At 39.8% G+C, this 60,948-nt stretch overlaps 1 protein-coding gene across 1 annotated transcript; it reads right to left on the bottom strand.

Moving 5' to 3' along the window:
- Nucleotides 1–12,671: 12,671 nt before the first annotated feature.
- On the bottom strand, nt 12,672–39,905 carry CPO (carboxypeptidase O). The gene is given in 10 exon segments (XM_004262800.3): nt 12,672–16,512; nt 16,515–16,591; nt 17,437–17,521; nt 23,176–23,378; nt 24,553–24,642; nt 25,571–25,685; nt 26,727–26,834; nt 29,818–29,919; nt 31,438–31,514; nt 39,725–39,905. Coding segments are annotated over 10 exon segments (1,200 nt in total). The 5' UTR covers nt 39,882–39,905; the 3' UTR covers nt 12,672–16,326.
- Nucleotides 39,906–60,948: the final 21,043 nt, after the last annotated feature.

Raw genomic sequence — 60,948 nt, 5'->3', positions numbered from 1 at the left:
CCCTTCCTTTGGACAGGTTGGGAACACTGTGCTCTTATGAAAAGGGTCCCAGGGCCAGAAACATCAGGATCTAAACTCACAAGGAGTAGCAAGAGAGCCACACCAGCATCAGGGAACAAGGCGAAGACAAACTGAAGGGACAATGCCTTAGAATGACCTTTGAGAACCCACAGGATTGGAATAAAATAAAGGCAATGGATAAAGAGTAGATAACTGAACACATGAGAAACATTTGCCTACCAGGGGCAGATGATCTCGTTTCTCTAAATTTGAACCTCAACTCACAGCTAGATTGCTGGTGGCAACTACAAATAATCTGACAAGGGAGAGCAACCTTGTCAAGACCAGGCATCAAAATCCCACCCTCTAGCATGAAGCCAGTGAAGCCTGGAGAAGAGGTCATTGTGAAGAGAAGTGACCTGCTCCCCAGCCATCCAGCATCTTCCCACTGGGTTTATGACATTCTCCTCTTCCTCCCTTTGTGGGAAGCAATCTATGTGGATAACCTCAGACACTGATCCTATACCATCCATTTCCTTATTCTCCTAACCTGAAATATTTAAAAAATTGATATAGAGCTTCAAGATGGCGGAAGAGTAAGACGCGGAGATCACCTTCATCTCCACAAATACATCAGAAATACATCTACACGTGGAACAGTTCCTACTGAACGCTAGCAGAAGACCTCAGACCTCCCAAAAGGCGAGAAAGAGATTAACAGCGCCACTTAAAGGAGCTCCAGAGATGGGTGCGAGCTGCGGCTAACAGCACAGACCCCAGAGACAGGCATGGGACGCTAAGGCCGCTGCTGCTGCCACCAAGAAGCCTGTGTGCGAGCACAGGTCACTATCCACACCTCCCCTCCCGGGAGCCTGTGCAGCCCGCCACTGCCAGGGTCCCGGGATCCAGGGACAACTTCCCCGGGAGAATGCACGGCGCGCCTAAGTTTGGTGCAACATCATGCCGGCCTCTGCCGCCGTAGGCTCGCCCCGCACTCCGTGCTCCTCCCTACCCCCCCCCCCGCCCCGCCCCGCCCCCGGTCTGAGCGAACAACAGATGCCCTCAGGTGACCTGCACGCAGAGGCGGGGCCAAATCCAAAGCTGAGCCCCTGGGAGCTGTGAGAACAAAGAAGAGGAAGGGAAATCTCTCCCAGCAGCCTCAGGAGCAGCGGATTAAATCTCCACAATCAACTTGATGTACCCTGCATCTGTGGAATACATGAATAGATAACGAATCATCCCAAATTGAGGAGATGGACTTTGGGAGCAACGATATGTATATGTTTTCCCCTTTTTCTCTTTTTGTGAGTGTGTATGTGTATGCTTCTGTGTGTGATTTTGTCTGTACAGCTTTGCTTTTACCATTTGTCCTAGGGTTCTGTCTGTCCTTTTTTTTTTCTTTTTTAATTACTTTAAATAATTTTTTTCTTAATACTTACTTTTATTTTAATAACTTTATTTTATTTTATCTTCTTTCTTTTTCTTTCTTTCTTTTTCTTTCTTCCTTTCTCCCTCCCTCCCTCCCTCCCTCCCTCCCTCTCTCTCTCTTTCTTTTTCCTTTCTTTCTTTCTTTCTAATTTTTCTCCCTTTTATTCTGAGCCGTGTGGATGAAAGGCTCTTGGTGCTCCAGCCAGGTGTCAGGGCTGTGCCTCTGAGGTGGGAGAGCCAAGTTCAGGACACTGGTCCACAAGAGACCTCCCAGCTCCACATAATATCAAATGGCAAAAATCTCCCAGAGATCTCATCTGAATGCCAAGACCTAGCTTCACTCAACGACCAGCAAGCTACAGTGCTGGACACCCTATGCCAAACAACTAGCAAGATAGGAACAAAACCCCATCCATTAGCAGAGAGGCTGCCTAAAATCATAATAAGGCCACAGACACCCCAAAACACACCACCAGACGTGGACATGACCACCAGAAAGACAAGATCCAGCCTCACCCACCAGAGCACAGGCACTACTCCCCTCCACCAGGAAGCCTACACAACCCACTGAACCAACCTTAGGCACTGGGGACAGACACCAAAAACAATGGGAACTATGAACCTGCAGCCTGAGAAAAGGAGACCCCAAACACAGTAAGTTAAGCAAAATGAGAAGACAGAAAAACACACAGCAGATGAAGGAGCAAGGCAAAAACCCACCAGACCTAACAAATGAAGAGGAATTAGGCAGTCTACCTGAAAAAGAATTTAGAATAATGATTGTAAAGATGATCCAAAATCTTGGAAATAGAATAGAGAAAATACAAGAAACGTTCAACAAAGACCTAGAAGAAGTAAAGAACAAACAAACAGTGATGAACAACACAATAAATGAAATTAAAAATTCTCTAGAAGGGATCAATAGCAGAATAACTGAGGCAGAAGAACAGATAAGTGACCTGGAAGATAAAATAGTGGAAATAACTACTGCAGAGCAGAATAAAGGAAAAAGAATGAAAAGAATTGAGGACAGTCTCAGAGACCTCTAGGACAACATTCAATGCACCAATATTTGGGGTCCCAGAAGAAGAAGAGAAAAAGAATGGGACTGAGAAAATATTTAAAGAGCTTATAGTTGAAAACTCCCCTAATATGGGAAAGGAAATAGTTAATCAAGTCCAGGAAGCACAGAGAGTCTCATACAGGATAAATCAAAGGAGACACATGCCAAGACACATGTTAATCAAACTATCAAAAGTTAAATACAAAGAAAAAATATTAAAAGCAGCATGGGAAAAACAACAAATAACACAAAAGGGAATCCCCATAAGGTTAACAGCTGATCTTTCAGCAGAAGCTCTGCAAGACAGAAGGGAGTGGCAGGACATATTTAAAGTGATGAAGGAGAAAAACCTACAACCAAGATTACTCTACCTAGCAAGGATCTCATTCAGATTTGATGGAGAAATTAAAACCTTTACAGACAAGCAAAAGCTAAGAGAATTCAGCACCAGCAAACCAGCTTTACAACAAATACTAAAGGAACTTCTCTAGGCAGGAAACACAAGAGAAGGAAAAGACCTAAAATAACAAACCCAAAACAACTAAGAAAATGGTAATAGGAACATATATATCGATAATTACTTTAAGTGTAAATGGATTAAATGCTCCAACCAAAAGACATAGAATGGATACAAAAACAAGACCCATATATATGCAGTCTACAAGAGACCTATTTCAGACCTAGGGAAACATACAGACTGAAAGTGAAGGGATGGAAAAAGACAATCCATGCAAATGGAAATCAAAAGAAAGCTGGAGTAGCAATTCTCCTATCAGACAAAATAGACTTTAAAATAAAGACTATTACAAGAGACAAAGAAGGACACTACATAATGATCAAGGGATCGATCCAAGAAGAAGATATAACAATTGTAAATATTTATGCACCCAACAAAGGAGCACCTCAATACATAAAGCAAATGCTAACAGCCATAAAAAGGGAAATCAACAGTAACACAATCAGAGTAGGGGACTTTAATACCTCACTTTCACCAATGGACAGATCATCCAAAATGAAAATAAATAAGGAAACACAAGCTTTAAATGATACATTAAACAACATGGATTTAACTGATATTTATAGGACATTCCATCCAAAAACAACAGAATACACATTCTTCTCAAGTGCTCATGGAACATTCTCCAGGATAGATCATATCTTGGGTCACAAATGAAGCCTTGGTAAATTTAAGAAAATTGAAATCGTATCAAGTATCTTTTCTGACCACAACACTATGAGACTAGGTATCAATTAAAGGAAAAAATCTGTGAAAAATATAAGCACATGGAGGCTAAACACTACACTACTTAATAACCAAGAGATCACTGAAGAGATCAAAGGGGAAATCAAAAATTACCTAGAAACAAATGACAAAGAAAACATGATGACCCAAAACCTATGGGATGCAGCAAAAGCAGTTCTAAGAGGGAAGTTTATAGCAATACAATCCTACCTCAAGAAACAAGAAACATCTCAAATAAACAAACTAACCTTACACCTAAAGCAATTAGAGAAAGAAGAACAAAAAAACCCCAAAGTTAGCAGAAGGAAAGAAATCATAAAGATCAGATCAGAAATAAATGAAAAAGAAATGAAGGAAATGATAGCACAGATCAATAAAACTAAAAGCAGGTTCTTTGAGAAGATAAACAAAATTAGGCAGACTCATCAAGAAAAAAAGGGAGAAGACTCAAATCAATAGAATTAGAAATGAAAAAGGAGAAGTAACAACTGACAGTGCAGAAATACAAAGGATCATGAGAGATTACTACAAGCAACTCTATGCCAATAAAGTGGACAACCTGGAAGAAATGGACAAATTCTTAGAAATGCACAAACTTCCAAGACTGAACCAGGAAGAAAGAGAAAATATGAACAGACCAATCACAAGCACTGAAATTGAATCTGTGAGTAAAACTCTTCCAACAAACAAAAGCCCAGGACCAGATGGCTTCACAGTCAAATTCTATCAAACATTTAGAAAAGAACTAACACCTATCCTTCTCAAACTCTTCCAAAATATAGCAGAGGTAGGAACACTCCCAAACGCATTCTACAAGGACACCATCACCCTGATGCCAAAACCAGACAAAGATGTCACAAAGAAAGAAAACTATAGGCCAATATCACTGATGAACATAGATGCAAAAATCCTCAACAAAATATTAGCAAACAGAAACCAACAACACATTAAAAGGATCATACACCATGATCAAGTGGGGTTTATCCCAGGATGCAAGGATTCTTTTTTTTTTTTTTTTCTTTTTTTGCAGTACGTGGGTCTCTCACTGTTGTGGCCTCTCCCATTGTGGAGCACAGGCTCTGGATGCACAGGCTCAGCGGCCATGGCTCATGGGCCCAGCCTCTCCGCGACATGTGGAATCTTCCTGGACCGGGGCATGAACCGTGTCCCCTGCATTGGCAGGCGGACTCTCAACCACTGCGCCACCAGGGAAGCCCCAAGGATTCTTTAGTATATGCAAATCAGTCAATGTGATACACCATATTAACAAATTGAAGGAGAAAAACCATACGATCATCTCAATAGATGCAGAAAAAGCTTTCGACAAAATTCAACACCCATTTATGATAAAAACTCTGCAGAAGGTAGACATAGAGGGAACTTTCCTCAATGTAATAAAGGCCATATATGACAAACCCACAGCCAATATCATCCTCAATGGTGAAAAACTGAAACCATTTTCCTAAGATCAGGAAAAAGACAAGGTTGCCCACTCTCACCACTATTATTCAACATAGTTTTGGAAGTTTTAGCCACAGCAATCAGAGAAGAAAAAGAAGTAAAAGGAATCCAAATCGGAAAAGAAGTAAAGCTGTCACTCTTTGCAGATGACATGATACTATACATAGAGAATCCTAAAGATGCTACCAGAAAACAACTAGAGCTAATCAATGAATTTGGTAAGGTAGCAGGATACAAAATTAATGCACAAAAATCTCTAGCATTCCTATACACTAATGATGAAAAATCTGAAAGTGAAATAAAGAAAACATTCCCATTTACCAACAAAAAGTATAAAATGTCTAGGAATAAACGTACCTAAGGAGACAAAAGACCTGTATGCAGAAAATTATAAGAAACTGATGAAAGAAATTAAAGATGATACAAACAGATGGAGAGATATACCATGTTCTTGGATTGGAAGAATCAACATTGTGAAAATGACTATACTACCCAAAGCAATCTACAGATTCAATGCAATCCCTATCAAACTTCCACTGGCATTTTTCAGAGACCTAGAACAAAAAATTTCACAATTTGTATGGAAACACAAAAGACCCCGAATAGCAAAGCAATCTTGAGAAAGAAAAACGAAGCTGGAGGAATCAGTCTCCCTGACTTCAGACTATACTACAAAGCTACAGTAATCAAGACAGTACGGTACTGGCACAGAAACAGAAATATAGATCAGTGGAACAGGATAGAAAACCCAGAGATAAACCCATGCACATATGGTCACCTTATCTTTGATAAAGGAGGCAAGAATATACAATGGAGAAAAGACAGCCTCTTCAATAAGTGGTGCTGGGAAAACTGGACAGCTACATGTAAAAGAATGAAATTAGAACACTCCTTAACACCATACACAAAAAACCCTCAAATTGGATTAAAGACCTAAATGTAAGGCCAGATGCTAAAAACTCTTAGAGGAAAACACAGGCAGAATTCTCTATGACATACATCACAGCAAGGTCCTTTTTGACCCACCTCCTAGAGAAATGGAAATAAAAACAAAAATAAACAAATTGGGCCTAAAGAAACTTAAAAGCTTTTGCACAGCAAAGGAAACCATAAACAAGACCAAAAGACAACCCTCAGAATGGAAGGAAATATTTGCAAATGAAGCAACTGACAAAGGATTAATCTCCAAAATTTACAAGCAGCTCACGCAGCTCAATATCAAAGAAACAAACAACCCAATCCAAAAATAGGCAGAAGACCTAAATAGACATTTCTCCAAAGAAGATATACAGATTGCCAGCAAACACATGAAAGAATGCTCAACATCATTAATCATTAGAGAAATGCAAATCAAAACTACAAAGAGGTATCACCTCACACCGGTCAGAATGGCCATCACCAAAAAATCTACAAACAATATATGCTGGAGAGGGTGTGGAGAAAAGGGAACCCTGTTGCACTGTTGGTGGGAATGTACATTGATACAGCCACTATGGAGAACAGTATGGAGGTTCCTTAAAAAACTACAAATAGAACTACCATACGACCCAGCTATCCCACTACTGGGCATATACCCTGAGAAAACCATAATTCAAAAAGAGTCGTGTACCAAAATGTTCATTGCAGCTCTATTTACTATAGCCAGGACATGGAAGCAACCTAAGTGTCCATCAACAGATGAATGGATAAAGAAGATGTGGCACATATATACAATGGAATATTACTCAGCCATAAAAAGAAATGAAATTGAGTTATTTGTAGTGAGGTGGCTGGACCTAGTGTCTGTCATACAGAGTGAAGTAAGTCAGAAAGAGAAAAACAAATACCGTATGCTAATACATATATATGGAATCTAAGGGAAAAAAATGGTCATGAAGAACCTAGGGGCAAGACAGGAATAAAGACACAGACCTAGTAGAGAATGGACTTGAAGATATGGGGAGGGGGAAGCGTAAGCTGGGACAAAGTGAGAGAGTGCATGGACATATATACACTACCAAACGTAAAATAGATAGCTAGTGGGAAGTAGCCGCATAGCACAGGGAGATCAGCTCGGTGCTTTGTGACCACCTAGAGAGGTGGGATAGGGAGGGTGGGAGGGAGGGTGACTCAATAGGGAAGATATATGGGAACATATGTATATGTATAACTGATTCACTTTGTTATAAAGCAGAAAGTAACACACCATTATTAAGCAATTATACTCCAATAAAGATGTCAAAAAAAACCAAAACAAAACCACTGATGCAGCCGCTCTTTGTTCCTCACTGGATATATGTGCGCCTCATCTCCATGATACAGAAATCCATCTTATAGAGGGAAGGGGAAGAGAACCCAGAGGGCCCACAGAGGACCAGAAGTGACTCAGATCAGCCCAAGAAAAAGGCAATAGGAGGGAGAGGTACACTAGAAGGTTCTTACAAGAGAAAAGAGACCAACTCTTTCTTCTGGTGATATTAGTGCAGCTTGGATTTCCGAGTCAGTGTGGAGGCCCAGCAGGCATCCAAGAAGTGGGGAAAGCCTAGGGTGCATTTAGAAAGAGTCACTCATCTGTACTCTGCCCCCCTCCCTTTTCCACCTCAACCTTCCAGGCCAAGTGTCTTTCTTAAGGGGCAAACGTCTCTTCAGTAATGCCCCTGGGAGACATCTTACTGATCCCAGAATGGCAGTATGCTAAGAAACCAAGAGCTAAAAGAGAGAGTATTGGGAATCACATCGACATTGACAATCACATCGACATACCCTAAGCATATGTTAGCTGCTTAATATACTCACTAGTGCTTTACCTTTTTTTTTTTTTTTTTAACATCTTTATTGGGGTATAATTGCTTTACAATGGTGTGTTAGTTTCTGCTTTATAACAAAGTGAATCAGTCATACATAAACATATGTTCCCATACGTCTTCCCTGTTGCGTCTCCCTCCCTCCCACCCTCCCTATCCCACCCCTCCAGGCTGTCACAAAGCACCGAGCCAATATCCCTATGCCATGCGGCTGCTTCCCACTAGCTATCTACCTTACTGCGTTTGTTAGTGTGTATATGCCCATGACTCTCTCTCGCCCTGTCACAGCTCACCCTTCCCCCTCCCCATAACCTCAAGTCCGTTCTCTAAGAGGTCTGCGTCTTTATTCCTGCTTTACCCCTAGGTTCTTCATGACATTTTTTTCTTAAATTCCATATATATGTGTTAGCATACGGTATTTGTCTTTTTCTTTCTGACTTACTTCACTCTGTATGACAGACTCTAGGTCTATCCACCTCATTACAAATAGCTCAATTTCGTTTCTTTTTATGGCTGAGTAATATTCCATTGTATATATGTGCCACATCTTCTTTATCCATTCATCCGATGACGGGAACTTAGGTTGTTTCCATCTCCAGGCTATTGTAAATAGAGCTGCAATGAACATTTTGGTACATGACTCTTTTTGAATTTTGGTTTTCTCAAGGTATATGCCCAGTAGTGGGATTGCTGGGTCATATGGTAGTTCTATTTGTAGTTTTTTAAGGAACCTCCATACTGTTCTCCATAGTGGCTGAACCAATTCACATTCCCACCAGCAGTGCAAGAGTGTTCCCTTTTCTCCACACCCTCTCCAGCATTTATTGTTTCTAGATTTTTTGATGATGGCCATTCTGACTGGTGTGAGATGATATCTCATTGTAGTTTTGATTTGCATTTCTCTAATGATTAATGATGTTGAGCATTCTTTCATGTGTTTGTTGGCAGTCTGTATATCTTCTTTGGAGAAATAGTGCTTTACCTTTTATCATTACTCTATGGTAACCAGAGCTCCTTTACTGTGTTTTGGAATTTCCCATGAGAGCTGGGGCTGGGATAGTAAGAATAATTGTCTTAACTCCTAACATTCACTGAGCACTTACTCTGTGGTTGGAGGAGGTTGTCTAGGGTGGACAAATGACTTTGTCCTGGAAAACCAACATTGTCCAAAGTGCTTTACCAGTCGCTAATTTATTTAATGTTCCTAACAACTGTACAAGGTAGGTCCCCTTCTTATTCCCATTTTATCAATAAGGCAGTTGAAACAGAAATACATTCAGTAACTTGCCCCAGATATACAGCCACTAGGTGATTGAGCTGAGCTTTGAACCTGGGCAACAAGGCTTCAGAATTTTGGCCATTAACACCATCCCATAGTGTCTGTCTCATACGTGAAACCTGGGAATGGTTCCAGGAAATTGTTACCTGAAGAATTTGTGTAAGGGCCCAGAGACACTGTTGCTATCATGAAATAGACACTGGGAGTAGAATGACTTTGGCTTTGCTTTGGGAGACCCTGAACCTAATTTTGGATGAATGCCCAGCACACAGTTCAAGAAATAAATTGTTGACTTGCTTCTTGAGACTATGATACTCTGAATCTGCTAGGATGCATTCTGAGACTTAGGTGAGGCCCTGCTCTCTTCCTGGTCGAGTGATAGCTGTTGCTTTTTGACTGACCAGTGTCCATTCATTCTGCTTCCAGTACAAGCAACCTGGTTTTATTTCCCGTCTCAATCTATGTGGTTTGGGGGACCTGGTCTATGAGAGGGCATGTGCCCCAGGCTTTCAGTGTATTACAACTTCTTGACTCAAGGAGGCCCATTCAGTCCCTATTTGGGAATTTTATTGGAACTATTGGAAAAGAGAAGCACTTTTCCTCCAGGGTTGCAGAGAGGCTAGGATGCAGGCCTGGAGCTGCTGGGGTAACTTGCCCCTACGTGGAAAGAACCTGCTTCAGTCAAAGCAATAGATAAAAAGCTGATGCAAAATTAAAATATGGAAAATTACTAGCTCTGGTAACATCTTGGAATTTCCAGAACCTTTTCTTCCTGAACTCCCTCTATACATTTCTATTAGGCAAACCAATAAATTCCCTTTTTTTTTTTTTTTTTTTTGGTTTAAAGCCAGACTGTTTGGGGTTCTAGTCCCTTGTATCTGAAAAAAATCTGCCTAAGACACCTGTGGTTCCTTGGAAGAAGGCACACCCTTCAGCCCTAGGGCTTAAGAACTGCATTCCTTCAAAAGCAGGATCCTGGGGATTCCCTCCTGTGACCGGGGTAGCAGCCAACATCAGAGGCTTGGCTTTTTATTTTAAGAGGCAAAGATCCAGAGACAACCAGGTGTTGCTTGACTCTTCTCCCAGAGGCAGAGAGGGTTTGTGCAGGCTCATCCCTGCTCCCACTGCCCTCCTCCAAAACCCTGACTCCTAACCGTACTCCCCGACCCCATCCCACCCTGCCTTATAAAAGACTGAGGGTATTGTTCATTACAAACGCATAACTGAATGGAAAATTCACGGCTATTCTCAAGATCTCAAATTAAAGAATGTGTCTTGCATAGAGCACAGATAATTTAAGCAATCAGACCCTTTTCACGTTCTGCTCCAGCTTTAAGCCAAGCAGATGAAACCTTCCCAGGCCCCCTCAGATACCGACGCGGAGCCTGAGGTCATGGCTCTTCTACTCTCAGCTCCGTGCACATGACGTGTGCGAGGCGTTTGCTTACTTTTCTGTATTTGGAACTAGACTCTGAGATCCTTGAGGGAAGAGGCTTCCATCTTTTTACCCTTTACCACTTTTTACTTAAGAAACGAAGTCAAGGTACCCCGTGATTACCCAGTGGCATCTTTATCCCAGTGATGAGACAGGTGCTCTAGTTTAGGGGTCCCCAAAGTGTGTTTCCTGGAACAGCAGCATCAACATCACCTGGGAACTTGTTAGAAATGCAAATTTTCAGGCCCCACTTGCTGAATCAGAAACTGAGCTGAAGCCCAGCAAAGCCATGTTTAACAAGACCTCCAGATGACTCTCACACATGCCAACATCGGAGAACCACTGCCCTAGCCTCTTGCTACTCAATGTGTCATAGTCCAAGTACCAATAGTATCAGTCTCACCCGGGAGCTTGTTAAACATGCAAAATGTCATGCTCCACCACAGACCTGTTGCTATGCCTGAGAATCTGTGTTTGAATCCGCTTCCCAGGCGATTTATATACTTGAAAGCAGTGCTTCCTAAATTTTCAAGAGCATCAAATTACCTAGGGATCTTGTTAAATGCAAGCTCTGATGCCTGAGAATTGGAATTTTTACCAAGCTGCTACTGATCCATGGACCACACTTTGAGTAGAAAGGGCCTAGAGAGAAAACGGAAAGTGCTTCAGGGCTGCAGGGAAACTGGGGGCTGGTAGGGCAGAGAAACACCTCCAGATCCACTCACTACCCGTCCTTCTCCCCAGATCAGGCAGAGCAATTCTGTTTTTATCTGATTTTTATATCATGCTTTAAGGGAAATTTTTATTTGAAATAAGAATTCTGCTGCAAAACAAATCTTCTAAGCAACCGCATTACAGAAAATAGTCAACCTTTAAAGTGATATACTTGCAAACCTAATTCTAAATTAAATGTCATAGGGTAAATTAGTGTATGTGCAGGAAGGAGCTGGTGGATATTATGTTTTTAAACATTTTTAAAGCTTTACCATTTTCCGTATCGAATTAAATTTTCAAACATGAAACTGAAATGACGGTTGCTTGTTGCTGGAGACCTGGTTTGAAGTTGGAGAACAAACCTTAAGTTTCAACTGACACTTCAGTGCAGAAATTTTGCATTTCCTACTTCTTGTCTGAAATGCGATGGCTTGTCCTTTTTCCATACTGCTTCCCTTTGGGCTCCCTGGATCTGTAAGTCCATATTAGGCATTGGTCTATGATACCTTTCTTGGTAGGGATGAGATAAAGATGACTTAAGACAAATTCTCATTATCTCCTAATACCAAAATTTTTCTGTTCAGCCACTCACAATAATTCCCACCCTCCTTTTTCCACATCTCCATAATCAAAGAGACCCTACACTGAATCTTTCTGAACAACACTTCTGATGTCTGTCCCTTTGTTTCCATTTTTATGGCCACCAACTCAACTGAAGTCTTATTCAATTATTTGTGCACAATATAATATTTTCTGAACTGTTTGACTCAGAGGTCTCCCCTTTAAATGTCCCATTCTAAGCCATCATTCCAGACTAATATTTACACAACAGGTGTTAATTTACCCTCCCGGTGCAAAAACATGAGTACTCCCTACAGTCTAGAGGAATAATGTCTAAACTCTTGTCCAGTGCTCAGGACCTTCAGCCAACTGATTCCCACTTGACTTTCCGCCTCACCTTCTCAGGATCCTCCACCTAGTCAACCGGATTTTTGGGGGGCAGCTGGGGGGATTCAACCCCATGAATGCACATTCCTCTTTGCCTCCTTTATGTTTCTGTGGTTGCTTTTGCACCATTCATGTAAAGAGAGAGACTTTCATTTTTCTATTTGCACCATTTTTAGAGCTGACTTGCACAAATGTATTTTTTTTAAAGAAAAAACATAATAAGAGCTCCAGGGGAAAGGAACACACAGGTAAGAAAGGAGTTAATACACTCACCATTTAAGCTCTTTAGAGCTTTATTTTTTATTAGTATTATTTTAGATGAATGACTCCTTAGAAAGAAATAAAATTCATTTTTCAGGGTAGCTAAGAAAAGACGGTGCAGTCTTGATTACATCAGAGTGGGAAACTATTATAAGTGCCTATTATTTTCTCATAAAGTCTTATCACAATACCAGATACTTCAAATTTTACAAGTCCGTAAAGGCTAATCTTTTTTTTTACTGTGCCTTCAATAGAGACCAGACTGGAAATGCATATGTTTTCCTGAAGTGAAAGTCTTTTCTAGAACAAGATTCCTCCTGTTCCATAATGGCGACATCTTCAAAATAGAAATATTTCTGTCCATATGATGTTGTAATTCCCAGGCATTTTCTGAATATTAATAGCAATACTTAAAATTTTTAACTATGATTTTTAAAATTATAGTTGATTTACAATATCATGTTAGTTTCAGATGTACAGCACAGTGATTCAGTTATACATATATATTATATACGTATATAATATATATATATATATTTTTATTAAATGTCATTTTAGGAAATTAAGAATGTATTATGTTTTGGTAATAGCACCCAAGGGGGTTTTCTTATGTTGGCTTCCCTAGAGGTAGACCCAGAAACGAGGATTTCATGCACAAGTGGCTTATTCAGGAGGTGCTACCAAGAGAAAGTGACACAGGACAAGGAAAGGCGGAAGCCAAGCATGGCTGTAACCTCAGAGAAAGTTCTTTGCAGGGTAACATCAACCTTATCCCACATGATCTCTGGAACATGAGTGACACTTTGGAGTTTTCCCCAACCCACTGCAAGGGACTAGGTTTCATGCTCTTGGATCCATCAGTCTCCATCCAGGCAGGGGCTGGGAGTTTCTGGTGGTGGGCAGAACTCCCAAACGTGTCTGTGGCTGCAGGTAAATCACGTGCAATAGCCCAAGGGCAGTCATCGGAAAAAGAGTCACACTGGTGTGAGCTGTTGGGAGCCAAAAACACATTAAGGACAGAAAGAGATGCAGGAGAAGGGGCCGGAAGGAGTCTGGATGAAGCACCAGCAGTGGCCACTAGACAATACTTCCAACGTCTTGGAAACAGAAAGTTCCTATCCCAAGAAATTATTTGATCAATCAATAATGATTAAGAACAGTGTGACCATAGATGTGCTCTTACCTTCTCTTCATCTCAGCTTCTTCATCAAATAAATAAAAGTACCTAACTCAGGATTCTTATGAGTATTATGTAAAGTAATATACATAAAGGATTCTAATCACTGCATATAGTATCAAGTTAATAATTATTAATTTAAGTTTTAAAAAACCCTTTGTATTTAATATTGTAATTTTATATTCTTGGGCAGTGACCCTCTCTTAGTGCCATAATAACTTTATACCAGATTCAAATTCTATGCAGAAGATAAGAATATTACCAGGCGATATGAAGAATATATTTTCAGTAACATATCAGGAGATTGCTAAAGTGCATAAGAAAAGGAAGGGAAACAGAGCTTGGTCATACATAATGGAAACAAAAATATAACTCATTTTGACACTGATGTAGAAAAAGGTTAGAGCTAGAAACTTGGATACCATCTGAATTTATCATTTTGCCTCATTTTAAACTCTAAATTCACCTATAGGTCAAGGAGATCTCCATCCTTTGTAGGAATAGTTATGGAAAAAAGGCATCATCCAAATTTGGTGGAAAGAAAGAAATAGTAACCGAAAATGCAATATATTCAAACTTGGGAGCAAGAGAGACAATGTAAGTATGCTGATGTTCATGCTACTTCCTGTCTGCGGGTGATAACTTCCTGTCCCTGACTCAGAGGTTTCATGTCTTCTACCACCCATGAAACAGCAACAAGCTAACTTCCTAGCTTTAAAGTAGGGTAAAATCAAATCCCAGACCCAACAAAGTCTCAGTATAGGATACTTTAAAGATTGCATTAGTTGCATCAGTTGTGCAGTTTTCCCAAACTATTACCATTTAAGACCAGAAAGTTGAAAACATCCTTGAGAAAGATCAGTGTGGTCATTCATCACTATTCTAGCCTTGCTTTTAGTATCCTTTCACAAAGAGTAAAACACTATCAGAAGAAGTAAAAAACATGTCATGGCCCTCAGTCTCCCACACCCTCAGACCCATGTGAAGCCCCGCCCCCAGAAGGCTACAATTGTGTCTTTAACTTTTGGAAGGGTCCCTGTGGGAGGTTTCAGGCAAGCTGATAGCTTGCGTTTCCATCCATTCCCTTCCAGCTTTCTTTGGCCATGGACTCAATCTTTCGACATGAATTAAGCTTTGTAGATCAGAGCTCCTATAGTACTCAGACATCCAAATTGTTAACAGACAGCCTTAGAAACTAAAATACAGGCTGAATGAAAGCTGATAACGTGAGTCTCAAGCCGCAGCTCCTCTGCTTTCTTCTTGAATATGGCATTGGTGGCCATCCTAGTTTTCTTCCCTCCCAGGCTGACCATTGATGAAACCCAACCATTTTCTCCTAACAATGCCACAATTGTGAGCTGGCATTTTTATGTAAATAGCTGTTCTCTGATTCATTAAGCCCCACTGCCCCTGACATTTTCCTTTCTGACCCTTATCAGACACACACTGGCAAAACATGAAGAAATAAAGAGGACAAAGAAAGGCAATAAAAGGGTTACAACCAAGAAGTGTATTGTGACTGTGACCAACAAGGAAATTCAGAAACGGGTGACTGAACACCCAAGGATACCCTGTCAGCTGGTCACAGTGACAACATTTGTTCAAAGCCTGACAAGTGCTTTGCATCATTTCAAGGTGTCACATAGAGATACATAGGAAATGACAGTCATAGATGCTACCTGAAGAGCACGTAAAGTGTAATAGACAATAGCACAATTAAACACCTGTGTACCCAGAAACATACAATCTGGCCCTTGCTTACCTCTCTACTTACTCTTTATTTTTCTTATAGCCCCTGTCACAAGATGCAAGGTTTAGTTTATATATTTGTGTTCTTGATTATTATGGTTCCCCAGAGATGAGATTTGTCTGGTATGCAACAGTGTCCATTCCAATCAATCTCACCCACTGGAACAGAAATTCCAGGGGAACAGGGACCATGTCTACCTTATTCACCACTGTAATCCCAGAGCCTAGCAAAATGTACCTTGTAGATTCTCAAAAAAATTTTTTTAAATAAATAAATAAAACATTAAATAAATAAATAAATAAAACCAGCAACAGCTATATAGAGAGATTATATAACTTCATCTTCTGAATGCCACTACTAACGCGATTACACAAAATTGAGTGTGAACTTGGGTCCCAGGCATGAGCAAAATTTTCAAAGAGTTTAGATGGGAAAAAACTTTCTAGACCCTGGGGCAGCTGCCCTGAAACAAACCACAGATATATAAGTGAGCACAGCCAAGATCAGCAGAACTTCCTAGCTGACCTATAGATTTGTGAGTCACTGAATTGTAGAGTGGTTTGGTTTGTGGCATTATTGTACCAATAACTAACTAATATTAAAGTCTACTAAAGTAATAACAATTAATTACCAGCAGAACAAACATTAAAATGCAAAGATGATTCATCTTTTTTGAAACAGAAAGTATTTCTAGTTAAATTATTTGGTTCCTCCATAGCCTCAAACACCTTTCATGCAGCTATATCCACGTCTCTGGGGCTGAGCAGGCCTAGGTAGGATGCACCTACAGAAGAAACATGAAGGACATCAGCAAGCTCAGCACCACAGCAGTAGATGTCACCTTTCCAGCACTGTTTGAATACCAGTATTTCTCATACACATTATCCAGGACTGAAAGCACAGCCTCCACAGTTTCCTCGCAGGTGGCCTGAATCTGAGTTTCTGGCAGGACAAACCCATATGTACCCATATGTCCCTCAGCTCAAATGCATATGAGAAGGGGATCCCAATGTCCCAAGCCCAGTCTCATGAAAACCCTGAAATGGCATCTACAAATGAAAATATGGAGGAAGAGTTAGAAGTTATTCTGCGAAAGGACAGATTTCTACAGCCATTTCAGGGACTAAAGTTCAACCCAGCAAAATAAATCAACTCTTTCATATTAGGATCTATGAATAGCTGCCTTCTCTCTCTCCTTGACATTTTCTGCTTCTGTCTCCACTCACCATCCCCACTATACCTGGCATTATGCCTGGCACATCTATCCCCACAATGCCTGGCATCATGCCTGGCACATAGCAGAGGTTTGGTTAAAGTTTCTCAGCTGAATCAAAGACAAGACAATCTGATATTGGAAGATAAGATTCAACTGACCTGTAAAGGAACAGAAACAAAATGACCAATATCACTAAAATGATGATATTAAGAAAATATCATCTCGGTTGCCCTTCAGTGGGTGGAGGAGGGGGTGCTTGGGGATGGGGAAAGCAATGCACTCTCCTTTCAACTAAATCCTTTTTTTTTTTTTTTAAACTCCAGGCCCCACCTGTTTTGCCTGATGGTCCTCTGGGAACTGAATCAACCGACCAAGGGTCACTGGAAAATGTCTTTCCTGTTAACTCCTGTGCCTTCTCCCTGCCAGTTCTTTTTAACTGAAGCCAGAGGGAGTACTGGTCTGAGCCAGTGTATTAATTTTTGCTTTTAGCTCACACCTTATCCCTAGAGAGCACAATTCTGGATTTGTACAGACTCCCTTTTATCCCTGGTCATTTTGATTTGTACAACTTCCTGTTGATCCGAGGAACTCTTCTATCCTGTCCACTCCAGTCTCCAAAGTCCACTGAATTCTTTTGTGCTTTAGATACTATTGAAGAGGTGAAAAAAAGATACTTATATAAAATATCTGCACTAGATCCAACTCTATAATTGGTTCCATGCTTTGCTTTCAATGCATTTGCTGCCTTCTGTCCAACTTGGATCTGTAGGTGGGAAATGCAGAGACAGATATCTGGTGTTAAAAATAAATCCAACAATTCAGAGCATTTGCTATTTTGTCCAAATCCATCCTCAGAGTTCCAGACCATCTTTCTAACTTCCCATTGAACATCTATACCTGGGTAGTCTTCTGATACTTTAGACTCAACATACTCATATCCAATTTTATCATCTCCTCCACTAATAAGGCTGTTTTGATTTTCATAGTTCTGACCTATCATGTGCCCCCAACATGTAAATTCCTACAATCATCTTTGACTCTTCTCTCAAACAGTTACCAAGTTGCATTTCTAATGCCATCACCCTATTTCAGTCTTATTAACTCTGAAATGGACTGCTGTCATCTTCTAATAAGTTTTCCTTCCTCTTGCCAATCCTTAATCCCGATTGATCTCCCTGACTTCCAGGTGAACCTTTGTAGAGCAGGACAATCATAATGATCCTGCTGAAAACCTTCAATAACTCTCAGTTACCCACTGCATTTGTATAAACTTCTCAGTCTACTAGTTGAGATCCTCTACGATAGGGATCTAACCCACATTTCCAACACTATATTCTCTAGATCCCACCCTAGATTACAGTCAAACTCAAGTTCTCCCACAGTTGCTCAGACATACCCCATGTTCCTCAGCCTCTCCGCCTTTTCTCAGGATATTTCCTCTACTTGGGATGTCTTACCTCTTCTCTGTTGAAATTCTATGCAAACTCAAAGAACCTTCTCAAATGCTAAGTTCTCCATAGGCATTTCTTGAGCACCCTAAGTGGATTCTCTCTCCCCACTTTTTTCTCCCATAGCCCTTTGCTCATGCTTCCCTTATTACTTCTCTCTTGTTTTTCCTTAAAGGTATTTGATACTTATCTCTCATAGGCTCATAGATTTTCAGAGCAGAAAATGACACACTTCCTTCTATCTACCCCCATGTCACCTTACTGAATTGGAAATCCTTCAGAACTAGATGATTTCTAAGGTCTCAGCCTTGCTCTCTTCAGACCTTTTCCTGAGATCAGAGTCACTAACTGAGGTCCAAGTATATTGGTTATATTTATTGACTGTCTGATAAATCTCCTTGCATACCCTTTTGATAGTCTAAGTATTCCCTACCCTAGATTCCCTAATGCTATATTCTACCCACCCGATGGTGTATCCCACTACTTCCCCTTGGGGTCTATACAAACACCACCAAAATCCCCTTGGCCACTCCCTGCCTGGATCCACAATTGCTTTACACTTGAGGGCAGCCTGACTACACTTACAGGTACGTCAGCTCCCTTGACTTCTTCCCCTGACCAGTGACAGATCTAGTTTTAGATTCTGTCTCTCTTTTCCTGGTCCTGTATTGTCTGACTGAATCCCAAGGTGTGACAAGGTGGTGTCTGGTTAGAGTGGGGATAGGCATAGTGAAATTCAAAAGGAAGACTAGGAGAGGTAATAAGTGGTTATGGGGTCCTGTGCAGCAGTAGGACTTTGCACTTTCTGTGTGTGTGCTAAGATTCAACATTAAACATATTTGCAAGCTTTTTGACTCCTCTCCACTCACTACTAAGAGTTTTACCTTCTCCTTCTCTTCCTGTAAAGAGATTCTGTGTCTGCCCTAGTTGCTGGGCTTGCGTTGTCCAGAACTGAGATGATGGGCAGGAAGGGCTAAAGAAGTACAAGGAATAAAGCTGGTTTTAATCATTTACACTGGGAAGAGGTACAAGAGCTGTTTGTAGAAAGAAGGGGAAATTATAAGAAGGAAAGGAGAGTCAGAAAGGGGATTTCTAGAGAGAGAAATTCCAGTAAGGAAATAAGAATGAAGAGTGGAGAGAAAGGATTCAGGGTAGCTGCTGTGTGTGAGTGAAATTAAGAGCATGAAGCCTAGAGAAAGAGTTGCTAAGAAATAGCAACTACATCCTTTTTGAAGTTCTTTGAGAGTCTCTGGTAGAGATATGAATTGCTTTTAATTATTTTTAATTCCCATGTGTTTCTGTGTTTCTTTGAGTGAAACTCCATGTTAACTGGTCTTAACTGTAATTTGGGTTACATGGAGCAGCTCCAGGCTACATTTTCTATTCAAATGGTTTCTTGCATTCTTTTTTCTTTCCTGCAGCTCACCCCAGATCATGATTCTTCTTCCCACTGCTAACCTTCACTTATTTTATCCTATATTGCTCCCTTTCCTCAAATCTTGGCTGTGGGGAGGGAAAGAGTCTCCCAGTTTCCTCTTCTTTATTGACAAAAGAACTTTTGATTTTTTTTTTTAATGATTCCACAAGCAATTACCATGGGCAAGTAGATAGGAGTAAGAAATATAACATATATGATAAGCACACAGTTGTGACCCTTAGCTTATGGGTTTGGTCCTTCTGAGAAGATGAAATGAACATTCCCCTAGACTCTGCCTTCTATCTCAAAGGGTCAAACTCCTGATTATTCTTCTCTTTCTTTTTGACACTATATTGCAAGGCCATAGAGAGCCAATTGCTCTGCTGTCCTTCTTAGTCAAAATAATAAAAACCCTTTGCTAGTAGTGCATAATTTACATTGTTAAAGACCTCATGCCTGCTTAATAACTTCTTCACTGGGCCCAGAGAATTTCCTGTAGACATATATTCACAGGCAAGCACTCAAAAAGATTGGTTAAGGCCCTGGCATGGGTGTGGGAGGATGGAGCTTGGAATGGGATACAGGGGCTGATATGGAAAGGGTTCCAATGCAAAGAATATCAGCATTTGAAACATTAGATTTCTTATAGCTATTCTAATCTCCAGAGCAGTTTAGAATGAGAGTATATATAGTTCTGTTTCCCCTACTTAGTGATTGCCAAGTTGTCTATCATACAGTATAATATTTATGAAGATTTCTACAAATTTTTGGTTTTGTAAATACATAAAGATTAATTACTAGTCTCTGGTGGTTGTAAATATACCAGAAATGGAAAACTCCTTGAACAGTTGGTGTGATTCTATCTTTGTGTACTCTATCAAAGCTTATCACTAAGAACCTAAAAACACTGCTAACTAGCTTTTATGAGTTTGATACATGGTGGCAACATTTTCAGTCTTTTTATGGAAAAGTCTTAGTGATGAATGTTATGCTAACTCTTCAACACCTAAGGCGGTAAGAGATACAGAATTGAAGCAATCTTTCTCAATTCAATTTTCCAGTCTCTACACAGAGTATTGAGGATGGCCAGTAATTCCCATCTTCGAATTCCACCTTCTGGTAACGGCAATGCCAGTGCCCCCTCTGTGGCCAGAGGGCTCTAATGAGACAGCCAATCAGCAGCCCAAGACCCTGTGACATTTGAATACAAACCTTGCAAAAACGGAGATGTAGTAACTGCTTTCCTGAACCTAAAAAGGAAATGAAATTCTCTAGAAAAATCCCGGAGTATATAGACCTCTTTTTTTCTGCTGGTAGAAGGCCTGTCCCATCAAATATCTATAATGGCCTGACTTAGGTGGTTCATTTGTATTTGTCACAGAATCCTTTAAGCAGAAAGTAAACATTTATGGCAAATATCACAGGAATTGGGAAATAAGGAGGGTTCTGGGCTTCTTGACTAAAATTTCTGTTTCTGTACATTTCTTTACTGAAGAAATAGAACTTCTGGCACAGAAATGAGGAGGATATAGGACACAGTGGACTGGGCATCTAAGTCAATGGCAGCTTCCAGAAGTTGCAAACCCTTCCTGAGCAGAGAGAGGCAGTGTTCTGTGGTCAGATGAATGTGGCCTCTGGAGTCCAAAGACACGAGTTCCAAGCCCAGACTCCAACATTTACTGTCTACAGGGACTTTAGAAATATAATTAACTCAAGGTCTTAATTTCTACATCTCCAAAATAAGCTTATTATATTGTCATGAGGATCAGCTGAAGTAATGGCCATAAAATCTCTTTGTAATTTTTAAAGTTATAGGTAAATGTTATCTCCACCTCTTGCAAAATAATCACGTAGTACAAATGTCCGAAAATAATTGCAGGAAAGATATTGGGGTACTGACAGATATTTTTGACTTCTGGGGGGAAGGGCTGCCTTCGGCAAAGATCTATAGTGGTTTTTCTTTTAGTGCCCAGACCTGTGTTTTATGGGTGATGTTCCAGTGGGAGAGGGACAAGAGGAATGACAGAGCCAATGGGCCACCAGACTTCTGTGATCTTAAGAACAGAGCAAGATTAGCCCCTATCCAGCCCAGCATTTATTGATAATGAGGAGCTTGTTTTAAAAAACAATTTTTTAAAGATATGCAGAAAATAACAAGTGTTCGTGAGAATGTGGAGAAACTGGAACTCTAATTCACTATTGGAAAGAACAGAAAATGGTGTACTTGCTGTAGAATATAGTACGATGGTTCCTCAAAAAGTTGAAAATAGAATTACCATACGATTCAGCAATTCTACTGCTGAGTATATACCCCAAAGAGTTGAAAATGGGATCTCAAGGTGATATTTGTACACCTATGTTCATAGCTGTATTATTTACAGTAGGCAAAAGGTGGAAACAATTCAAATGACCATTGATGGGTGAATGGATAAAGAAAATGTGGTATATACATAACAATGGAATATTATTCAGCCTTAAAAAAAAAAAGGAAATTCTGACACATGGTACAACAGGTGTGAAGCTTGAAGACTTTATGCTAAGTGAAATAAGCCCGTCACAAAAAGATAGATACTGTATGATTCCATTTACATGAGGTAACTAGAATAGTCAGACTCATAGAGACAGAAAGTAGAATGGTGGTTACCAGGGACAAGGGGGATGTGGATTTTTTGTTTAATGGGTAGAGACATTTCAATGATGCAAGATGAAAGTTTTGGATTTTGGTTGCACAATAATGTGAATATACTTAACACTACTGTACTGTCCACTTAAAAATGGTTAAGACAGTACATTTTATATTATGTATATTTTACCACAATTAAAAACTGAAAAAATAACTTTTAAGAAAAGATAACAAATAACTACAACAATTCTAAATTGACCCTTTCTTTGACTTAGTTCTATTGTTCTCAGGTTCACAAAAAGGCAAAGAGCCCAGTCCTTTTCAACAATTCTGCCCACCAGGACTTGGGTAAACACAGCTTCAGAGAAGGACCCTGGATAAGACAAAGCAGACTTTCCCTGCCCCAGCTTGAATTTCACTAGCACTTCCCCTTACAAATATTCCTAGGCAAACACTAGAGGCATAGTTTAGAAGAAAATAAAGCATTGTGTTTAGCAGAGAAGAGAGCAGATATTATTTAGCCATGTTATTTTAGATATGCCATATTCCACTAACAGCTGGGAAGTTCTTTAAAGCACGGTTCAAAAGCTATAATTGCTGAACGGAGCTTCAAGAGAATTTACAGAAATGAAAGCGCATTCCTGCAGATTATTAACATAATCATCTCATTTATATTATACACGAATACCTAAGATGTCTCCCAACTTGACACTTTTTGAAATAGGTAGTTAATTAATGCAGGTAAGGCAGCATTTAACCTGAAGCCTTCCCAGCAGGCGTCTGGCAAGGTGTGAAAAGCAGGAGAAAGGAAATAAGGAAAAGCAAAGGGAACAAAAGCGAGGCTGGAGCCAAAACCCTAGAAATGGGAATCAGGAAAGGAAGGCAGGGTCGTGCTGAGGCTTCTCAAGGCTCTGGCTCAATGGTCTTACCAGTTCTTCATGGTTACTTGATTTATTTTTGGTGTAGCCATAAGGCATGAGGATGAGCTGCCCGTAAGAGTGCATGGTCAGGAAGCAGGCAATGTTCTCCTTCCTGCTCTCGATAAAGCTGGAAACAACTTTAGTCTCTGGTTCAGACATGGGTCCTGTCCCACAGAATGTTAAATCTTGGCAGTTGTGAGATGCACCGATACCTGAAACATACAGGAAACCCCAAGGAAGGCATCACGATCTCTGTTTAGCCCTGACCAAGGTCAAGGAGTCAGCCTTGCTCAGGACATCTGTGGGTGGAATTAAGGCTTGCCTTTGCTTGTCTAATTTTGTCCTGCTAAAATAAGTCATTCAAGGAGGAACTCAGGAAGGCAGGAGGACTGACGTGCAGATTTAGAAACAGACCCCTGCTTATGTGGCCCGGGAAGGAAGATGCAAAATGGAATGGCATTTTCAGTAATCTTTCACTTAAACCTTTGGTGGTCCCTGAAACAAATGCTTGGGAACCTGTTCTTGGGTTCCAGGGTCAGACTCTGTTATAGTCTTGTTGCCCTAAATATATCTCTTGCTGTCTTACTGGCTTGAGTCTCATTAGAGCTATTTCGCAAGGACAAAAAAAACACAAAAAGCTATTTTGTAGTCTGTCCTTCTCACCAGTAATAATAAGGACCAACAACAGAGCACCTTTTACATGCAGGGCACTGTGCTAAGCCCCTCCTGTGTGGCATCTCATTGAATCTCCACAACAACCTACTGATAAGATGGTATTACTCTGAGCCACGTTTTAAAAATAAGAGAAAACTAAAGCCTAGAGATGAAGCAATTTTTTCAATACCACAGGGCCGCCAAGTCTGAATGTTAACCTTTCCCATCTGGTTTTTAACCAGACTGCTCTTAACCATCCGTACCTCTATTTGCTTCCAATCCATTGGACTTGTTGAGATTCAGAAACATGAAACTGCCTTAAGGAGAAGAAAATGTTTGCCTTGTTTACTTCTGCCCTCCTGCTGTAAAATAATTTGCAAGGATACTTCTCTGATTTTCCTTTATAACAATTCGTATATTTTAAAACAAAGTGATGGATTTCAAAAATATTCACACTGGTCTAGGTCTTCTTTGCCCTTTTTTAGCCAGTCTCACTTGAAAAGAGTCCTGCATTTCAGTGTTGCTGTTCTTACTGTATAGATAATATCACCTCTCTAGAGGGAGTAACACTGACCAGGAAGTCCAGAAAGCTGTACAGGATTAGATGTTTATTTCAAAAGGTATATATATAAATAGTACTAATTCTAGTAATTCACCTCTTTTCTGGCTTCTCTGCTCCATTTGTTTCGTGTGTCATTATTCATCAGTTCATCTACGAAGCAGGTACTTAACTACACCAGGATGCATGGAAATTTCTATTGAGATCTGTCCCAAAACACATGCCATTATTATGGGATGAACGGGATTTCCTCCAAAGCCGATCTTGTAACAGAGGAACATAGGGAAGTTGCCATTCTAAGGTCTCATGAATCACAGTGTTAGTGATGATGGGTGGTCCTCGAATATGAAAAATGGTTCCTTAGGATTGTCTGGAAAAATTGCCTCAACATTATGAAGCTTGTGCGTATAATTTTTAGTCCCCCAGATGGGCTAGAAACCCCCAATAACAGGAACATCTGTACAACCCAAAGTGTATATACGTGTTGGAGGGGTAGTTTGGCCTTTCCCTCACGAGCAGATTAACAGTGCCTGGTGGACGCAAACTGCTTAATCAGGAAAAGCTTCAGAGAGTCATTATTTTAGGTCCAAGTGATAAAGGGCGAAAGGGAAATAGCTTGGCAGATGGGAAAAGGCTGTTCCAGGTGCATCAGAAATGGTCTCTGCACATTTCTGGAAGCAGAAGACTGATGAGTAGAGATAGGGATAAAGACCTGTTTCGCCAGACAAGGTGGGAGGGAAGGGCTTGATTCACATACCCGGCCAGAAAGGCTGTTACAGAGAAAGGGGTCCCACGAAGGGCTGGGGGAGCCGGAGTGGGGGAGGGGGAGGAATTCATAGTCTCTGGAAACAGAGGCTCTTAATTATGGAGTGGTATGATTTAGAAACTTTTTTTTTTTTTTTTGCGGTACGCGGGCCTCTCACTGTTGTGGCCTCTCCCGTTGTGGAGTACAGGCTCCGGACGCGCAGGCTCAGCGGCCATGGCTCACGGACCCAGCTGCTCTGCGGCATGTGGGATCCTCCCGGACCGGGGCACGAACCCGTGTCCCCTGCATTGGCAGGCGGACTCTCAACCACTGCGCCACCAGGGAAGCCCCAAGACATTTTTATAGCTGCAGTGACTGAGGTCAGGAAAATGAACCCGAGACAAGATCTAGTTCATGAACCCATCCCAGGACCAAACTCGATGTACTCACCGTTGTCCAAGTATAGATGTAGCCATCTATGTTAAGAACCGGAAGCACATAGAAGTCCAGGTTTTTAAGGAGACTTCTTATCCTTCAGTTGTCTTTATAGTTCTGTAGAATCTGGATATTTAATAGAGAAACATTTGGAATGATCCTGGGAAGAGGTCTTTTCTCTCTTAATTTTCTAACAATTTCAACTTAATCATAAGTGATGACTGAACATCCAACCTTTGCCATCCAATCCTGCCTCAACTGTCCTGTTCGTTATGGCAGTCTTTCTGAAACTTCACCATGCATCAGAATCACCTGGAGGACTTTTTTTTTTTTTTTTAATTTTTGGCTGCGTTGGGTCTTCGTTGCTGCGCTGAGGTTTTCTCTAGTTGCGGCGAGCGGGGGCTACTCTTCCTTGTGGGGCGTGGGCTTCTTATTGCATTGGCTTTTCTTGCTGGAGGACTTTTTAAATTACAGCCTGCCCACCCTCCATCTCCATCCCCAGCCCCAATTCAGTAGGTATGAGGTGGTGATGTGGAAACCCAGAATTTGCATTTCTTCCAAGTTCCCAGTTATGATGATGCTATGGGTCTAGGAACCACAGTTTGAGAACTATAATTTGTGGGTTGAATTATGTTTGGGTTTCTGAAAAGACTGACACAAAAAGTATCTTATATTAATTTTAAAGTTTTCTTATTCCCTCAAAGGAGGGATATAGGTAATACGCAAGAATTCACGGTGCCAGGTAGTTTCCATGTGTTAATCTCTTAATCCACACAATTGTGTGCTCTTCATGATTACGTTGAAGTAGTCATTTCATACACCTTTTGCAGGTAAAAAACTAGGGGTCCTAGTGATAGAAATTTTGCACAAGACTGTAAGAAAGAGCTCCAGGATTCAAACTCATCTCTGACTTCCAAGATGTATTTTCTTCTCCATTTAGATTTGTTTACCTTCCAATAAAGATAATTTTGGGTGCATTAGAAAGAGAACAGAACAACTAACTCAGTTTTCAGTGAAGCTACTTATGAATTCCATTTCCCTTGGGGTGAAGGAGCAGCTCAGTGGAGAGCTGCCTTGCCAAGATGTGAAAGAAACCTGCTTTCCAAAGCCGAGACATGACAGGTATTTTGTGGGGTGGTTAAACCATTATGAGAAAGTGAAAGACACTTATTCTTTCACAGACCACTGGCAAAAAGCAGGGGCAATCCATTCCCTGGAATGAATTCCACAGTCCATCCAGATAATCTTCTTGGGGTTATTGGATGGTTGACTGATCTGGGGGAGACATTCATATTTCATTATCAAACAATGGCTTATGATTGAGGCCACCGAGCAAAGTTATCAGGTTGTTTTATTCCCCTGGAGGTACCTGTCTCCTTCCACTCTGTGGTTTCAAGGATGAGGCAAGGATGCTGGCAGAGACACCCACCAATATGACCCTTCTGTTGGCCATGCTGCCAACCGCCTCCTGCGGTTACCTTGGCTATTGTTCTTAGGACCACAAGCTGACACCTCCATGTACCCCATGCAAAGCCTGGTCTTCCCATATCCTAAATTATTCCCTAACTTTAAATAAACGCATAAACCACAAACTGAGAGGCTAGATCTCCATAAGCCTTATAAAACCTTACCACACAGGGCTGACTCAGAGCGGTAAAGTGCACAAGTGGTAACGTGCATGACTCAAAGGTAGTAACACTGAACCCCAGTCTGCATTTAAGCTTCCTGAAACTGTGAAAGCATCCAAATGCATAATCTCCGGCGATACTTATTACATTCATTACATTCCTCTTTCCTTAGAGACTCCTGCAGTCCCAGCTGACCCAATCTTCTTTCTCCTCTCCCCATTTGTTGTTCTTGTACTCACTCAAGAAAGAAAGATTCCCTCCTCTTTCAGAGGTGGGATAGGTAGGAATCAACCTGGCAATTACGGATTCTCTTTGGTGGAGAAGAAGCTGTGAACATGCCCATGTTTGTCACAGTCACATCTTGTTTTGGTTTGTAAATGGCCTGGACTCATGCTACTCATTGGAAGCTCTTGGGAGCTGGGCTGATGAAGGCTCTCCCTCTATATCTGTGAGAAACTTACGAATTGAAATAAATATGGGCTGGATTCATCATATTCAAGGACGTTTTCCCTTTTAGCCTCACCCATTTTCAAAGCTCCTGGCATAATTCCTAATCTACCCTTTACATTAATTCTCTCTTGTAATCACCCCTTTTATTTATGAGTCTATGTATATGACCATATGTTTATCTTTATTGCCTCCTCGTTATGTGTCAATTCTATTCTTTCAAATACGTCCTAGGCAAAGGATGTTTAGAGGTCTTTTTGGCTGACTCAGCTCAGAGTTTGGCGGCCTATGGAAAAATCAGGCTGGTAGGTGGCCCACACGTAACATATCAACCAATTACTCACTCGGCTCCTGGGTAAATTCTACTTCAGAGCCACCGAGATTTCTTTGTAGTTGTTAGTAATTCTTGAATTTGGGGATGTGCTTTGTAAATTAATGTGTCTACAGTGAATAAAGTAATGCTAGTTCTTAATGCCAAACTACTTTGGCAGCGGTTCTTAAAGGGTAGTCCTGGACCAGCGCTATCAGCACCACCTGGGAACTTGTTAGAAATGCACTGTTTTTCTGTAACATGAGTGTGCATCAGAATGACCTGGAGGAGGGCTTGTTAAAACACAGGTTGCTGGGCCCACCCACAGAGTTGCTGATTCAGTAGATCTGTAGTTAGACCCCCCCAAGAATGTGCATTTCTAACAAGTTCCCAGGAGATGTTGATGCTGCCGGTCGAGGGACCACCCTTTGAAAACCACTGGTTAGGTGCAGTTGTTGTCAACCCTGCCTACACAGTAGGATCACCTAGGGAGCTTTCAAAAGGTGTCTGGGCCCCATCCTGGAGCAATTAGCTCAGAATCTCTGTGGATGGGGCCCAGGCGTCAGTATTAAGCAGCCAGGATTGAAAAATCACTGTTCTAAAACTGAGAGCCAAGAAGGCCTGGCCCTGTGGAAAAGTGGTTGTTCAGTCTCAAACACTTTTCATCGTATCACATGTTAAAAGGGCAGAGAGCCTGGAGATTGGGTTATCCCTCTGGCTATGCTATGGTCTGGCTGTGTGACCTCGTACAAGTCACTTCACTTCTCTGGGTCTTTGTTTCCTTATTAAATGAAGGAACCAAAAATAAAGGTTGTCCATGATGTTCAAACATTTTTATGCGGAAAAAAATGTGTTAAAAAAGAAAATTTTGGGCTTCCCTGGTGGCGCAGTGGTTGAGAGTCCGCCTGCCAATGCAGGGGACACGGGTTCGTGCCCTGGTTCGGGAAGATCCCACGTGCCGCGGAGCGGCTGGGCCCGTGAGCCATGGCCGCTGAGCCTGCGCGTCCGGAGCCTGTGCTCCGCAACGGGAGAGGCCACAGCAGTGAGAGGCCCGCGTATCGCAATAAATAAATAAATAAACTAGTAAAAAAAAAGAAAATTTTGTAAAAACTCAAAATACATATGAGAAGTGAACTGGGGATTTCTCCCTTACGCAGCCCCCTACCCCGTCCCCCTTCCGCTGTGGGAGCACCGGAGGCACCCAGGCCTTCACAGAGCACAAGCTGGAAACCTCTCAGCCAGAAAGTCTAAGGTCCTTTCCAGCCACCCTCCACGATTCTAAGTTCCTCAGTCTTAGCGGGGACGAGGGAGGCCAAGCGTGAAGAAAACTAAGGGATAAGTTCTTACTTCTGGGACTTTATTTTTAAGTCCTACCCCTGTGGTCTCACCCAACCATTCCAAATTCTCTTTACTCCAGAACATGATTCCACCCTCATGATTAAGATGTAAGCATTTACAAGTATTTAATTTTTAAAAAATGTTTATTGGAGCATAATTGATTTACAATGTTGTGTTAGTTTCAGGTGCACAGCAAAGTGAATCTGTTATATAAATACATATGGATATATGTATTTGGACTCTTTTTTAGATTCTTTTCCCATATAGGTCATTACAGAGTACTGAGTAGAGTTCCCTGTGCTATACAGTAGGTCCTTATTAGTTACCAATTTTATACATAGTAGTGTGTATGTATCAATCTCAATCTTCCAATTTATTCCTCCCCACCAAGTTTTGAATTTTAAAATCAAGACTTTGGAAAAGCCAAGTCTCTCTGTCTTGCCTCTTTTAACCTTGTCTATACTTCTGACTAGAGCCTCTGGATAGTAAATAAATATCCTTGAGTGGGACTCTAATTCTCAGCCTTCTCACTCACCTTCAAATAATACATGGGCCGGCTCTCATAGGTCATTCCTAGGAAATGCTACGTCACCACTTCCATGTACTTCTCCCTTATCTCACTCATCCACTGATAGATCTGAAACAGCCAGGGAGGACTGAGGTTATCAATAAGAAGATCCTTTGCTTGCCTCTAAATTAAGATAATTGCTTCTTTCATCAAGATACTGAACTCTGAACTCTTCGCTCTTTATTAGCACACAAACTAGAAGACTAAACTAATGAATTATGACCTCCCCTCCTCCCATATTCTTTAAAGATCTACTCTGCCACCCAAGCTTAGGACACCCTGTTGAACTTTACACATAAATGATTGAGAATTATCAATTTCAACAATCCAGTATAACACTTCTGAAACATTGTACAATCACACAGCCTTCAAATGGCCATGAGACTTCCTGACTATCATTTATTGCTTAATCAGTAGAAGTGTAGTTTATTTCATTTACTCTCAAAGCTGCAGGATAGGTACTGCTATTCCTTTTTCATGTATGAGGAAACTGAGGAACAAAGAGGTTAACTGTCTTGGTCAAGGTCACAGAGCAAGTGGCCAAGCCAGGTGTGACTCATCTCTGATACCAGCACATATACTTCTCATGGGTCTTACTGGATCTTGTTTAAAAAAAAAAAAATCTAAGAAACTTCAGTACTTTGGGGTGATTGTTACAGAAGAAAATGTAAATTCTTTTTTTTTCTTAAGTATTGAATTTTGTTACAATATTGCTTCTGTTTTATGTTTTTTTCATTTTTTGGCCCAGAGGCATGTGGGATCTTAGCTCCCTGCCCAGGGATCAAACCCAGACACCCTGCATTGGAAGGAGAAGTCTTAACCAGGGAAGCCCTGAAAATGTAAATTCTTGTACTTTTTGAAAAAAATTCTGGAAAATATTAATATATTCCCCAATACTGAGGAAATAAATTGTAAAGCCTGGTTGGAGGGCAACTTGTGCATTTATGTCAAAAATTTTAATGTGCATATCATTTAACCCAGTAATTCTATTTTTAGAAATTTATACTTCAAAAGAAGTTTTACATAACATCACAACACACACTACATATATACTTATATACTTTTTACTGTATCCAGTTTTAGAAACCACTAAACTTATCTTAGTAGCAATACAAATATTTCTTTGAAAAAAAAGTTTTCCCCATTTGAGAGCTGTTGCCTGTGCTCCCTGCATCCTACTGAAAATACCACACTTTTGGCTAAGTAGGATTCAATCAGAAGGCTTCACCACCCATGTCCCACATCCATATACACATTGGCCCTGCCCAGCTTAAACCAGCTAAAGACTTGATTAACAAGAGTAACGTTTAATTTTGATCCATGTTTACACTAACAAAACTGGTTGGGGTGTTCTTTTCTTCTTTTTGTTGTTTTGCCTTTTTATTTCATATCACTAGGATTTGTATCTTTAATGGTGATGGCCAGGGGGTGATGTTTGGGAATCCCTTGACCTCAGTGCACAGGCAAACCTCAACCTCCCATTCTGAGGCTCTCTAGTCTATGGATATTAACAGTGAACTATCCCTCGCCCATCCTAAAGTAGGTTGTGACCACCACCAACGCTCCCACCAACGCGTCCATACTCACCTCCCCCATGGGGTGGTATCTGTTATAGGAATATGTCTCCAGAATCCTCCATGGGCTCACTACATTATCCACAGCTTCTTTGTTGTGCTACAGATCTGCAAAGGGAAGAAATACAGACAAAAATCGATAAAGAAACCAGGATAACATGAGGGTTGGAAGGTTGATGAAAAAGGTAGTAGGAAGCAATGTGCACAGCATTTTGAGGACAAAAGTCAATGTTGGAGTCTTGCCTCTGCAACTTACTAATTGTGAGACCTTGGGTAGCATGGAGTCCCTCTGAACTGCAGTTTCATCATCTGCAGGTTGAGGACAGCCATTCCCACTTTGCAGGGAGCCTTGGATAATTCAGCAAGATGTTGTAGATAAACACACTTTTAAATTTATATAAGAAAGAATAGCAAGATTTATTGAACTGAAACTTACTGTGAGATACTCACTGGGTTAAGCAATTTAAATCTCATTTACTTCTCTCAAAAACTTTAAGAGAAGATATTCTTATTATCCCCATTTCAGAGATGAGGAAATTGAGTCACAGGGAAAGTATTATTAGAATTTAAGCCCTGACAGCCTGACTGAAAAGCCTGAAATATTAACCACAATACTGTAAATAATTGTAAGAATCTTTATGCAACAGTTTATTTTTTTTAAATAAACTTTACTTTTTTAGAGAAGTTTTAGGTTCACAGCAAAATTGGATGAAAAATACTGAAAGTTCCCATATACCTGCTGTCCACCCCCCACCCACCCCCATGCACACAACCTCCCCCAATATCAACATCCCACACCAGAGTGGTACATTTTTTATAATAAACGAACCTACATTGACACATCATTATTTCCCAAAGTCCATAGTTTACATGAGGCTTCACTGTTGGTGTTATACTTTCTATGGATTTGAACAAATATATAGTAACATGTATCCACCATTATAGTATCATACAGAAGAGTTTCACTGCCCTAAAAATCTTCTGTGGTCTGGCAATCACTGATCTTTTCATTAGTTTTGCCTTTTACAGAATGTTATATAGTTGGAATCATACAGTATACAGCCTTTTCAGATTGGCTTCCTTCTCTTAGTAATATGCATTTAACTTTCCTCCATGTCTTTTTAATGACTTGATAGTTCATTTCTTTTCAGTGCTGTATAATATTCCATTGCCTGGATTACCACAGTTTATTTATCCATTCACCTACTGAAGGATATTTTGGTTGCTTCCAAGTTTTGGCAATTATGAATAAAGCTGCTATAAACACCTGTGTGCAGCGTTTTGTGGACATAAGTTTTCAATTCATTTGGGTCATACCAAGGAGCATGACTGCTAGATCATATGGCAAGAGTATGTTAATTTTGTAAGAAACTACTAAACTGTCTTCCAAAGTGACTGTGCCATTTTGCATTTCCTCCAGCAATGTTTCCTATGCTTACTTTCCGTTTGCATATCTTCTTTGGTGAGGTGTCTGTTCATGTCCTTTGTCCATTTTTTAAATCAGGTTGCCTCTTTTCTTATTGCTGAGTTTTAAGAGTTCTTTGTATGTTTTGGATAACTGTCCTTTATCAGATGTATCTTTAGCAAATATTTTCTTTCACTTTGTAGCTCACCTTCTCCTTCTCTCGACATTGGCTTTTGAAGGAAGAAAGTTTTTAATTTTAATAAAGTATAGGTTATCTGTTATTTACTTCATCGATCATGCCTTTGGTGATGTATTTAAAAAGTCATCACTATTCCCAAGGTTATCTAGGTTTTCTCCTAAGTTATCCTCATTTTACATTTAATTCTAAAATCCATTTTGACTTAATTTTTTGTGAAGAATGTAGGTCTGTGTCTAGATTCACTTTGTGTGTGTGTGGATGTCCAGTTGTTCCAGGATCATTGATTGGGTTTTGTCAAATGTTTTTGTCTGCATTTATTGATATGATCATGTGATTTTTTAATTTTTAGCCTATTGATGTAATGGATTACATTAATTGATTACCAAATGTTAAAATAGTCTTGCATATATATCTGGGATAAATCTCCGTCAGTGGACATGGTGTATAATTTTTTTATACTTTTTTTGATTCAATTTGCTAATATTTTGTTGTGGATTTTTACATCTATGTTCATGAGAGATATTCGTCTATAATCTTTTATTCCTCATAATGTCTTTGCCTGGTTTTGGTATTTGGGTAATGTTGGCCTCAACGAATGAATTAAAAAGTATTCCTTCTGCTTCTATCTTTTGGAAGAAATTGTAGAGAATCAGTATAACTTTTTCCTTAAATGTTTCATAGAATTCACCAGTGAAACCCTTTGGGCTTGGTGCTTTCTGTTTTGTAGGGTTATTAATTATTGATGCAATTTCTATAATACATATAGGCCTATTTAGATTACTATTTATGGTCTATATTTTGACAAACCGTTTAATAAAGCTATTCAATGCCTCACCTTTATGCCAGATATTGTGCCAGCACAATCATGCCCATTATATGATTTATTCACATTACAGCCCTGTGAAATGTTATCGTCCATGTTTTACAAATAAGGAAACTGAAGCCAAGGGAAATTAAGTAACTTGCAAACAATCACAGAGCTAGTAAGTCATACAACTAGTCCTCTCTCTAAGCCATACAAATGTTGGATAAATGTTCTAATTCCCTTGCTAAAAGACTTTACCTAAGCAAAAAGTAGGGTTATATTTTCATTATGAGAGCATACCAACTGATCATTCATTTACCCAATAAATATATTTGAAGTGATTTCTGTGTTAATAGCACTAGGATGTGAGATTTTGGAGAAGCTGAGGTGTAAACGTTTGGATAGTGACAAGGAAACATGTTAGAGATCTAATTAGCTAATGTTTCAATGACTTTCATCTATTTTCCCACATTTTTCTCTCTGAACATTCTGGTATTATATTTACTCTTTCCCTAAGCCTTCATTTTTTAATCTGTAAAATGGGAATAATAACACCCTACCAAAGGATTCTTATGAAGACTAAATAAGGTAATCTACATTTAAAAATAAGCAAATTTCTGGAACCTAGTTAACCCTTAATAAATGTTAAAACACAGTAGTAATTCAAAACAAAGCTAAGTAAAAGCCCTATTTTGCTGCAATAACATTGAAAATAAAAATTACATTGAGAATAATTTAGCCATCTAACTAGTGTTATCTTCAAACAATACCAAACTACAAAATATTTTGATAGAATTAATTAAAACTCAAGTTCTATTCACATCTACATAACTCCAGTAACTGGATTGACTACATTTAAATTTTTTAATCTGTTCAATTAACACCATGTACCATAATCACCCACTCTAATGGAAATCAATTTCTCTACAAAATTCCATGACTTTAATTGTTACTACTACTACTACTACTAATCTGACTTTAGCAGAAGTTTTTATCTTCAAAACTGTAAATGTTTTATTGTTAAATGAATTTTACTTTGTTTAGCTTGTCCACGAAAAGCTCATGATATAGGATTGTCTAGATAGTTAGTTAAAACAATGAAATGAATTTTAGAAGGAGATTACAAGAAACAAATGTCATTAAAATTGTAATAGTTGAGGAGCAAGATGCTTTTCCATGTTTTTCAGGGATTCGTTTCTAATATTTATCATTTATTTGATTTTTTAAAGGTAAGCTAGAGTGCTTCAGAATGAGGAATTTCAATATAAAAATATATACAGGTGTAATATGTTGAGGCTGATTATTTACAAAACATCATTTTATAAGGAAAATACATACATCCCTTGGTGTGTTTAAAATTCAAAAAAATTCAATTTACACATAAATTTTCAGGAGTACATTTCGTGTGCTTATCAAATAATCAGCAAACATATACCTATTATAATAACACTAGTTAACCATTATTGGGCACTATATTCTAAGCACCAGTCAAAGCATTTGCATTGTTATCGTAATTCATTCAACAACACAACGGCACTTGGTACTCTTTGCAAAAGTGATAATAGATAATAGTAGTAGTAATAGAACATAGATTTCTTTCTTACAGAGCTTAAAATCCACTTAAGGAAGTGAAACATAAACACATGAAAAGCAAAATAACTTCACCATCAAATAATAAAATGTGAGGTATGATAAGCTAGAGCCTGATTACCAATTACACGGTGCACTAAATGTACTGAGGACAGGAGAGGGAGAATTCCAAACTGAAGTATAGCCAGTAATAATAACAACCAACATTTTATAAGCAATTATGCATGCCAGAACTGTTCTAAGGTATATATATCATATCATACCATATATATATATATATATATATATATATATATATATATATATTCCTACATATAATTCTAACAACAATCCTTAAGGTAGAAGCTATTATCCCAGTGTGTTGGGGTGAAGATTTTGTTACAGAGGCTAAATTATACTTTTACTATACTCTAGAAAATAAGCATAAAATATTTATTAGCCTATTTTTATAAATTGTCTATCTCTGATTTGGACTGCATAGAAAGCAAAATAAGTATCAGCATTATAAATTCATCGGGAAATAGTTTCAGTGCTTTTTCAAAATGGAGAGAGGAGAGGAAATGAAGCAAATGAGAAGAGTCTTCTCAGCCCTTCCTTCTTTCTCATTCCTCACACTGGCTGTCCTGCCAGGAAATGAGATCACTGGGGATGCTTTCACGCGACATTGGGACCAGGGATGGTGGCTGCTCAGAGCGACGCGGTTCCTTTCTTCACATAGTTCAGCAAATGTTCAAGTCTTTCTTTATCACCGTCATCTACTCAGTGCCGTAGGAAAGTGACTACACTAAAAAGCAGTCCTGGCAGCTGGTGGATTCTTGTTTCAATTGGGCTGGTATTCCCAGGCAATTTCACAATATGGAGGGGAATAAATTAAAGGTAACTGGGCACCATCAAGCACCAACATTTGGCTTTCCCCCAGCTAATGTCTGCAAAATGTATGAGTATGATGCCTCCTAAGTCCAGCACTGAATGACTGGGTCCATATAATATGCAAAAAAAAAGTGATGCGTACGGGATTTGAGTGAAAACCCTGATATCATTTTAACATGAAATTAAACACAATACTTAAACCTCAAAACCCCAGATACTTAGTTCAAACAATGTTTAAACCGTAAACCTAGAAAAGGCTGTTCCCTGTTTCTAGGCAATTACTTGGGTGATGCATAATACATGTAGAGAAAGAAGGAAAAAACTGGCTAATCCCCCAAATTACCACCAGTCTCATCTCACCGACCAAATGAAGAGATTATTGTACTTTGTGTATTCTTTTTTAACAGGAATTCATAAAATGTTTAACAGAGAAAAAGATGCTTTGGTGGTACATTATTAATAAATACTGTACATCAAAGATTGCCTGATGAAATTTTGACTGGAATGTAAAAAGAGGCAAAAAGACCTAATGAATATTGAGGAAAATTTTGTATTTTAAATACTTAGGAAACAGTTACATGAATATTTCATGATAGTAATGTATTTTCAAAGTTTTTTTTTCCTTCTTACAAAATTAACATATGCTTATAAGTGGAAATTTTAGGAAGTATGGAGAGGAGAAAAATAAAAAAGAGAAGGAAGGAATAATCCTCTACAATCCCACCTCCCTGAGTTAACCATTGTTGATATTTTGGCATATTTCCTTTCAGTCTGTTATCTGTGCATATTTTTTTCATAAATACAGTGCAGATTATACCTATATATAATTTTGTATTCCCTCCTTTTTTATTATATATTCTACCAGAGACATTTTCTCAAACCAATAAAAACTCTTTATAAACATTATTTTTAATGACTGCATAATGTTTGACAGTAAGTATATATTTCATAGCATCATGCACATAAATATTGTCATCTATGCTGGATATTAAAGCCATTTCCCTTTCTGGTTTTATCTTATAGTAAATAATTCTGGAGTTAATGATTTTTTGCTCATTTCTGATTATTTCCTTGAGTTACATTCCAGGAATGGGACTAGTAGGTCAGAGAGGATGAACAGTTTCAAAGCATTTGATTCATAGTGCTAGTTCCTAAATAATTCTACAGATTTACACTTTTATTGGGAGTATGCAATATATATAACAGGCCACCTCCCTAAATGATCAAAGGAGAGATTACAAAGCTTGTCATCCTTGTTAGATTTTCTAGACTAGTATTACATCACACATAGTAAATAAAGAGTATCAAAACTTGCAGCTAATCTATGTTTTGAGTTGGTAAGAGCCATATAAAAGTGGACATTATTTTATATCAGTAAATAATAATGAAAATGAAAATAGTCAATAAGGAGCAGAATTAGCAGATTTGAAATGTTTCCCTCAAGTGCAGTCATGAGCAGCTGTCCACTGGAAGCCATCTTGTCTGAGTCCCACTGAGCCAAATCACTTCCATAATTTAACCTGGGCTTGGCAATCATTTTTTTAAACAAAAGTTTTATGCATCTTCTTTGTAGAATATTTGTAAAATGAAGAATAGTTGAGGGAAAGGAAAAAAAATTATCAATCAAAGAGAACAATGTCCATTTTGGTACATATTTTTTCTTTTATTTTTTAAAGTATTTTCATACATTTTGTGTTCTGCATCTTTCAGCATAAAACATGTCTTTCCCCATGCTATTAAAATTTTCATAATTATTATTCTAATGGATAAATAATATCCCATTGTCATATGTCACATATTGACATTTGCATAACTTAGTATGGGGCATTTAGGTTGTTTCCAAATATTACAATATTTAATATCTTGTTTATCTTGTACATAAAGCTATATCCCAGTGCATACAATTCCTTCCATAGTTTGCTTTCTCAGTGTAAATTTCCAGAAGCAGGGATACTAGGCCAAAGGATGTGTACGTTTTAAGGCTTGTGATATTTTTAAATAAGTTAATTTTTTTTTCAATCAAAGCCCTATGACCTACATAAGTCTTTGCCATTGATCTATGAAGAATCTCAGAAGAGAAAATAAATGCAGTATCTATATGAAACCATGTAAACTAATAGAAAACGCGAGATGGCGATGTCCAAACAGCTTTAGGCATCACATAGATCCTGGACTCCCTTTATATATCTGAAATCAGACCGTCTATGAAGCTAAGGGACAGGCTGAGGTCGCACAGTTAGTCTGGGGCAAAAATTGGAGTGGATTTCTCTGTTCCGTGAGACCAAGCTTGTTGCAAGATTCGTTTAACCATGAAACAAAAGAGGAAATACTGTTTATAAACACACATGCCAGATGAGATACACCAAATGTGCAGAATAACAAACTATGTATGAATAAAGGAAAATACACTTTATATGGAAACCACACACACACACACACACACACACACACACACACACACACACAATGTTTAATATATATTCAAAGAAGTTATTCATTATGAATAGGGAAAGAACACAAAAAGGAGCAAATGACAGGAGCAACTTATAAACCGGTAAAATGAGTAACAAATAAGACAAAACACTTAGCCTTATAAGAAATCAACAAAATGAAAAATAAGTCAACTGTAGGTATTTTTCACCTGTCAAATGGGCAAATGCTTAAAAAGTGCTTTCATACACTATTGTTGGAAGTGTAAACGTATGCAACATTTTTAGAGGGCAATTTGGCAACGTGTAGCAAGATTCTTGAATTTTTCTAAGCTTCTAACCCAGTGCTTCCACTTCTTATAACTTATATTAGGGAAATAATCAAAGATTTTCAATAACAGCAAAAATATTGTCATGTAGCTGGATCCTCATCATGGTATCATGTGTAAAAATGACAGTAGAAATCAACTCTGCCTTATAGGGTAGCAATGATGGAATATTATTAGTGACTGCATTATGTTTTCAATAAATTGTGAATGTCATAGGAAAATTTTTATAATACAACTTAACTGAAAAATTCTTGTAATAGTACTATATACATAATTAGCTAAGTAGTTATCTATTCAGAAACATTAACAGTAATTAGTGAAATTGTTTGGTAGTTTTAAACATTTTAAACATTTTCTCAATAATTAGAATAGTGTGATTTACCAATTGAGAAACTATGTAAATGAGGGATATGGAATTTTCATTACAATTTTTTTTTTCAATTACAAAACATGACATATTTATTGGTATTTATCATACATTGTGCTAGGAAATCTTTTTTAGATATCTACTCATTTATTTAAAGATTATTAGAGTAATGTTCAATGATAAAACTTCAGTGATTATTATTCTTATCTCGTCGTGGTGTGTATGGGTAGGAAGAGGGGAGAAACGAGCTGCATTGATCTTGAAAAGAAGCTTTCCACCTAGACAATCTAAATCATACCAGTCAGCCCCTCCTCCAGCTTCACACTCACCTGTCATATTCCAGCTCCCCAGGAACCAGCAACCTCGGGAGGTACAAGTTTCCAAGCAGAGGCTTCATTCTTCTGCAAAGAGAGCTAGAAAATCCTGTGCTTCTCCTGCAGGTCATGTGTCTCTGAGAATGCATAAGGGCATAGGCTTCCACAATCAAGATGAGATAAATCAGTTAGTGGATGTCTCAGCAGAAATAATGTGAGCAGTTGCTTCATTAACTCCATCACGTCTTCAAACAACTTTTTTTAATAGTGGAAAACTATTTGATTTTTTTTCTCCGCTAAAACCAAATTAACTGAAGCTCTTGGTTCCCCCAAATCCAGAAAAATGTTTCTTCCCTATGTAAAATCTTCAGTTCTAGGAATCCCCATCACCTATATTCAAGAGCGGACCACTCCTGCTCTTTCCTCCACACAAGTCGCTGGGTATAATAGGGGGTGTGTCTTCTGCTCTGGTCATGGTGGGCATGGTTATTATTCAGGATCTTTACTCCCTTCTGCAATCTAAGGCTTTATTTAGGGTCAAATGCCTTCTCTTGTTCTGATGGACAACATCACCAGATTCTTAAACAAACCCAGGTCTCTCCATATCTGAGCAGTGAAAATATTTTAAATCCTTTCCCAAGTGGATTTTCTCACACATTCCTCTCACATAAAGGACTCTGTCAGACACTGCTCCACAAACCCCTGTTTTTAGACAAACCCAGGATATGCCTTGAATCTCAAACAGTGACCAGTAAAATAAAGGCTCAAGTGAAGATCACTGTTAAAAGTCTAATTGAGCAAGGCAAACTTTAGTGCAGAGAAGTAAAGGATTTAAACAGAGTTCGTAGCATTTGGGGATCTATCTAAATCCTTTGCCCTCTATGATCATTCATCTATTCATTCATTCTACAAAAATGTAATGAGTACTCACTATATACCAGGCAGGCACTATGACAAAGATCAATACAAGATGAATGAGTTCCTTTATGGAGTTCACAGGAGAGTTGAGAGAAGAATAAACAAGTTCACAAACAAATAATACAATTTTAAGTAAAGGGAATCAAATTAAGGAGAGATATCGGCCAAGAATATATTGAGATAGAGAGGCCATTCCTGACTGATGTAAGAAAATTGTTTTTTCATAAATTTATTTATTTATTTATTTAGGCTGCATTGGGTTTTCATTGCTGGGCCTGGGCTTTCTCTAGTTGTGGCAAGTAGGGACTACTCTTCATTGCAGTGCACAGGCTTCTCATTGCGGTGGCTTCTCTTTGTTGAGGAGCACGGGGGCTCTAGGCATGCCAGCTTCAGTAGTGGTGGCACGCGGGCTCAGTAGTTGTTGCTCGCAGGCTCTAGAACACAGACTCGGTAGTTGTGGCACACGGGCTTAGTTGTTCCCCAGCATGTGGGATCTTCCCGGACCAGGGCTTGAACCCGTGTTCCCTGCGTTGGCAGGCGGATTCTTAACCACTGCGCCACCAGGGAAGTCCCAACGTAAGACAGTTTTTGAGTTAAGTTCTAAATGATGTGGTTCATGCAAAGGTCTGTAGAAAATGTGTTTTAGGTAAAGAGGGCCACGTGTGTAGGGAAGAAATGAGCTTGGTGTGACTGAGGAACTGGAAGAAAACCAGTGTTTAAGTGAAGTGGGAGCAAGGGAAAGTGATGGAAGTTGAGGTCAGAGAGATAGGCAAGGGCCAGATCTTGTAGAAACCATGGGCCAGAGTATGGACTTTGCATTTTATTCTAAGAAATCATTGAACAGGTTTTGTTTTGATATTTTAAAAGATTCCTCTGGCTGCTGCTTAGAGTGTAGGCAAGAGAGGGACAAGAATGAAGACAGAAAGACCAACAGGGAGGGTACCAGAGCATTCCGGGGGAGAGATGATGGGGCCTCGGGCTAGATGTCACAGGTTACATGGAAAGCCATGGTCACACTGGGAATTTATTTTAGAAGCAGACATGACAAATATGCTTATGGAATGAATATGAAATGTGAGGGAATTAGGGAACTCAAGAACAACTCCTAGATTGGGGAGCCAAGAAATGGACTGAATAGTGATGACTTTTTATGAGATGGGGGAAATCAAAGGAGGAGTGGTGGAAGGAGGAGGGAATGGAAAGTCAAGACTTCGATTCAGAGCTGATAATTTTGAGATGCTTCTTAGACATCCAAGGGATTGCTAAGTGGGCAGCAGCTACTGCAGGCTGGACTTCAAAGGGAAGATGGAGCGACGTGCATACATTTGTGACTCTTCAGGTTGTAAGAGGTGGTGTTTGAAGCCACACGGAGGAGCCCTCTACAGTCCAAGTATAGACTGAGAAGAGAAGAACAAAGACTGAGGTGTCAGTCAGTCTAACATTTAGAGATCTTGGTAGAAGAGAAGAATCCAGCAACGGAAGTTAAGAAAGAACAGCCAGTGAGGTAGGTCGAAAACTGAGAGACTGTTGTGTCCCAGAAGCCAAGTGAGAAAAGCATTTTAAGAAAATGAGAGTTACCCACTGGGCCAAATGCTGCTAAGGGGTCGAGTCAGATGAGGACCGAGAACTAGCAATCTTATCCAGCAGGATAGAGGCCCATGGAGACCTTCAAAAGAGCAATTTCAGTCAGCACGTGGCATGTGATAGGGACAAAAGTCAACTGGAGTTGGTTAAAGAAGGAAAGGGCAGAGAGTGAAGGTAGGGAATATAGAAAATTCCAACAGCATGCCTCCATTGCCTAATGGAAACTTCATTGTTAATGATCTTCCTTCATCCCCTGGGGATATCATCAATTTGGAAATCTTGGATAATTTTGATGGTGTTCAGAATGAGGGGTAAAGTGCAACACCCATGGTATTTTTTCCCTCACCCAAATGCAGGGACAGGGCAGCCACCTGGGTAGTCCTAACTCTGAAGCAAGGGTTTTCATGGAGCCGTGAGTTCCACAGAGGGAGAGAGAAACATAGTAAACAAGAGTGTTTTCTTTCCATGCTTCTGCTAATTAGAATGGGACCCAGATGGACTCGGGGATGCATGGGTAGTTTAAATAAAGAGTAAGATTAAATAGGCTTTTCTCCTCAACAGATATGTAATCCCATGCAGTTATTCTGAAGAAACAAAACATAAATAAAAATAAGAAGTGCAGGAAATGCACAGTCAAATAATACATACAAATTGTTAGTGGAAACCTGCAAATAATTTTTAAGGATATGTTGTGAGGACATTTGGCAGTACTATACAGGATTTTCCTAACAGTCACTGATAATTGGATTTTCCTCAATTCCCCATGTCCAGTTTCACTGTAATATGTGGTCTCCTGCCAAAGATTATCTTTCTGCAACCTTATGGAATGCAGGCAGTAACCTAGAGTGCTCAGGGCCAATGAACTGCAGCCATGGTCTCCTCCCTAACAAGGGTGAATTGTTATCACATCTTTTCTGGTGATTAGATTATCTCTTACTGTTGTGTTTTATAGCTTTCTAGTTAGTCATCCCAACACAATTTATTCACAATAATAGTGTTTTTTATTATTGGTGTTTTATAGTTCTTATAGCAGTAAAATTTATTCTCAACTCTATTATTATAATATTCAACTACTAATGGAATTCTAGTTTTTATTTGATTGTGTTTTAAAGCCATAACAATAAAATTTACTTCCCAAAAATATTACTATAAGTTTTATGTTCTCTAAACTGCTTGATAGAAAGCCTGCAAACACATGTGGTTCTTTAAACCACGTGAGAGAAGGCCTGCCAAAATGTAAACATTGTTCTAGGAAGAAAAAGGGGCGAATTGGTTCCTATTATCGTGAGATCCACGTTCTTTGATAGAATAAGTAATAGAGTGAAAGAAATGGAAAGGACCTTAGAGACTGCTGATTTAGAGGAAGATTAAATTCTAACTGGCAGGAACATTTGTTTAAAAAATCAACCTGTTTTTATTACTGGCCAAGCCCTAGAAAATCCTACCATCTTTATCCTCCAAAATAATGTGCTCTCAAAATGATGCCCATGATTTCTCATGGCTGGTTGCCATATTAGTTGGAGAGAGGCTGCTATGAAATATTATAATCAAAGGCCAGGGTCATTTTGAAGGTAAACAGCTTCAGGGACTTGAGAACTGGAAGGCATACAGCCAAGCCATCTTACCACCTCTGCTGCTCCTTAGTTGTTCTCGTTGACCCTGAACCCAAGGACATGGCAGTGAACCTCATCACTTGCCATGCACCTTTTATGCCTGCAACACTGAGTCAAAGGGCTGTAACTTAAATTATAGTCTGTACAGTGGAGCAAAGTACCATTAGGACTCAAGAAAGAGGTGTGTCAGACTGGCAGAAATTAGGGTTTAGTAAAGGACTTGGTCTCAGATGTATGGTAAGTTAACTTACGGTCACAAGCAGGGATGGAAGCAGACTAGGTGGAGATACAGGCTAGTTGTCACTCAGAGGTCGTGGCTGTGGTAGCAGAAGTGGCAAACTCTAGATTTGGTTTCTGAGGCAGCACTAAGCATAGGTTCTCGTTCAGACAGGAGTTTCAGAGATTGCTGCTGTCATCTAAGGCAATAAGTGGGTGGATGGGTGGATGGGTGGATGGATGGGTGGGTCTATGGATGCATGAATCTGTATCCACATCCTTGTCGCATGGCATAAATCCATTGGCTAGATCTACCCCCTCATGTCTACTGCTAGGCACTTAGCTTTCTTTGATAAGCTGCTTCCCTTTGCCCAGCTATAGCAGTTGCGGGAGTGCCCACATTGAGATCTACTTTCAAGAAATAAACTGCTGCTAATCTGTGGCTGTGGGTGCCTTCAGAATCAGACTGAGTATTCAAGCTGAAACTAAGTGCTACCTGGACATCCCCCAACCAATGACTGAACACAGGAGTGGCACAAGAGCTCTCCCTTGTACCTACGCAGGATTCTTCTGTGAGCACTCTTCTTGGAGCTGCCCCACAGTCTGAAGCTCATTCTATCCACTTCTCCTTTCTTCCCCTTCTCTTTAACAGGTATCTGACCTGAACTGAGGTCTGAAGGTTCTTCTTGCCTTCTTCTTCCTCTGCCTTTTATCTTTCACAAGGACTACCTCCTATAAATCTTTTCCAGTTCCAACTCGATCTTGGCATCTGCTTCTCAGATGATCCAGCCAACACACCAACTGGACTCCAGGACAAACGAAAGTAAGTAAATACAATTGGCCTTGAGTCATAAGGATCTTTCTGGACTTTGTGAACAATTAGATGCAGAAACAAAACTGAGGTATGGAAGAACAAGGGCAATCCTACATGGCCAGGTCTTATCAGGCTTCCAAAACACAGCCAGCAAACTACAGAAAACCATACACTAGCTAAATAGCACACCGTACTATTTGGCTTTAAAAAAAAAAGAAGTGTTTTCTATGTCATTGCTTGTTTGCCCTGTCTACTATGTTCACAGTACTGTATGGTAGGTCCTCAGTCTTTTTGTGGAGATGATAAACTTTGCTCTTTCTTTTTTGTGCTAAAGTGTCTCCTGTTTAGATCATAGGGGGAAGAAAGAGGAACAGGAAAGAAATACATGATCTCAAGTGCCAGGAGTGTAGGTGGGAGGGTAAGGATACTGAAGACGAACCAGCGAGGAGCTTGGGTTTACCCCAGAAGCCCCAGCAACCTGCCTGGGGGTGGGATGGGCGTAGAACCAAGGTGCTAAGGGCAATTAGCTTAGGAACTAGCCCTCTGGCTACTTTTCCATCTCTTTCACAGTTCGATAATATCTCATTCTGCATCAGCCACCAACTGGTTTTCAAAAACTGTTTTTGCTTTTTTTTTTTGAGTTTAACCAAATTGACTCAAAAAGAAAAAAGAACACTTCTGATTTATCACCATTGGAGCTTTGCTTCCACCCATCTCTCAGGTATTTAAAGAGAAGCAAAAAGATATGGAAACAACCTAAGTGTCAACAGATGAATCGATAAAGAAGATTTTATATATATATATAAACAAATGTATATGTATATAAACATATAATGGAATATTATTCAGCCATGAAAAAGAAAGAAATCCTGCCACTGACTACAACATGGATAGAACTTGAGGGCACTAGACTAAGGGAAATAAGTCAGAGAGAGAATGACAAATAATGTATGATCTCACTTATAGGTGGAACCTAAAAAAGCCAAACTCATAGAAACAGGGAGTAGAATGGTGGTCACCAGGGGATGGGGATTGGGGAAAATGGGGAGATTTTAGTCCAAGGATAAAAAATTTCAGTTAGAAGTGAATAATTTCTGGGGATCTATGTGCAGCATGGTGATTATAGCTAATAATACCATGTTATATACTTGAAAGTTGCTAAGAGAGTGGATCTTAAATGTTCTCACCAAACAAAACAAATGGTAAATACGTGACAGGATGGAAGTGGTAGCTAATGTTGTTCGCCTTAAATTTACTCAATGTTATATGTCAACTATATCTCAATAAAGCTGGAAAAAATTGTGTATATATATGTATATATATATACACACACATATGTGTATATATATATACACACACACACACATATGTGTGTGTGTGTGTGTATATATATATATATATATATATATATATATATATATATATATATATATAAAGGGAACCCAATTAGAACAGTCTTCCTCCCCTTCTCTGGATTTTGCCTCAGGGTCATTGCCCTACATCTTTTCGTTTCTGATTACTATATTTAGCAAGATCATTACAGATTATTACGTTCATTGTCAGAATGTCGGTGCAATATTAAGTGGGCCAAATGCAGAGCATTGGGTTAGAAATCAGAAGCCTTGGATTCTAATTTTGATTCCAGTATTTATCAGCTGTGTGATTTGGGGCAAACCTCACCTGTTTTCTTTCATAAACAATTATACCTGTCTGTCCTCTCACTCAGAGTTGTGGAATATATTAAATGAAATAATGTATGTGAAGGCTTTCTGAAGATTGTAAAAACCATCAAAAATGTATGGTGTAATTATTACTGCCGCTAATAACAAGGGTCTGTAACTAGATTATAGTTCTACACAGGATTATTCCAATATGATAACCACACTAGATAGAAGAGAAAAACCAAATTTCCCCAAAAGAAACATGTGGAACTATTTTCTCTTTTACCATGAAATTTCTAAATGTAAAGTTCACTAGAGGATTTTCATGGGTTGGGGGATAGAGGGGCTTCTCAGCTTTATATATATTAGAAGAACAGATTTTTGAAATGCATTTCTGAAGTGCAGCGTCTGCTGAAAATGAACTATATCTTAGCTGCTAAAATCAACTCTATATAATCGATATAATCCTAGCTTTCTGTTTATAAAATAAGAAATTTTTTTCAGCATAATTAACTGCTTATATAAAAATATCTCTAATGTCATTTCTATGTTCCTATTCCTGTGAATTTCTCTATTTCTCTAAAATAATTTCTATAAAAAGATAGAAGTGAGACATACTTTATTTCGTAAATTGTTGTTAACTTTATACACAGAAAAAGAGCTGTTAGTAAAATTCTGATGAGGTTTAATAAACTCAAATACATTCAGAAAGTTCAATTTCACACTTGTACGCTAAGACTACCGAATTCCACAAGATTCCGACTAGTTACTTCCATACATGGAGATAATATTGTCAGTGAGGGTGGATGTCCCTTATTATAAATTTCCTATGTCCTGTTTGCTTCTATTAGCATTTCCTTAGCTCCCGAGACAGATGTCATGTTGCTCTGATGAGAAACCTTTAAAAAATTTTTTATAATTAAGAGAGTTACAAGGAAAGTTTATAGAGTAATTACTAAGTCCTAAGACACTGTGCTTTAATGCACAAACTTTACGTATTAGGATCAGTTATTGACTCCAATTACAGAAAAGGAAACTGAGTCCCAGAGGTCTTCGTTGACCATGCTATCTGAAACCTAAAATCAAAAATCAAAATGTGGGCTGAGGACCAACGACATCAGTACTGTCTGACCCAGGCACCGTCAGAAAGGCAGAATCTCAGGCCCCTGCCCCAGACTCTCCATTTTAACAAGACACCCAGGTGAGTGACATTTTGTTGTCTCTGTTTACTGTGGGTCCTATTGGCATCTATGAGCATCTCCTTAATACCCTAGAGGAATGCCATATTCCTCCTGCCCTAGAGCACTCTTCTTTAAGAGGGCCAGATAGCCAGCTCTCTCTCCATTCATCAGGGACTTCGACCATCACATTAGTTCCCAGTCCCTAAAACAGAGCCTGGCACATAGTAAGTATTTGATAAATATATGGTGAATGAGTGAATTCTATTTTCATAATTACACAGTGGGGGACTTCCCTGGTGGCGCAGTGGTTAAGAATCTGCCTGCCAATGCAGGGGACACGGGTTCGAGCCCTGGTCCAGGAAGATCCCACATGCCGGGGAGCAACTAAGCCCGTGTGCCACAACTTCTGAGCCCGCGCGCCTAGAGCCCGCGCTCCGCAACAAGAGAGGACACTGCAATGAGAAGCCTGCACACCGCAGCAAAGAGTAGCCCCCGCTCGCCGCAACTAGAGAAAGCCTACGCACAGCAACGAAGACCCAAAGCAGCCACAAATAAATTTATTTTTAAAAAATAAAATAAAAGTTATCCACACACCACCCACCCCTAATCAAGCTCTCCCTCATTCCATTAGCAGCTAGTCTCGAAGCAAATCACTTAGTCTCTCTGGGCCTTTTGTTTCCTCATCTCTAAAACAAGGATGAAAATACCTCTCTTATGGGATCTCTCTGAGGGCTATATTAAACGAGAGATCGCAAGTAAATTGAGTAGCACAGGACTTCCCTAACTTGGTTTCATTTCAGAATCATCTGGGGAGTTTTTCTTGGCACCTCCCTCTCCAGACCAATTTTATTTGAATTTCTGATAATGGGGCCCAGGTATCAGCATTTTCACATGTCCACGGGTGATTCTAAGGGGTGGTCAGGTTTGAGAACCTCTGGCACCCATTACCTTCAATGTTATAAATGCCAAATAAAATTTATCTTTGGTTATTATTTTTCCGATCCAGACCTTGTCAAAGACCTTGTCTCTGAACAGGTCATGCTGATTTCTACCATATATTATCTCAATCATGTCTTCCCCTCTCAAAGCTGGTTCTATCTCCATCTCCTCTGGGCTTTCTGAGGTCCTAGCTCAGAAACCATACACCTTTTATCTGAAAACTTTTCTGGTTACTCCAACCCTGATCTCTTTTTTTCTCTCAAACCCAATGGCAATCTGAAGTCCTTATTATAAAATCTACTACTTGCCCCATTCTTTCATGTGTAGTTTGCAACTGTCTATGTATATCCAGTTGGCATATCTCCCATGCCTCCAGCCCAGTGCTGGGGACACCCTAAACTAGACACTGAAAAAGGAAAAATTTTCTTTCCAAATGTAAAAATCAAGACTTTAATATACAGTGAACATGGATCAAAGATTTTACTTAATAAAATTTATTTTATTTATGAGGGACCCAATAATACGTTACACCCAGTCTAAAGAAGAATTTAAAGAACCACAGATAACGTGGGCAATAAGGAATGTTGAAATGAAGTTACAGATAGATGCAAAATTAGTCACTTGCTTTCCACCGAATGCTGTTCATTTCTTTTTTATGGACAAGAATCATTTGGATTATTATTCATTTTCTACAACATACAGCGTTATAAAGCAGGACAAAGACAGTGAAAGCCAGAGAGAACAACAGTGCTCTAGACAGTGTCTCATTTTTCCACTGCAGATGTCTCATAACTTTTGTGGTTCATTTCATAGCTTTTCACAATTTTTCCTGATAGCACTCAGTGTTTTTACGGTCTGCTGAATGTTGGGACAGATAGAAGGATTAGACGAAAACCAACGAAAAAGCCTCACTTCATTAGGAATTTGAGTGAGATTAATTTAGCTAATGGTATCTTCAAGTAACTGCGTCCAAGGTGAAGCCTAAATCCAAGTTTTAACTGGAGTAGCCCAGACTTTTGTGATGTCTGTTCAGATTTTACTGGTAAGAGATGAAACTTCCGATGTTGCTTGGAAAGGAGTTATCAAGCTGGCCATCCTGGGAAAGAAGGAATAGGCACTAAGAAGCTCATTCAAGTAAGGAGCTCATTCAAGTCTGTGAAAGAGAAGAAGAATCATTAAGGAATGAACTGTAATGTCCTAATAGACTGTTCTTTAGGTACTTGCTTATATAATACCTCATTTCAATTTCCCACCAACCCTAAAAAGTAATTACTTTTATCCCTGTTTTCCCATGAAGAAATTGAAGGTCAGAAGAGCAATGGGATTTGCCCAACTAAGGGCAGGGATTTGAACCAAACCCATCTTTGCCAAGATCCACACTCTTTCCCATAGTTTAAGGTTGCAGATTAGTTTAGTTCTTTCATTGTCACCTCCAGGAACCTCCAAAACTTTCTTTCTTCTGAAGCTGTAGTTTTACCCTGAAAGGGAAAAACTGATTATTACTCAATGTGTTCTAGATTTATTCTAGGAGATCCAGCAGCTACTTGAAATTTCATTTTCGGTCACCAAATTTCACTAATATTTTACAAATTGCTTTCCAAGTATCTGAATTGTTTCCCAGATCTACCTCTGACTTCTTCCATTTCTTTTTAAGCTGATATATTTGAAGTACAATCACTTTCCACAGGCATTTTGCAATTGTAGGAAAAAGGTACTATCAAGTACCAAAAACTTGGAACTTGCAGTTATTACCATGATGATGCTAAAGTTGGGCATTTGGACTGAAGATTTATGTATTATAGCCTTATTTCTGAGAATTTGTGACTAGCAGATCAAGTACAATGATATGGTACAGGAGTATAGTCTCTCAGCCTACTTTGGAGAGCATATGTGATTGAACCCCTTCCCTGATGAATAAGTAGACTCCATTCCCAACACTACTGTTAAACTCAGGTGTTACTCTCAAATCTTTCAAGCCAAGTACCCATGCCAGAAGAACAATTTCAATTTCTCTTCTGAACTTTGTTCATGAGGTTTCTGTAGTGATAAGTGTGCTGTCAATAATTTGGACTCAGGTTGTCTTATACTTTACATCTTCACATCACTCACAATTTCTTTCTGTACTTAGTATCTGTGCAGGGTCTCTTCATGCTGAAATGACACAGCCCACTTAGTCAGTCTCCCTACAATGTAACATCAGGTCAGTGGCAACCTGGCTGTGGTACATGGAGTATTTGTGGGTTGGACCTAGAGATTACCATACTAAACTGTCAGTCAGAAAGAGAAAGACAAATACCATGTGATATCACTTATATGTAGAATCTAAAATATGACACAAATGAACATATCTATGAAACAAAAACAGACTTACAGACAGACATAGAGAACAGACTTGTGGTTGCCAAGGGGGAAGTAGGGCGGGGGAGGGAAGGACTGGGAGTTTGGGATTCGCAGATGCAAACTATCAATATTAAATATAGGATGGATAAACAACAAGGTCCTACTGCAGAGCACGGGAACTATATTCAATATCCTGTGATAAACCATAATGGAAAAGAATATGAAAAGAATATATATATGTATAACTGAGTCACTTTGCTGTACAGCAGAAATTAAATACAACATTGTAAATCAACTACACTTCAATAAAATTTTAAAAAAGAAAAAATATATAGATTTTAACACTGACTCAGCTATCTAAAACCCATTTAGTCAACTTTATTCATTCTAAAATGTTATCAGTCTAATGTTAGTCACTGCTCATTTTTGATCAATGTACTCGCATTTGGGGTGTATTTCCTTAGGGCTCCCAGGGCCTACAAAGATGACTTGGGTATGGCTTCTGCTTTCGAAACCAGAATAGAGACCAAAAGCTGTGACAGTTCCAACCACATGATTGTGCACACCTCATTTTAACTGCTTTAAAGAAAAAAGTATCTGTAAGAACTTAATGTTAATATTGTCATTTAAAAACCAAGTTCTAATGTCTGTTCTCTTCTCCCACTCACAAATCTATTTTCCAAGTAGAATCTATTTGTTATTTAAACTTTTCTCCCCTCCTTATCCTTGGTGATGGGAGGTCCCCACTGGATTGTGAGGAATGCTTTGAGAAGTAGAACTTAAAGGCCAGGAGCACTTTGGGGACTGCCAAGGTCATATCCCAGCCCTGCCTCAACCCTAATGCTTCCCATAAACCCTCCGCTCCCATGGCCTCACCCCAGACATTTCCCGTCTTGGCATGTACCACTTCTCAAATCCTATCTAACCCAGCCCTCATGGAGCATTGTGTCAACAAGGCTCTTGTCAGCACCCTTAACCTCTTTACCCCAGGCTACACCCACCCTGCAAACCTCTTAATCACTCTGGATCGTTTATTTCATCTACCTCCTTTGCTTCTCTACCTTGGTTTCTGAGAACTATAGGAAAAATCTCACAACTGCCAACTTGCTGATGCCTATTCAGCCAGTATTTATTGAGCACCCACTATACACTAAAAACAGTAGAAGAATCTATACTAGACTCAGAAGAATACAACAGTAAATGAAGGCAGGTTTACTCCTTCTCAGAGCAAAATGGCTGATGGGGTGGGGAAGCTCAACAACCACACCATGTGATAAGCATTATCAGGATGGAATTACGGTGTGCCATGGAGCCCACAGGAGGGTACATAACTCAGGGACAGAGGGGGTCAGGGAAAGTTACGCCACTTCAAATTCGTGGTGTTCAACTCCAGTGGGGCCCCCGGCACCACTCAGCAATTTATAGTTATCTAGTCAAGCACAGATCCCCTAAATGAATGGTGAAGCCTTCATGGCTCTCCTCAAGAAGCCCAGTCCACTCTTGCCCTTCTCATCTCTCAGCAGATGAGACAGCCTCTGACTGCACAGAAGAAGCCCAGTCCACACGGACAAATCCATTTCCATCTCAAAGCCTCCCCTCCTGACTCAGGAGAATCAGAAACAGTGCCCTTCTCATATCCTATTTCTCCATCATTAACCTCCAGTTTATTGGGGACCAGAATCTGAACAAATTGGTTTATTTCCTCCCCACTTATATCTACTTATGTTCAAGCTCTTCCTCTTAGTTACTCAATAATAAACATATATATCTCTCTTACACACACACACACACATTATAAATACACTTTAAAATAAGCAACCTAAATACCCTTAGGCTTCATCAGAGTCCAGATTAAATCTAAATTGTACCAGGGAAAAAAGCCACTAGTTACAAATGTCTTCCTGCACCTTAACGAGTATCCTACCCCAGCCTCCACCCACCCCTGCCTCTAGGTATATCAGATTCCCAAAGGGGAGGGAGAGGGTCTTATACGTGTTCATGAAAAAAGTTGTGTTTGTTCCTTGCTGCCACCTTGCTAGAGACCTGCTTCTCTCAAACCACCGCCAGCCGCTACGTTGAGGTTCTATCACCCACCACTGGAGAGCTCTGGGCACGGCTGCCTTGAGCTCAGCAGCCTATGAAGATTCCTGCTGAATCTGCAGTATGCCCAAATGTTGGCCTCCCCTCATCTGAGCTATGGTTCCTTGTTGAGGTGTTGGGTCCTGCTGAGCGCTCTGCCCACCAAGGTTCTCAATATGGATGCTAACCCCATCACATTTCATGGTGCCTACACAACTGCAGTGTACAGAGGGGAAGGTAATGGCTCCCACCCCTCTGCCCTAATTCCTGTTAAGAAGCCCAAAAGCAAGCATGCCCTCAACACACCTGATGCCCTGTACAACTCCAGGGGACTCCATGCACATTATTTCCTATGTGAAGAACATACTCAGAGCAAAGCTCCTTAGAGTTCTCCCTCAGGGCAGTGCTGTCTAATATTCCAGGCTCTGCTTGCCCACCTCCAATCAAAGCCCATCTGGTAGGTATGTCTATATATGTCTGAATCCCCATTGTGGTTACAACTCAGTTTCCCAGGAGGATCCTCAGCCTCCTGTAAATCAGTGGATGTCAACAGATGCCTGGATGGGAGAATGTCACAACTCAGTATGATAGTTGTAGGGGAGGAAAAGTTTCCCTCCACCCTCTTAGGGTTCTTGGCTGGGTCTGAAAAGTATACCAGCAAAGACAGATTAACAGGAGAAAAGTATACAAATTTATTTAATGTAAGTTTTTGGTGACACTTGAACCTTCATAAGGAAATGAAGACCTGAAGAAATAGTTAGATCTGAGTATTTTTATGCTAGGTTTGATGAAGTGTAGGCAGTCATATAAAAAGGTGATAGGTCAGAGAGTATGATAGGTACATGGGAAATAAACTGGGGGAAATTTAGCAAATCCTGTTTGTTAGGATTCTTCTCAGCACCCATTTGTCTTCACAGATAAAGATGCTCCTTTCCTCTGGGTCTAGAGAGGGTACCTCTCTAGGGGTGCATGAGGGTTTTATGACGTGTTTAGGGGAGAAGGTCAAACAGCTTCTGCTATTTTCTCAAACTCCTTTAGCTTAAAATATTGAATATGCCAAGGTGTCATATGTTGAAGTAGCATGTCCTGATCCACACCATAGCCTTATACAAATCATGGACTAGTCATGACTCTGCTACAGAAAACTAAAACATCAGTCCTCAGTCTTGCATCCAGTTCTGGCTCCTGCCTTTTTCTCTTCTTCCCTTCACAGCCAAGCTCTTTGAAAGAATCAGCTATAATTTTCACTTCCTTGTTGCACGAGCATTTTTTTTTCAATTTAATAGTGTCTTCTTTTTAAATACAGTTATATATTCACTTGGTTTAAAATTCAAAAAGTATGAAAATCTATCCCCGGCTCCCGAATATCCCTCCTTAGAAGCAACCAGTTTCCTAGGTACCCTATTAGAGAGTCTTTATTAAACACAAACAAAAACATATCATTTCCACCTTTTTAAAAATGGTAATTGTGCGGGGGGAGACCTTCAAGGTGGTGGAGGAGTAAGATGTGGAGATCATCTTCCTCCCAACAAATACATGAGAAATACATCTACATGTGAAACAACTCCTACAGAACACCTACTGAACGCTGGCAGAAGACCTCAGACTTCCCAAAAGGCAAGAAACTCCCCATGTACCTGGGTAGGGCAAAAGAAAAAAGAAAAAACAGAGACAAAAGAATAGTAATGGGACCTGCACCTCGGGGAGGGAGCTGTGAAGGAGGGAAAGTTTCCACACACTAGGAAGCCCCTTCACTGGAGGAGACTGCAGGGGGTGGTGGGCTGAGGCTTTCGGAGCCACGGAGGAGAGCGCAGCAACAGGGGTGCAGAGGGCAAAGCGGAGAGATTCCCGCACAGAGGATCGGTGCCGACCAGCACTCACCAGCCCGAGAGGCTTGTCTGCTCACCCACCAGGGTGGGCAGGGGCTGGGAGCTGAGGCTAGGGCTTTGGAGGTCGGGTCCCAGCGAGAGGACTGGGGCTGGCGGCGTGAAAACAGCCTGAAGGGGCTAGTGCGCCACAGCTAGCCGGGAGGGAGCCCAGGAAAAAGTCTGGAACTGCCTAAGAGGCAAGAGACCATTGTTTCGTGGTGCGCAAGGAGAGGGGATTCAGAGCACTGCCTAAACGAGCTCCAGAAACGGGCGTGAGCTGCAGCTATCAGCGCGGACCCCAGAGATGGGCGTGAAACACTAACCCTGCTGCTGCAGCCACCAAGAATCCTGTGTGCAAGCGCAGGTCACTATCCACACCTCCCCTCCCGGGAGCCTGTGCAGCCCGCCACTGCCAGGGTCCCGTGATCCAGGGACAACTTCCCCGGGAGAACGCATGGCGCGCCTCAGGCTGGTGCAACATCACGCCGGCCTCTGCCACCAAAGGCTCGCCTCGCATCCGTACCCCTCCCTCCCCCTGGCCTGAGCGAGCCAGAGCCCCCGAAACAGCTGCTCCTTTAACCCTGTCCTGGCTGAGCGAAGAACAGATGGCATCAGGCAACCTACACGTAGAGGCAGGGCCAAATCCAAAGCTGAACCCCAGTAGCTGTGCGAACAAAGAAGAGAAAGGGAAATCTCTCCCAGCAGCCTCAGGAGCAGTGAATTAAATCTCCACAATCAACTTGATGTACCCTGCATCTGTGGAATACCTGAATAGACAACGAATCATCCCAAATTGACGGGGTGGACTTTGGGAGCAACTGTACGCATGGGGTTTGCTTTCTGCAAATAATTTGTTTCTGCTTTTAGGTTTATCTTAGTTTACTATTTAGAGTTTATTATCATTGGTAGATTTGTTTATTTATTTGGTTGCTCTCTTCCTTTTTATATATATATATTTTCCTTTTTCTCTTTTTGTGAGTGTGTATATGTATGCTTCTTTGTGTGACTAGGTATAGCTTTGCTTTTTTTACCTTTTGTCCTAGGGTTCTGTCTGTCTTTTTTTTTTTTTTTTTTGGTATAGTTTTTAGTGCTTGTTATGATTGGTGGATTTGTTTTCTGGTTTCGTTGTTCTCCTCTTTTTGCTTTCTTTTTTTAAAATTACTTTTTAATTTTTTTTTTTTTTTTTTTTTTTTTTTTTTGCGGTATGCAGGCCTGTCACTGTCGTGGCCTCTTCCGTGTGGAAACAGGCTCCAGACGCGCAGGCTCAGTGGCCATGGCTCACGGGTGCAGCCGCTCCGTGGCATGCAGGATCTCCCAGACCAGGGCACGAACCTGTGTCCCCTGCATGGGCAGGTGGACTCTCAACCACTGCACCACCAGGGAAGCCCACTTTTTAATTTTTAATAATTTTTTTATTTTTATTACCGTTTTATTTTATTTTTTCATTCTTTCTTTTTTTCTCCCTTTTCTTCTGAGCCATGTGCCTGACAGGGTTTTGGTACTCTGGCCAGGTGTCAGGCTGTGCCTCTGAGATGGGAGAGACAAGATCAGGACATTAGTTCACCAGAGACCTCCCAACTCTACATAATATCAAACAGCAAAAGCTCTTCCAGAGATGTCCATCTCAACGCTAAGACCCAGCTCCACTCAATGAACAGCAAGCTACAGTGCTACACCCCTATGCCAAACAACTAGCAAGACAGGAACACAGACCCACCCATCAGCACACAGGCTGCTTAAAATCATAATAAGGTCAAAGACACCCCAAAACACACCACTGGACACAGTCCTGCCCACCAGAAAGATAAGATACAGCCTTATTCACCAGAACACAGGCACCAGTCCCCTCCACCAGGAAGCCTACACAACCCACTGAACCAATCTTAGCCACTGGGGGTAGACATCAAAAACAATGGGAACTATGAACCTCTAACCTGTGAAAAGGAGACCCCTAACACAGTAAGTTAAGCAAAATGAGAAGACAGAGAAACACACAGCAGATGAAGGAGCAAGGTAAAAACCCATCAGACCAAACAAATGAAGAGGAAATAGGCAGTCTACCTGAAAAAGAATTCAGAGTAATGATAGTAAAGATGATCCAAATGCTTGGAAATAGAATGGAGAAAGTACAAGAAACGTTTAACAAGGACCTAGAAGAACTAAAGAGCAAACAAACAATGATGAACAACACAATAAATGAGATTAAAACTTCTCTAGAAGGAATCAGTAGCAGAATAACTCAGGCAGAAGAACGGATAAGTGACCTGGAAGATAAAATAGTGGAAATAACTACCACAGAGAAGAAAAAAGAATGAAAAGAATTGAGGACAGTCTCAGAGACCTCTGGGACAACATTCAATGCACCAACATTCAAAGTATAGGGGTCTCAGAAGAAGAAGAGAAAAAGAAAGGGACTGAGAAAATATTTGAAGAGATTATAGTTGAAAACTTCCCTATTATGGGAAAGGAAATAGTTAATCAAGTCCAGGAAGCACAGAGAGTCCCATACAGGATAAATCCAAGGGGAAACATGCCAAGACACATATTAATCAAACTATCAAAAATTAAATACAAAGAAAAAATATTAAAAGCAGCAAGGGAAAAGCAACAATTAACGTACAAGGGAATCCCCATAAGGTTAACAGCTGATCTTTCAGCAGAAACTCTGCAAGCCAGATGGCAGTGGCAGGACATATTTAGAGTGATGAAAGGGAAAAACCTACAACCAAGATTACTCTACCCAGCAAAGATCTCATTCAGATTCAACGGAGAAATTAAAACCTTTACAGAGAAGCAAATATTAAGAGAATTCAGCACCACCAAACCAGCTTTACAACAAATGCTAAAGGAACTTCTCTAGGCAGGAAACACAAGAGAAGGAAAAGACCTACAATAACAAAACCAAAACAATTAAGAAAATGGTAATAGGAACATACGTATTAATAACTACCTTAAATGTAAATGGGTTAAATGCTCCAACCAAAAACACAGACTGGCTGAATAGATACAAATCAAGACCCATATATATGCTGTCAACAAGAGACCCACTTCAGACCTAGGGACACATACAGACTGAAAGTGAGAGGATGGAAAATGATATTCCATGTAAATGGAAATCAAAAGAAAGCTGGAGTAGCAATTTTCATACCACACAAAATACACTTTAAAACTACTACAAGAGAATAAGAAGGACACTACATAATGACCAAGGGATCAATCCAAGAAGAAGATATAACAATTGTAAATATTTATGCACCCAACAGAGGAGCACAATACATAAGGCAAACACAAACAGCCATAAAAGGGGAAATCGACAGTAACACAATCAGAGTAGGGATTTTAACACCCCACTTTCACCGATGGACAGATCATCCAAAATGAAAATAAATAAGGAAATGCAAGCTTTAAATAATACATTAAACAACATGGACTTAATTGATATTTATAGGACATTCCATCCAAAAACAACAGAATACACTTTCTTCTCAAGTGCTCATGGAACATTCTCCAGAATCGATCATATCTTGGGTCATAAATCAAGCCTTGGTAAATTTAAGAAAATTGTAATCGTATCAAGCATCTTTTCTGACTACAACACTCTAAGACAAGATATCAATTACAGGAAAAATTCTGTAAAAAATACAAACACATGGAGGCTAAACCATACACTACTAAATAACGAAGTGATCACTGAAGAAATCAAAGAGGAAATCAAAAAATACCTAGAAACAAATGACAATGAAAACACGACAACCCAAAACGTATGGGATGCAGCAAAAGTAGTTCTAAGAGGGAAGTTTATAGCAATACAATCCTACCTCAAGAAACAAGAAACATCTCAAATAAACAAACTAACCTTACACCTAAAGCAATTAGAAAAAGAAGAACAAAAGACCCCCAAAGTTAGCAGAAGGAAAGAAATCATAAAGATCAGATCAGAAATAAATGAAAAAGAAATGAAGGAAACGATAGCAAAGATCAATAAAATTAAAAGCTGGTTCTTTGAGAAGATAAACAAAATTGATAAGCCATTAGGCAGACTCATCAAGAAAAAAAGGGAGAAGACTCAAATCAATAGAATTAGAAATGAAAAAGAAGTAATAACTGACAGTGCAGAAATACAAAGGATCATGAGAGATTACTACAAGCAACTATATGCCAGTAAAATGGACAAGCTGGAAGAAATGGACAAATTCTTAGAAATGCACAACTTTCCAAGACTGAACCAGGAAGAAATAGAAAATATAAACAGAACAATTAGAAGCACTGAAATTGAGACTCTGATTAAAACTCTTCCAACAAACAAAAGCCCAGGACCAGATGGCTTCACAGTCAAATTCTATCAAACATTTAGAGAAGAGCTAATACTTATCCTTCTCAAACTCTTCCAAAATATAGCAGAGGGAGGAACACTCCCAAATGCATTCTACAAGGACACCATCACCCTGATACCAAAACCAGACAAAGATGTAACAAAGAAAGAAAACTACAGGCCAATATCACTGATGAACACAGATGAAAAATCCTTAACCAAATACTAGCAAACAGAATCCAACAGCACATTAAAAGGATCATACACCATAGTCAAGTGGGGTTTATCCCAGGAATGCAAGGATTCTTCAATATACATAAATCAATCAATGTGATAAACCATATTAACAAATTGAAGGAGAAAAACCACATGACCATCTCAATAGATGCAGAAAAAGCTTTTGACAAAATTCAACACCCATTTATTATAAAAACCCTCGAGAAAGTAGGCATAGGGCTTCCCTGGTGGCGCAGTGGTTGAGAGTCCACCTGCCGATGCAGGGGACACAGGTTCATGCCCCGGGCCGGGAAGACCCCACATGCCGTGGAGCAGCTGGGCCCGTGAGCCATGGCCGCTGAGCCTGTGCATCCCGAGCCTATGCTCCACAACGGGAGAGGCCACAACAGTGACAGGTCCGCGTACCGCAAAAAAAAAAAAAAAAAAAAGAAAGTAGGCATAGAGGGAACTTTCCTCAACATAATAAAGGCCATATATGACAAACCCAGAGCCAACATCATTCTCAATGGTAAAAAACTGAAAGCATTTCCACTAAGATCAGAAACAAGACAAGGTTGTTCACTCCCACCACTATTATTCAACATAGATTTGGAAGTTTTAGCCACAGTCATCAGAGAAGAAAAAGAAATAAAAGGAATCCAAATCAGAAAAGAAGAAGTAAAGCTGTCACTGTTTGCAGATGACATGATACCATACATAGAGAATCCTAAAGATGCTACCAGAAAACTACTAGAGCTAATCAATAAATTTGGTAAAGTAGCAGGATACAAAGTTAATTCACAGAAATCTCTTGCATTCCTATACACTAATGATGAAAAATCTGAAAGGGAAATTAAGGAAACACTCCCATTTACCATTGCAACAAAAAGAATAAAATACCTAGGAATAAACCTACTTAAGGAGACAAAAGACCTGTATGAAGAAAACTATACCATGTTCTTGGATTGCAAGAATCAACATTGTGAAAATGACTCTACTACCCAAAGCAATCTACAGATTCAATGCAATCCCTATCAAACTACCAATAGCATTTTTCACAGACCCAGAACAAAAAATTTCACAATTTGTAGGGAACCACAAAAGAGCCCAAATAGCCACAGAAATCTTGAGAAAGAAAAACGGAGATGGAGGAATCAGGCTCCCTGACTTCAGACTATATTACAAAGCTACAGTAATCAAGACAGTATGGTACTGGCACGTAAACAGAAATTAGATCAATGGAACAGGATAAAAAGCCCAGAGATAAACCCACGCACATATGGTCACCTTATTTTTGATGAAGGAGGTGAGAATATATAATGGAGAAAAGACAGCCTTTTTAATAAGTGGTGCTGGGCAAACTGGACAGCTACATGTAAAAGAATGAAATTAGAACACTTCCTAACACCATACACAAAAATAAACTCAAAATGGATTAAGGATCTAAATGTAAGGTCAGACACTATAAAACTCTT

The sequence above is a fragment of the Orcinus orca genome, chromosome 7, assembly GCF_937001465.1.
Source record: "Orcinus orca chromosome 7, mOrcOrc1.1, whole genome shotgun sequence".
Lineage (NCBI taxonomy): Eukaryota > Metazoa > Chordata > Mammalia > Artiodactyla > Delphinidae > Orcinus > Orcinus orca.
The sequence above is the reverse complement of the archived record's forward strand: the minus strand, read 5'-3'. Positions and strand labels throughout refer to the sequence as shown.